At 37.1% G+C, this 72,089-nt stretch overlaps 1 protein-coding gene across 1 annotated transcript; it reads left to right on the top strand.

The window, feature by feature from the left end:
- Nucleotides 1–27,277: 27,277 nt before the first annotated feature.
- Nucleotides 27,278–62,994, top strand: LOC131041204 (uncharacterized). The gene is made up of 4 exons (XM_057974219.2): nt 27,278–27,328; nt 27,711–27,775; nt 52,874–53,296; nt 62,841–62,994. Exons 1-4 carry the CDS (start codon nt 27,278–27,280, stop codon nt 62,992–62,994), a joined length of 693 nt encoding a protein of 230 aa, XP_057830202.2.
- The last annotated feature ends 9,095 nt before the right edge of the window (nt 62,995–72,089 follow it).

The following is a 72,089-nucleotide window of genomic DNA, read 5'->3' as shown; positions in this document are numbered from 1 at the left end:
CATTTGTTTGACACTTCACCCAGGAACATCATTTGCCTCTTCTTACTGACCAGACGCACTGACTTGTCCATATCTCACCCTTTCTTTAGACTATCAGTAATTGGAAATAGTGACTCATGAGTAGCCAACAATAGAGATATATAGTATCTTGCAATTTATCTCTCAAAATTTTACACACTCTATTCTCAATATTTCATACAGAGACAATAAACAAACATGCATCTCGTAATTATTAATGATAAGTACACCACCCCTCAAGACTACACATTCATAATCAACGTTGTCCTCTTTAGGGGGGAGAGATCAGTAGTCGTGAGGGCTAACTTCTTCAACATGTAGCTGTCACATGGAATGTCATAAGACCTCTTATTTTTTTCAAAATATAAAATGGACACTTAACTATCTACAACCATGGTTTGAAGGGATGACTCATCATGAAACTCGTCGAAATAACACGTCTAGTGTGAAGTGTCCAAAAAATGACTTTTTAAAAATTTGATCAAAACTTAATCTAAAAATCCCTAGTATTTAAATAAAAAAATATCATTTGTAATTAATATAATATTGTATTTTTATGTAAAATATTACCTATATGCAACTTAAATGGACCAAATTCCTATTAGTAATCATAAATGTGTGTTATCTTTGTAACAGAGGAAATTTGCTACCTCAAGGATGGTGAATCCTTGAGAACAAACTATCCCTATGACACCTCCTCGAATTGGCGCTAAGATGAGTCAAGGGATAACAAAATCAAACTGAAGCATATGAAAGTCAAGATGATTCTTTGGACGGCTCTGCTAAGCCTCTATCCTCAGGGCAAGCTCATGGACCTAGGACTCCAGCGCGGCGTGTTGTCATCCTGTACGGACAGAGCGCAAAGTCCAAATAGAAAGCTCTGGGAGCACTAACAGAACTCACAAAATACTTAAATGATATTAAAATGAATTTTAAAAAGCACGGTTTACGAAAAAATAAGAAAATAAAAGGAAAGTAAGGAAATGTTACAAAGTGGCCACACTATGAAGCTTCCCACAAGATAATCTCTTCCTCATGATCATGTACCTACACACATGCAAGAGAGAAAATGTTGGGGCTTGTGTTTTGGAGCCTGCCTAAGTCAGACCCCCATTTTGGTGTTTCCACCTCCACAGACAACCCAAGAAGCCACGAGAATAATAAAGCGATAAAGATAATTGGAAAATGGAGTAAAATAATAAAAAACAATATGCAATATGAAAGATAAGGAGGATAAAAGAACTCCCTTTCACAACGCTTTGTGAAGATGATGGTGTGTTTCGTTTGAAGAGATGCAATAATGGTGCCTTGAGTTGTAGAAATTGTCCAAAAGATCACCGAGAGCTCCAACCTACCAACGATTATCAACTTGCCAAGAGAATCCCTCAAAATGCCTTTGAAAATGGAAGATAATGTTAGGACCTAGAGGCAACTAAGAGGGGGGGGGGGGGGGTGAATCAGTTGTCTATTAATTTCAACCCAAATATAGCTTAATCAAACTTGATACATAATATCGGTAAACCAAACTTGACATCGGTTAACAAATTAACAGTAAATATCAATACCAGTGAAACTTAATGCATGAAACAGAAAGAGAAACAACATCCACAACACATAACACAAATATTTGTGCGTGGAAACCCTATAAGGGTAAAAAACATGATGGGAAACCTTACCCACAATCAGATGATACTACTGCAGATAGTATGTGTGTAAAAATGGGGTCTGCCCATGCAGAAAGGCCAACCGCCTAGAGCTCACTGCTCAATCACAAAATAAGAGTCACACTGACTACAATTGGATGATTAAATCCAATGATAATGTACTGCTCAAAGTAGAATCTCCAATGTTGGATTCAATATTGGTTAAGCTCTCATAATCACCTTCTCTATGGTATGCTCAAAAGATCTTCTATATCATACCATGTTACAATACCATAACTTTACATACCACATCCTACATCTCACAATTGAGATCTTACATATATACCAAAACCTAAGACCAATGTGTAGGTTAGTTAATAAAGAATATTACAATAAAATCAATTACAAATAAGTCAAGATGCGATGCATCATGTCGACTCAATACAATTACAATAATATCCAATTGATATAACATGTCGTGTTGATCTGGAATAGATAATGCATGTCGGTCCATAACCTAGACCAATTTGTTGGTAACAACAAATATGTCTACCTGATTAGACCAATAACCAAAATACCAAAACCAAGTGTCCAAACCATGTCTTCAACATAACCAAGTGATCTCTAGGTGATAACAAGTCATCCTCAGTACCGGTGAACAATATAACCTGCTAGTGAACCAAATACTGGTGACTGTGCATAAGTCACTGAACTTGCCAGTGAACATAACCAAGGATCTCCAAAAGGATAAGTGTTGATAAGTGTTGACATCAATGACAAAACCAATGCAACACATCCATAATACCAACAATCTCCCCCTTTGGCATTGATGGCAACACAAAGATGGAAAAACATATGTGCCAAAACAAAATGCCAAAAACCAAAAACCAACAATCTCTAGAATAGATCAATACCAAAAATCAAAATACTAATGCAGAGAGTATATATCTCTCCCCCAATGAATAATCTCTCCCCAAAGGATAATGTTGTTTTTCCATAAATATCTCTCCCCCTTTGACATCAAATGCTAAAGCAATACAAATACCAGATAAAATCATTTCATAGAACCAATTACAAATACCAACTGCTATAACCAACTACTCCCCCTGCGAAGTAGCTCTCCTCCATCAAAGCTGGAAAAAGGTTTCTCTATAAATTATGTTGGTTTGATGTCAATCATCAACTATCTAGGTCTCTATCGGTGAGGGTATAACCCCAAGCTGCTCTCTAAGATATTCAAAAGTTTCCTTAGACAAAGGCTTAGTAAAGATATCTGCAATCTGTTCTTTAGTATTCACATAAACTAATCTCACTTCTTTTGCTTCAACATTCTCTTTTGGAAAATTATATTTGATAAAAACATGTTTAGTTTTAGAGTGAAATACCCAATTCTTAGATGTATCAATTGTTGTTGAATTATCACAGTAAATGATTATAGGTTCTTTGCATTTTACCTTTATGTCCTTCAACATTTTCTTAATCCATAATACCTGAGTACAATTAGTTGTTGCTGCAACATATTCTGATTCTGCTATTGATAATAATGTACAACTAGGTTTCTTGCTCAACCATGAAATCAATCTGCTACCAAGAAAGAATGCCCTGCCAGTGGTGCTCTTTCTGTCATCTACATCTCCTGCCCAATTAGCATCGATGTATGCACATAAATCAAAATTTTCATCTTTAGGATACCATAAACCAATATTTTTTGTGCCTTGTAGATACCAGAAAATCCTTTTCACTTCCGATTCATGATTTTCTCTAGGATTACTCTGAAATCTTGAAACAATACACATTGCATTCATTATATCAGGTCTTGTTTGTGTGAAATATAGTAAACCTCCAATCATAGATTTGTATCTTGTCGGATTGACAGGAGCTGAATCATCCTTCAATGATAGTTTATTAGTTGTAGTCATAGGAGTACTTACCGGTTTAGAGTTTTCCATACCAAATTTTTTCAACAGTTCCTTCAAGTACTTTGTTTGACATATGAATATACCTTTATCAGTCTATGAAATCTGCAATCCTAAAAAGAATTGTATCTCCCCAATCATAGACATTTCAAATTCTTCCTGCATCTTATTAGAAAAGTCTTTACACAATCCATCTTCTCATCCAAAAATGATGTCATCAACAAAAATTTGAATAACCAAGATTTCTTCATTAGTCACTTTGAAATACAAGTTGATGTCAACATTACTAATGCAGAGGTCTTGTGCCTAGCTCTCCAATTCAGCCTTACTCACCCCAACTCCTCAACTCACCCTTCTACTCAAGCTCCTCCAAGGTAACTTGTTAGGGTACACTCCTTAGACCTCCAAGGCATAAAATCTATTGGATTTACTCCTATGTATAGACTCTTTAGGTTTCTTGTTGGTTTTGACCCAAATCTCTGATTTTGAGATGGTCTCCTACTAGGTTCCCAAAGCTCCAACTAGGCTCCAAAGACCTCCACCAAGGATCTTCACTCTAATAGCGTGTTTAAAGGTTGCGGTTATGTTGTGTAGGTATTTTCAAGGTCATTTTATGCATTGAAAAATTATTCACCTTCCTCCCAAACCCTAGGCTTTCAACTTGCTTCTACCAGTTGCTATTAGGCCTAATTTACTAGCCCTTCTTGGATTGTTTTTGGTCTTTTCCCCCAAACTTTCCTAACAAACCCCAGATATTTTTACATATTCAGATACCCATTTGGAAGTTAAACAATATAAAAAAAATTTCCCATCTAGGTTTTTTGTACAACTAGGGTAACTGAAAAAGAGCTATTTTTAAGGGGTTTAGGGCTTCTAGGTAGTTTTGGAAGATGTGCTCCAAACTCTTCACTAGTCAAAATGAACAGACCAAAAAATCTTGGATTATTTTATTGCACCCATATAAATTTCCAAAAAACTATGGGTTGTTGGGTTATCACTTCTCCATGGCTCTGAAAATGAGCAATGTTTGTTGCCCTCACACACTAGCTACAAGCTTGTATGTTATTCATCTCACCCATTCTCCTCCTTGTGGCCTACAAAAACACAAAAATCCCACTCTAAAAATATTTAAAGAGCCTACCCAAGCCATACACTGGATTGCAACTTGTGTCATTTGTGGATGCTCAGATAAAATGCATTTTTATAACCAAAACCCCAAGTTTCAAGGGTTTGTGAGCAACTTTTACAAAAACAGTGATAACTTTTGATCCAAAGCACTTCAGACCTTCAAATTATACTTTTTGGAAAGATAAAACAAATTCCTAACTTCCTCTTCTATTATGAGCACCGTACCATACCGTACAGGTCGTACAAAAGCATAAATTCAAAGCAAAAACAATCCAAACATGAGGAAAAGCATAGGAAACCCTTGGCAAATGAATTGAATGCAAACCAAAAGTTGATTAACCTATTATTGGAGATTCTTAGAAGGTTTTATACACCATTTTAATTTTTTTCCAACCAACTTCCAATGCCATTTCCTTCATGGACAACTTTTGCCTAAAAATGCAAAAGTTGTCATGACCAATTTTTGACAACTTTTACCTATGAGTGCAAAAACACACTCCAAGGATCTTAAGGCCTAAAAAATCACTCAAATGGAATCCCAAAATGGATTTAAACCATTTCCAAACATTCTAGAAAGTTTCCAAGCATCCACCTAGTACAAACCAAAAATTGACATTTTGACAACTTTTTAGGATAATGACAATTTTGGATCCTGAGCACAACAAAAGTGTGGACAACCAAACTATGGCTTCAAAAAGAATCATAGTATTTATTCCACCTTATTACAATATAAAATAACTTTAAATCACACAAAAACTCTAAAATGCAAGAAAAGACAACTTTGAGCTAGGTGCTCTGCACCATACTCCCCTGGGGCAAGGAACTCAAGTCCCTGGAGTTATTAGGTCTGCTAGTTGCACTCCATGATGAATTATGTCAGCTTATGAGATCCACATAGCCTCTAAATCAGGTAGACCTTCCCATTTCACAAGATAATGTTTGTAGATGCCCTTTCTTATCTTCTTGATCACCTTGGTATCCAAGATGCTTTCCAACTAAACCGATTGACTAACTGGTAAATCCTTCACCCAATCCTCTTTAGATTGTAATGTGGTATCCATATGAGAGGTTTGAGATTCTCCTTTATAGGGATACAAGTCACAAATATTGAAAATAGGAGATATGGCCAAAGAAGGAGGTAGTTCAACCTCATAGGCATTTTGGCCAAACTTATGCACAATCTTGAGTGGCCCAATCTTATTCATCATCAAATTGGTTGGCTATCCTTTTGGAAGTCTTTCCTTTCTGAGATAATCCAAAACTAAGCCTCCAACCTTAAATTGCAAGTTCCTCCTTGATTGATCAGCTTGTTCCTTATATTTTTCTGATTTTTGTTGCAAGGACTGTCGTACTTTGTCATGAATTTCCTTAATACCTTCAGAAAAAATCTCTCCTTGAGCACTCTTGTGGGTCATTGTGCTAATATCACTAAGTTCTAAGACACCTTTAGGATGCATTCCATAAACAATTTCAAAAGGACTTTTGCCTATGCTCTGGTTGACTGAATCATTGTATGCATACTTTTCTTGGTTGATCACCAAGTCCCAAGTCTGACCATGTTGCTTAGTGAGACACCTTAGGAGATTACCCAAGGACCTATTGACCACCTCAGTTTGACCATCTGATTGTGGATGGTAGGCAGATGAAAATGAGAGTCTAGTACCCAACTTCCTCCATAAGGTTCTCCAGAAGTGACTCAAAAACTTAACATCCCTATCACTCACAATGCTAACTGGAAGTCCATGGATTCTTACTATTTATTTGAAGAAAAGACTTGCAATATAGGTGGCATCATTGGTACTCTTACAAGGGATGAAGTGAGCCATTTTGCTGAACATATCTACCACCACATAAACACTATCAAATCCTCTTGGTGTTCTTGGTAAACCCAACACAAATTCCATGCTCAAACATTCCCAAGGCCTTTGGGGTATGACTAAGGGCTGATATAAACCTGCATTACTTGTTGATCCTTTTGCTCTCTGACATATGGCACATTGTTCAACAAATATCCTTACTTCTGATTGCAACTTGGGCCAATAGTAGAACCAACTAACCTGCTCCATTGTTTTATCATTGCCAAAATGACCTCCTAGACCCCCTTGATGTTTCTCTTGAATGATGTTTTGTCTCATAGAGCATTGGGGTATACAAAGGAGATGTCCTTTAAACAACAAACCTTCATGTATCATATACTCTGAGTAGGAAACATGAGAAGTGTTAGAAAAATCAGAACATGTAGCATATATATTAACAAAGTCTTTGTCTTCTTTGTAGAGGTCTCTCAACTCCTCCAACCCCACACTGTGCAATTTAACCTCTTGTATGGTCATGATTTTCCTACTGAGTGAATTAGCAACTTTATTTGAGGTGCCCTTCTTATGTTTGATAGTGAAGGTATAAGATTGTAGGTATTCTACCCACTTGAGGTGTTTCTGATTCAACTTCTCTTGTCCATTGAGAAAACTAAGGGCATGGTTGTCAGTATAGACCACAAAATCTTTGGGCAGAAAGTAATGACACCACTTCTTCAAGGCTTGCACCATGGCATACAAATCCAATTCATACACAGAGTACTTTTGTTTTGCTTCATTCAACTTTTCAGAGAAAAAGGCTATGGGAAGACCCTCTTGACTCAAAACAACCCCTATTGCTCTTTGACTAGCATCACACTCAATTGTAAATAACTGATTGAAATCGGGTAACCTAAGGGTAGGTAACTTAGCTATCTTATTTTTCAACAACTCAAATCCCTTTTGGGCCTTCTCTATCCACCTAAACTAACACTTGACTCCCCCTTTGATAGTATTGAGCACAAGAGCACACACATGACTAAAGTTTCTTACAAACTTCCTATAAAAGAATGCTAACCCATGAAAGATCCTAACATCACTGACATTCTTAAGTGTAGGCCAACTAAGGATTTCCTCAATCTTATTAGGATCCATTTTTAGACAACCTTGTGAAATGACAAAACCAAGATATACAAGTTCAATCTTGAGAAACTCACACTTTTCAAGGTTGATTTTGAGTTGTGTCTTTTTCAGCTTCTCCAAGACCATCTCCACATCCTTGAGATGTTCTTCTTTGGACCTGCTAAATATTAGAATGTCATCAAGATATACAATCACAAATTTACCTATAAACTCAACCAAGACTTCATTCATGAGCCTTTGAAAGGTGTTAGGTGCATTGGTAAGGCCAAATGGCATGACCAACCACTCGTAGAGGCTAGCATTGGTCCTAAAGGTTGTCTTCCATTCATCCCCTGGTCTGATTCTTATCCGATTATAACTTGATTTTAAATCCACCATTGTGAAGTAGCTTGCACCCCCAAGATTGTCCAACAGGTCTTCTATCATTGGCATAGGGAACCGATACCTTATAGTGATCTTATTGATTGTTCTGGAATCTATACACATTCTCCATTTTCCCCCTTTCTTGGGTGCTAATACAGTAGGTACATCACACGGAATCAAACTCTTTTTGATGAATCCTTTGTCCAAGAGCTCCTGCACTTGTTTGGCAATTTCTCCATTTTGACTAGGTGTCATTTTGTAGGCAACCTTGTTAGGCAAACTTGCCCCTGGAATCAGGTCTATTTGGTGATTTACATCCCTCATTGGTGGAAAAGAATCAAGTAGATCTTCTCTTATTAATTATGCATATTGTTTGAGTAGACCCTTCACCTCTTGTGGCACTTCTTCCATTGGATTCGCCTCACCTTTTTCACTAGGTTTGAGCACAATAGCATACCCTTGATCTCCTTCTTGTTTCATCACCTTAAGAAAATCTTTCCCACTCATAATCATCACACTTGATCCCACTTTTTTTTTCCTCTTTTGGATTAGGTAATAGATCCATTTGATATCTCTTACCGTTCTTGATAATGACATAGCTATTCTTCTCTCCATCATGCTGAGCCTTTACATCAAGTTGCCATGGACGTCCCAACAACAAATGGAAAGTATCCATAGGCAATATATCACATAAAATATTGTCCTTATACTCACCAATCTCATACTCTACCCATGCTTGCTCATCAAGCTCATCAACTAAGACATGTTGGACCCGGTTGAGCCATGACACCTTGTAGGGAGTGAGATGTGGCAACCTCTTTAACTTGAGTTTATCCACCATTTCAGTTGAAACTATATTCTTAGTTGAACTTGAGTCTACAATCACTTTAAAAATCTTACCTTGAGACTTATAAGTTGTTATAAAAAAACTCTTCCTTTGTGGTGGCTCTTGAGCTTGAGGAATCTTCAACAAAGACCTTCTTAGCATTAGACTTTCACCATTTGCCTGCTAAGAGGGGAAGAAACACTTTGATTGTATTCTTCCTACACTAATTGTGTTCTTCTCTTACCCATATATGAGTGTGAAGATCTGGTTGCTTTCTCTGGACACCTTCCCATTGTGTGGCCAACTTGATTACAATTGTAACATCTACCAGTGAAAACTGAATTTCCTCTTCCTGAGCTTCCAAATCTACCCCTAGAATTGTTTCTTCCTCTGAAGGATCCTCTAAATGGCCCCCTTGAAGAGTCTCCACCACCTTCTTTCCTTGAGTTTTCTTCATTCCTTGATGTTTCTTGTCCTCTACTAGAAGTGCCCCTTCCTCTAAAGGGTCTTCCACCTCTAAACTTTTGATTTTGTTCACTCCTCCTTTTGATTTTGTCTTCTACCCTTAATGCTAACTGAAAACACTTATGAACAGTATCAAGAGTAAGGATACTAATTTCATCTTGTATATTTTGTCTCAATACATTCATGTATCTAGCCAATTTCTCCACCTCATTCTCATGATTCTTAGCTCCGAGGCTTAGTTTATGGAACTCCTCCATGTAAGCATTGACATATAGCTCCCTTTGTTTCAGATTTTTCAGTCTCTTATGAATTTGAACTTAATAATATCCTAGAAGGAATTGTGCGTTAAGTCTGATCTTCATATGCTCCCATGAAGTTATCTTCTTTTTTCTTTCTTGTATCCTTTCTTCTTGCATCATATTCCACCAAACCAATGCCGATCCTCTCATTCTTGATTTGGCCACATTAACTCTTTTCTCTTCTACTACCTCTTTGTAATTAAAATGATTATTGATATCTTCTATCCAATCTAGCAACTCTTCTCCATTGAGGTTTCCTCCATATGTGGGTAATCCATCCAGATTGTCCTTAGAAATAGATTTGACTGCATCTAGGAATAACTTTTGGTCTTGAGGCATAGCTACTATTGTTGGTTCCTCTCCATATTCCACTTCTTCATCACTCTAATCACCCCATTCTATCTTAACCTTTCCCTTCTCCTTCTTTGCCTCTCTGGTTCCTCTACTTCCTTCAGTATCCTTCAATCCTTCTATCATCTCTGCCACCATCTGTCGGATGGCTTCTGGATTCATTGCCTTTGGAGGCATTGAACTTGCTTCTAATTCTTCACAATATGACATACACCAAATCTTTCAAATAATGGCTCTGATACCACCCTGATGCAGAGGTCTTGTGCCTAGCTTTCGAATTCACCTTACTCACCCCAACTCCTCAACTCACCCTTCTACTCAAGATCCTCTAAGGTAACTTGTTAGGGTACACTCCTTAGACCTCCAAGGCCTAAAATCTATTGTCTTGACTCCTAGGTATATCCTCTTGAGGTTTCTTGATGGTTTTGACCCAAATCTCTGATTTTGAGATGGTCTCCTACTAGGTTCCCAAAGCTCCAACTAGGCTCCAAAGACCTCCACCAAGGATCTTCACTCTAATAGCATGTTTTAAGGTTGTGGTTATGTTGTGCAAGTATGTTAAATTTGATTTTATGCATTGACAAGGTTTGCAACTTCCTCCCAAACCATAGGCTTTCAACTTGCTTCTACCGACTGCTATTAGGCCTAATTGACTAGTCGTTCTTGGACTATTTTTTGGTCTTTTTCTCCAAAATTTCCTAACAACCCCTAGATATTTTTACATATTATAATACCCATTTGGAAGTTAAACAAGATCACAAATTTCCCATTTGGGTTATTCGTACAACTAGGGTAACTGAAAAAGAGCTATTTTTAAGGGGTTTAGGGCTTCCAAGCAGTTTTGGAAGATGTGCTCCAAACTCTTCACCACTGAAAATCACCAACCCAAAAATCTTGAATTATTTTATTAAACCCATATAAATTTCCAAAACACTATGGGTTTATGGGGTATCACTTCTCCATGTCTTTGAAAATGAGCAATCTTTGATGTCCTCACACACTAGCTACAAGCTTGTATGTTATTCATCTCACCCATTCTCCTCCTTGTGGCCTAAAAAAACACAAAACACCTACTCTAAAACTATTTATAGAGCCTACCTAAGCCATCCACTAGATTTGAACTTGTGCCATTCGTGGATGCTCAGGTAAAATGCATCTTTACAACCAAAAACCCAAGTTTCAAGGGTTTGTGAGTAACTTTTACGAAAATAGTGATAACTTTTGATCCAAAGCACTTCTGACCTTCATATTATACTTGCTGGAAAAGGTAAAACAAATTCCTAACTTCCTTTTCTATTTTGAGCACTGTACCAGACCGTACAAGTCATACAAAAGTAGAAATTCAAAGCAAAAATAGTCCAAATGTGAGGAAAAGCATAGGAAACCCTTGGCAAATGAATTGAATGCAAACCAAAAGTTGATTAACCTGTTATTGGAGATGCTTAGAAGGTTTTATACACAATTTTAATTTGGTTCCAACCAACTTCCAATGCCATTTCCTTCATGGACAACTTTTGCCTAAAAATGCAAAAGTTGTCATGACCAATTTTTGACAACTTTTACCTAAGAGTGCAAAAACACACTCCAAGGCTCTCAAGGCATGAAACATCACTCAAATGGAATCCCACAATTTATTTAAACCATTTCCAAACATTCTAGCAAGTTTCCAGGCATCCACCTGGTACAAACCAAAAATTGACATTTTGACAACTTTTTAGGATAATGACAATTTTGGATCCTGATCACAACAAAAGTGTGGACAACCAAACTATGGCTTCAAAAAGCATCATAGGATTTCTTCCAGATTATTACAAAATAAAATAACTTTAAATCACACAAAAAATCTAAAATGCAAGAAAAGACAACTTTGAGCTAGGTGTTCTGCACCAATTACCTTTAGTGTAACCAAGCTTCAAAAGATATTTGTCCAATCTAGCATACCAAGCTCTAGGAGCTTTCTTTAATCCATATAAAAATTTCCTTAATCTATAAACCATATCTTTATCATTTGTCAATGAAAATTGATCAGGTTGTGCAATGTAAACTTCCTCTTCAAGATCACCATTTGGAAATGCACATTTTACATCCATTTGATATACTTTATAGTTCTTGTGTGCTACAAATGCAAGAAATAATCTGACTGCCTCAATTTTGGCTACCGGTGCAAAGGTTTCATTGTAATCAATTCCTTCTTTTTGTGAATATCCTTTACATAATAATTCTACTTTGTTTCTGATTACCTTACCATCTTCAGTAAGTTTATTTCTGAATACCCATTTAGTTCCAATTACATTTTTTATCTTTAGGCCGGGGAACCAATGTCCATGTATTGTTCTTTTCTATTTGTTCTAATTCATCTTCCATAGCTTTAATCCAATGTTTATCTTCACATGCCTCAATAACAGATGCTGGTTCAATTTGAGAAATTAAACATACCTCTTCATTAGCCAGTCTTCCTCTTGTCATAACTCCTTGATACTTATTCCCAATTATCTGACTTTCAGAGTGATTCAGTCTTACATACCTGGGTGTGTTCACTTGTGTTGCTCTTCAGTCGCTGTGGAATTCTCTGATGATGTCGATGTGACTGGATCAACATTCTGTATGGGTGCACTCTGTATAGGTTCATTTGTGATCATCTCAACTACCGGTTTAGAATCCATAGACCTTGAATTTCCTCTAAAGTGTTCATCTATATTCATATTTGCACTCTCAATGATTTTCTACAATCTTTTATTAAAACATCTATATGCTTTGCTCTTAGATAAATAACCAAGAAATATACCTTCATCACTTCTAGGATCAAATTTACCAATATACTCATCTCTCCTAATGTAACATTTGCTTCCAAATATTCTGAAGTATTTAAGAGTAGGAATATTACCAAACAATAATTCATAAGGTGTCTTACCAGTTTCACCTTTGATGTGAACTTTGTTGAAAGTGTAAATCGTTGTATTCACTGCTTCTCTCCAATACACATGAGGTAGATTTGCTTCTGATATCATGCTTCTAGCTACATCCAGAATAGTTTTTTTCTTCCTTTTCACAACTGCATTTTGTTGAGGTGTCTGGGGTGCTGATAGTTGTCTTCTAATTCCATTCACTTCACAAAATGTATTGAACTCCTTCGATGTAAATTCACCTCCTTGATCTGATCTTAAACATTTGATTTTCTTACCGGTTTCATTCTCTACAAGTGCCTTGAATAATTTGAATTTCCCAAAAGCTTTTGATTTCTCCCTAAGAAAAGTAACCCAACACATTCTAGAATAATCATCAATGATTATCATAAAGTATCTATTTCCCTATAGACTTCTTGTTCTTGCCAGACCACACAAGTCAGTATGAATTAAATCAAGAACATTATTGGTTTTCTTAGAAATACTCTTAAACGTTGTTCTAACTTGCTTTTCAATTTGACATTCCTTACATATCGGATTAAGAGGTTTTACAATCTTAGGTAAATCCCTTACTTCCTTAGATGAACTAATCTTTACAATGCAATCAAAATTCACATGACAGAGTCTTTTATGCCATAACCAACTTTCATCAATATGTGCAATCAAGCATATATTTTCATTGTTATTCAAATGAAGGATATTACCTCTAGTCTGATTACCAGTTGTAATCTCCAAACAAGCTCTATTCATGATTTTGCATTTACCATTTTTGAATTGTAACTGAAATCCTTTTTCAACTAATTGACCAACACTCAAAAGATTATGCTTCAAACCTTCAACATAATAAACGTTGTCATTATTGTTCTTACCATCAAAAGATATAGTGCCTTTTCCTTTGATCAAACAAGCTTTGTCATCTCCAAATATTACTAGACCTACGTTGTATTCCTAAAAAGATAAGAATTTACTTTTATCACTAGTCATATGATACAAACATCCAGAATCTATAATCCATTCATCCTTTTCTTCAATTTTAGCTGCCAGGGTCTACTTTACCAGTGGAATAGTAGGTGTCGGTTGATCTTCTATTATTGCAACAAAAGCCCATCCATTGTCTGCCGATTCTTCATCAGAATCATCAATAACTCCTTCATCAACATAGTAACATGATTTGTCTCTATTCTTCTTAATTTTGTATCTCTGATATTCAGGGTTAGGCTTGTATGTTCTTTTAGCTTCTTCTCTCAATCTTGCATGTTTGTCAGGACATCTAGATACCATATGACCAACTTTATTGCAGTTACAACATTTAAATGATTCTTTACCTTCATACTTACTTCCAATAGGACCTTTAGGCATTTTCCTTGCAAATAGTGCTTCAACTTCTTCCAACTCTTCATTTTCCCTCCTGATATCTTCAAGTTCTCTTGCATTAAATGATTTCCAATCAGATTTATCAGATGATGATGATGATGATGATGATGTATATGATGATGCTTTGAAGGCTAAATTTGTTTTAATTGTAGCAACATGACCAAATTCCTCAAGCTCAAATGTTGAAAGTTTTCCAACCAAGGTATCTCTAGATACTGATGTATTAGGCATTGTTCTCAACTCATTAATAGCAGTTACTTTCATTTTGTATGCCGGTGGAAATGCTCTCAAAACTTTAGAAACAATTTCATCTTCACTTAAGGAACCTCCACAACATTGTATTCCCAAAACAATTTCATTAACACTTTCCATAAAAGCAAAAATTCTTTCATCTTCTTCCATTTTCAAATTTTCATACCTGACTTGGAAGCATTCCAATTTTGCAATTTTGACAATGGTATCTCCTTCATTCAATGTCTCCAATTTATCCCAAATAGATTTAGCAGTATATCGAACTGATATTCTCATGATTTGTTGATCTAACAAGGCGCTCAAGAGTGCTTCTCTTGCTTTACAATCATTCTCTTGATCCTTACCCAAAGTTGGTGGATTAGGTTGATTTGGTGTAGGACCAACATAGCCATTCTTTGTAACATCCCATATGTCTTTTCCAATGCAATTTAGATGTGTCTCCATTCTGATCTTCCATATACCATAGTTAGTTCCATCAAGTTTCATAGTGTCCTTCTTGAAAAAGTTAGTTGCCATAGAATCTCCTCAAGTTGTTAAACTTCTGCAAAAAGAGGACTAAGCTCTGATACCAATTGTTAGGACCTAGAGGCAACTGAGAGGGGGGAGGTGAATCAGTTGTCTATTAATTTCAACCCAAATATAACTTAATCAAACTTGATACATAATACCGGTAAACCAAACTTGATGCTAGTTAACAGATTAACAGTAAATATCAATACTGGTGAAACTTAATGCATGAAACAGAAAGAGAAACAACATCCACAACACATAACACAAATATTTGTGCGTGGAAACCCTGTAAGGGTAAAAACCATGATGGGAAACCTTACCCACAATTAGATGATACTAAAGCAGATAGTATGTGTGTAAAAATGGGGTCTGCCCATGCAGAAAGGCCAACCGCCTAGAGCTCACTGCTCAATCACAAAATAAGAGTCACACTGACTACAATTGGATGATTAAATCCAATGATAATGTACTGCTCAAAGTAGAATCTCCAATGTTGGATTCAATACTGGTTAAGCTCTCATAATCACCTTCTCTATGGTATGCTCAAAAGATCTTCTATATTCACACATACCATGTTACAATACCATAGCTTTACATATCACATCCTACATCTCACAATTGAGATCTTACATATATACCAAAACCTAAGACCAAATGTGTAGGTTAGTTAATAAAGAATATTACTGTGTGGGGGAAAAAGTGACACTAAGCAAACATGCCCTAATCTCACTTTCAATCACACATTTGTGGAATACGAAAGAGCCTAGAGGTATCACACAATTGGCTACTTCTTTTTGTGGAAGAGAGAGCCACGGGCTACCTATTAGGATTTCTATTCCTTTGTTGCAATTGAAAGATGAAATGATGCAAGTTCAATCCCTAACCCCAAAGTGCAAGTATGAACTAATAACAAGATTGCAGAATTGAACTTAAACAATGGAAAGCTGTAAACACAAGGACAAGACAAGAATGTAAATGCATACTCGGAGTTAAAATCTGAGTGAAAATGTTCGAGATGGGGGCACGGGCGCCACTGTCCTGATTCTGCCCCTGAAACTACTCCGGAAACTGCTGTTTTGCAACTTGGAAAGCTGTCAAAAATGCTGAAAACTGCTGTCTGTCAGGAGGACCAGGGCGCCCAGCGCCCCTATCCCAAGGACCAGGGCACCCAGCACCCCTGTCCTGGCAGGACCAGGGTGCCCCATGCCCCTGTCCTGGTCTTTTGCTCTGAGATTTGGTGTGAAGTTCGGTCTCCGTCTGCTTCTTTCGGATCTGCAACTTACGGCGTCGTCTGAATCCCGAAATCTACACTTATATCTGAAAAGGTGTTTTGGGTGGCTATATAGGGTTTTGCCTTAGTCAAACCCTCGCTTCGGTGATTTCCACCTCCACGAATAGCCAAGTTGTATTGTAAAATGTATTGTGTGTGCAGACCTAGTGTGTGTGCAAGGTCCTTAAATGCAAGAAAGCAAACTAGAGCAACCTAGAAAGTAAACCCTAATTGCTCATAAATGATAATGTAAATTCTCTAAATCAAGATGCAAAGTGATCTAAAGCATGAATAAAGGATATGTTGAAGCTTATGCAAAGACATGAAAACAACATGAAATCATACCCAACCCTCAAGGGAGGAGTACAAGCCGATCTTCAGTCGGTAATCTCCTATTATTCTTCAATGTCTTCCAAGCCCTAAATGGATGAATGAAATTGATAAATGCTTGATAGAAGGATGTTGAATGTTGTTGAAGTCTTCAAAGATCTACTCTTTCGCTGCATAGAAGGTCCCTCAAAGCCAAAAATCGGATCCTTTCAAATGAAGAAAGAGAGCTCTTATATATGAAACCCTAGGTCTTAATTTCAACTTTTGGCTGACCTAGAGATTAAATATCCCGCCAATTTCTTGGGGTTAAGCTTTATTTTATGATTGGGTCGTGCTCCTAAAATTTCGGGAAAAATGTCCAGGACCATGTGCACGTCGGGCGCCATGGTCCCGACAACTTTTCACCAAATTTTCAGGGCCGTCGGATATGATGATTTTAGAGAGAATCCTGAAGTTACAGGTGATTTCGAGATGTTTTGACCCCCGAAATCAAGCCCCCAAGTTCAAAATAGGACCTAATTAGGGTTTTTGATTAAATGATGTATTGGAAGAATAAAATGAAAGGGGCACACTTTAATGAAAGGGCCCAACTTTATGATGTGGGAGATGATGAAATAGAACCTTAGACCTAATTAATTTGACTAATTAAGTGCTAAAGGGGAAATGCAATGCAAAATGCAAAATGCGCCAAGGCGGGTGCTAAACTAGGTGTGAAATTGTACCACCCTAGCAAGTGCATACAATTTACGACGCTACATTTAGCCCCCACTTTAGCGGTCATATGAACACTACATGCATATGCAAGCTAAAGTACAGAAAAGTAAACATTATTTGAAAAAGGATATATCCATAAGTCTGTCGAACGAAGCCCCCAGCGGTATCTGCAGTACACAGTTAGGAACCGCACCCTACAAAACACACGTTAGATCACAAAATCACCTAATGCTTACTAAGGAAGGTGATGAAAATTCGAGGGTAGCTATATGCCCCCCCCTGTTTCGGCTTGCTAATTTTAGTGAGTTGAAACAGGGTATCATGTTTACCACTTCGAAGTGTTAAAGAAAATTGATGACAAATGCTCACAAGAAGATTTGATATGAGATCAAAAACTAATGGAGAATCATTTGGTAAGAAAGAGGACTAAATCTCAATTCCAACACAACAAAGAGTGTGAGGATTTGAGAGTTCTCTAACACAAGATGAAGGATGTAAATGGAAACAAAATGCAAAGAGAAGAAAAGAAAGGAAAAAAGCATGAATACACACATTGGTGATCCATGAGAAGAATAGTGAGAGAGAAAAACACGGACTTCTCGCCCCTAGATCTTGTCTAGGTGATCCGTGTGAAAAAGGACATGGAAAACTAGCCCCTAGAGTCTGTCTAGGTGATCCATGTAAGGGAGGAGAGTGAGAAAGTCTAGCCTTATGCCACTAGTTCCACTCAACCTCGTGCGTGTGTGTGTAAGGGAGGTTAGAAGCACCTCATAGGAGTCTATGCCCGAGTATGCTACAACCTGTATATGTATAGTACAAAAGCGTGACATCTCGCTCTAAGAGTCTGTGCTCTAGTTCCGAGAATGACCCATTGCTCAAAAAGTGTAAGTTTTATGTCATAAGAAAAGTAGAACAAGGATACCTACCTTCATCACACAAGAAGATACCCCAAAAATGCAACAATGTCATAGATCCAAGCAAGAGAGTTCTGCACTCCTTAAGCAAGGATAAGATAGTTGAAAAGGGATATCTTGTAGTATGTGTAAAGGAGATCCTTAGAGGAGAAGAGATATTTGTACAAAAGACACCTATCCCTGAGAGAAATTGTCTTAGACAAATATAACATCTTCCAGAATAAGACAAAGAAGAGAATAAGAATGCAATACTTCCTTCTTTTGCGAGGTGAAAGTGATTCTTAATGAAGGATGACGCTCTTTTTAACCCAATTAGGAGAGTGAATTTGCTATGGATGTATTTTACCAAGTGCAAAAGAGGTTGTAGTCAAGGACTTACACCTCTTGTAAGAGAGAACCCTTGAACAAACAACAACAAATGCGTTCAAGGCATAACATCAAGTAATAAAGTCCACACCATCCACAAAATAGGAAAAAGTGGATCCTTAGATAAAAATAAGGAAAGATCATTGCCTCCCAAGGATAAGGACAATGAGAAGGACTTACACAATCTTCTAGGGAGAGATTTGGACATAAGCAAAAGAAGAGATGTATGAAATCATTCTTGTCCCCGTAGGAACAAGAAAATTAGGCTATTATGTTGCTTCAAAAAATATGATTGCACTTGAAATTGTACCATCATGAATGACAATGAGCCCCCAGTAAATGAGCTACCAATGTCACATAATGATGAGCAACATAATAGCCATTAATGTTATTTAAAGACATGATAGATTGAATGAGGTATTTGAATATGACATGCTAAATGCTCAACTATAAGTGAGATCAAAAACATGTATAAAATGATAAAAATTGAAGAAGAAAAATCACAAGAAATCTTAGAAGAGGGATGAGTGTAATTTATTAGAGCCTTATCCCTGGAGGAAAGGACTTTATGATGAATAGGAGATAAAGATTCATAAGTGGATTTAGAAATTTGAGGGGATTCATAAAGAGATTTGTTCATCGCCAAGATTTCCTTATGAGGGGAATGAGAGTTGATAGAAGTAGAAGATGATTTAGTTGAAGTGAGATCATCATCACTATTAAATATAGCATTTACATTGAGAGATGGTCTTTTAGATGCTTTGGTACGTTTGTAGGGATTATAGCCGAGTCCAAAGGCATAATTGTGAAAATTAGTCTCTAGAGGAACTTTTATCCCTTGTTCATGAGCGCCACAACCATTTCCATGATACCCATGCTTAGCAAAAATGCAAAAACCACGACCATAACGATCAACCATTTCAGGAAGAGAAGGTGGTTTTTCATAAGACAAAGAATCAAACTCTTCATAATTAGAGGTGTGAGGAGAAGAAGTTTGAGAAGCGGCCACAAAATTATTGCTCATAGGTTCAGGTAAGATTGATTGATTTTTAGTTTCTTCCTTCTTTTTAACTTTAAACTCTCTAGGAGGAACCCTATACTCACCTACAAAGGTGGGATTAAAGTCAAGAGATCCCCAATCGTCATCTGCGAGAACCTTCTTAGGATCAAAAGCCTTTTTATGCGTATATTCAAGTCGAGAAGGATCTTCTTCAGGAGCTTCAGACTCATCCAAAGAATTTTGATTATCAGAGGGTAAGGATTCATCCATAGGTATCTTGTTCAAAGAGTCATTACTAGAAGAGGAAGGCTTAGATGTTTGCAAACAAGCTTGAAAATTAGTATCACCTATCAAGGTATATGTCTTATTGTTATAAATGAATTTAACTTGTCTATGCAATGTAGAGGGGACAGCTTGCATACCGTGAATCCAAGGTCTCCCTAATAACAAGTTGTATGTTAGATTTCCCGACATAACATGGATAGGAGTAGGCAAAGTAACAGGTCCCACTGTGATGGGTAAGGTGATAATACCTAATGAAGACTTAGCCACATTATCAAAGCCTCGAATGGGACGAGAGTCAGGCTCAATAAGGGATGTATCACATTCATCTTATGCAATAGATTAATGCTACACACATTAAGGCTAGAGCCATTATCTACCAGTGTTTGTCTTATAACAGTGTCATTTATGATAACCACAATCATCAAGGGATCATATTGATGTTGAATTTCACTAGTAGGCAACTCATCTTGAGTAAACACAATTTGAGTTTTAGGATTCATCACAGAGTTAACCAAAGACACTATATTACTAGATGTATTAGGTGGAGGAGCATTCAAATCTTTCAAGGCATCTTGTAACATTCCATGATGAGCGGAAGAAGTTTGGATCAAATCCCAAAGGGATATCTTAGCAAGGGTAGCTTTAAGTTGTTCTATGAGATCATATTCCTTACCAAGAACTTGTGAAATACGTGGAGCTTGGGGAAGAATAGGTTGGGAAGGAGGAAGTGAAGTTGGAATAACTAGAGGAGGATTAGGTTGCCTATTGTTTCTAGTATTATAAGTATGGGCAACCGCATGATAACTCTCTCTAGTCAATTGCTTAGCATACTCATAAGGGCTCTTAGAGGAATAACCTCCTTGTACAGTAATAACAGGTTTCTTAGGAGTGCAAAAAGAATCATTAGCATAACCACCTTGAACCACTAAGATAGGCTTATTTAAAGGTTGAGAATTTTGAGAAGGACAAGCACCTTGGACAGTGAAGAGAAGTTTGTTAGGTGTTTCATTCACATGTATCAAATTGATTGAGGATGGTCTAGAGGAATGAACAAAAGTGTTGGAAGAATTATTGATAGTCTTCTCTTGCACTAAAATCTTATCACAGATTAAATCAATTTTAGGAGAGAGACAAGGGGTAGGCATTGATGTTCTAGTAGGAAGGGTAATACTAGGAAAAGTCATATCATCCTCTATCAAAGGATCTACATGGGGAATAAACTCTCTAGGAGAAGGATCAACATTACTCTCTAAAGTCTCACTTTTGAGAGGGAGATCTTTGAAAGAGATGTTAACCATCTTGCTTTGAACTAGGGTATCCTTATGAGTAGAACCAAATTGAGGAGAGGGAGATGCTTTATTTTTAGAGGGAGAATAATTGAGATTCAAGGAAGGTGAGAAACTCTCAAGGGAGTTTTTAATCTTGACTTCATCCCCTTTGGCTAGGGTTCTCTCACAGGGTAGAGAATAATCAACACCTTCTTCTAATGGTTCATCCCAAATAGTGAAGTTGTTGAAAGGAATGTTTGAAGCATTGTCAATTTCGGGAGAGGAGATAACATTGTTTATTAATTCTGCATCCTTAGGAGGGAGAGCATCAATAGATGTGTTAAACTCATCCTCTTTCCTCAAAATATGTTCAATAGGGGAGAGAGAATTAAGGAAATTGCTTATTATTTCATCTTCTTTCTCTAAGGGATGCTTATGGGTAAGACCAACTTTAGGAGAAGGGTAAGAATTTACCATTAATTCATCATCTCTAGTGGGAATTTTGTTGGAAAAGGAAAGGCCATCACTAGGAAATGTAGGGATAATGTCATCTTCTTGCACAAAAGGATCCTCATGAAGGGAGTGTTTTTTAGGAGACACAAAGGCATCAAGGGCACCATTCAACAAAGCATGATCATATCTATTAAAAAGTTTATCTTTTGATTCAAAAGGAGATATCTCTTCATAGAGGGGATCATTGAACACAACCATGTTACTAGATTTAGTGGAAGAGCTGATAGGAATGCACCCTTGAGAGGAATCATTCGGCTTATCTTTCTCATCACAACGAAATGGCATAGTAACAATGTTTATGAGTTTTTGGTAAAATGAAAGTTTAGTATCTTTAGGGTTCAAAAACTCATCTAAAGCTTCATCTAATTCATCATCATCACAAATATGAACATCTTGCAAATAAAAATCTGACATTTTGAAATTGCATAAAATTTTAAACACACAATGCAAAGAAACACACTTTTTTTTTTCTTTTTAATGAAAATGAAATGAAAACACACTAAATCTAGATCTAGATCTAACAAATGCAATGCAAGAGGAAGCAATGATAGATTCACGTCGGGTTCACCAAAATGTGTGGGGGAAAAAGTGACACTAAGCAAACATACCCTAATCTCACTTTCAATCACACATTTGTGGAATACGAAAGAGCCTAGAGGTATCACACAATTGGCTACTTCTTTTTGTGGAAGAGAGAGCCACGGGCTACCTATTAGGATTTCTATTCCTTTGTTGCAATTGAAAGATGAAATGATGCAAGTTCAATCCCTAACCCCAAAGTGCAAGTATGAACTAATAACAAGATTGCAGAATTGAACTTAAACAATGGAAAGCTGTAAACACAAGGACAAGACAAGAATGTAAATGCATACCCAGAGTTAAAATCTGAGTGAAAATGTTCGAGACGGGGGTGCGGGCGCCACTGTCCTGATTCTGCCCCTGAAACTGCTCCGAAAACTGCTGTTTTGCAACCTGGAAAGCTGTCAAAAATGTTGAAAACTGCTGTCTGTCAGGAGGACCAGGGCGCCCAGCGCCCCTGTCCTGGCAGGACCAGGGCGCCCCACGCCCCTGTCCTGGTCTTTTGCTCTGAGATTTGGTGTGAAGTTCGGTCTCCGTCTACTTCTTTCGGATCTGCAACTTACGGCGTCGTCTGAATCCCGAAATCTGCACTTATATCTGAAAAATGATAATGTAAATGCTCTAAATCAAGATGCAAAGTGATCTAAAGCATGAATAAAGGATATGTTGAAGCTTATGCAAAGACATGAAAACAACATGAAATCATACCCAACCCTCAAGGGAGGAGTACAAGCCAATCTTCAGTCGGTAATCTCCTATTGTTCTTCAATGTCTTCCAAGCCCTAAATGGATGAATGAAATTGATAAATGCTTGATAGAAGGATGTTGAAAGTTGTTGAAGTCTTCAAAGATCTGCTCTTTCGCTCCATAGAAGGTCCCTCAAAGCCAAAAATCGGATCCTTTCAAATGAAGAAAGAGAGCTCTTATATATGAAACCCTAGGTCTTAATTTCAACTTTTGGCCGACCTAGAGATTGAATATCCCACCAATTTCTTGGGGTTAAGCTTTATTTTACGATTGGGTCGTGCTCCTAAAATTTCGGGAAAAATGTTCAGGACCATGTGCACGCCGGGCGCCATGGTCCCGACAACTTTTCACCAAATTTTCAGGGCCGTCGGATATGATGATTTTAGAGAGAATCCCGAAGTTACAAGTGATTTTGAGATGTTTTGACCCCCGAAATCAAGCCCCCAAGTTCAAAATAGGACCTAATTAGGGTTTTTGATTAAATGATGTATTGGAAGAATAAAATGAAAGGGGCACACTTTAATGAAAGGGCCCAACTTTATGATGTGGGAGATGATGAAATAGAACCTTAGACCTAATTAATTTGACTAATTAAGTGCTAAAGGGGAAATGCAATGCAAAATGCAAAATGCGCCAAGGCGGGTGCTAAACTAGGTGTGAAATTGTACCACCCTAGCAAGTGCGTACAATTTACGACGCTACAATTACAATAAAATCAATTACAAATAAGTCAAGATGCGATGCATCATGTCGACTCAATACAATTACAATAATATCCAATTGATATAACATGTCGTGCTAATCTGGAATAGATAATGCATGTCGGTCCATAACCTAGACCAATTTGTCGGTAACAACAAATATGTCAACCTGATTAGACCAATAACCAAAATACCCAAACCAAGTGTGAAAACCATATCTTCAACATAACCAAGTGAACTCGAGATGATAGCAAGTCATCCTCAGTGCCGGTGAACAATAAAACCTGTTGGTGAACCAAATACTGGTGACTGTGCATAAGTCACTGAACTTGCCGGTGAACATAACCAAGGATCTCCAAAAGGATAAGTATTGATAAGTATTGACATCAATGACAAAACCAATGCAACACATCCATAATACCAACAAATAAAGGCCTTAGAAGGAAACCAAATGTCGGTGGGCGCATGCAAAGGCGTTATGATTCCTTCCAGGTGCAAGCGTAGCACTCAAACGATCGCCTGCAGACTGTCATATTTGTGGGACGCTAGTGTGCCATGTGAATGTCTCTGCGCCGCACCTTAGTCCTCAAAGGTGACAGGTCGACAGAGTTGGTAATTATTTCACTTGAAGTTGACAAGGATAATCCAAATGGACAAAAGGATAAGGTGGCAAAACTCGACCTCTGATGACATAGAGGAAGGTTCCATTTGTCACATTAATCGCAAATCAAAATTAAATTTTGCCCCCACTTTATCAAAGAATACCTTTGCCAAGGGATGTGAAGATAAAGTAGAGGAAGATAAAGAAAAAGAAAGTTGTGATCTAGGGAGGCAGATTTTCATTGATCAGATGAGGTTGCCCCCAGTGAGATGATACTAAGATTTGGAATAGATATTGCTATTTGGTACATCACCAACACACTAGATATAGACTAGCATGATGGATGATAAGATAAAGAAGTGGATAAGATAACGTAACAAAAATGAACCTCGCTTTGGAGGAGATCCCCTGGTTACAAAAATATATGAGATAAGCGGTCATTGAGATATGAGATACATTGATATGGGTAGCAATATGTGTTATGCTAGATAGCCACACGATAGGGCGTGATATGCCGGTATGGATAACCATACGATACGATGAGATAATTGCTATCATGGGTAGCAATATGCTAGATAGCCATGTGAAAAGGCTGATAAGAGATAGAATTTCCAGCATGGTAAGCGACACACTAGATAGCCATGCGATAGGGCAGATAAATTTGGTAAGTAGTAGATTGGCCCTTACAAAGGCAAACAAGAGAGAGATCAAGAATGGTTTGGCCCCCATGTGTGTGATCTTGGGAAAGAAAAAGATCAAGTGGTTTGGCCCCCACTTAGGAAAACATGAAAAAGAAGCTGCTAAAGGATACTGATGCAAAAGCTAAAAAGATAAAATGCAGATATGATGGCCCTCCCTTAGAATGATATGCATGGAAGGTATGTCATTCTAAGGAGAAGAGAAGTTGTGGTATGCCAACATAGAAAGATGTTTCCATGGAATTCCACCATGAGAGGGTGACACATAAATGTCTACAACATCAACAATAAAATGCAAGAGGACAAGGGGATTCAATAATCTGGCATTGGAACCCATAGCAATAACAAAATATATGTAACACCACTGCAAGATGGGTATATTGTCATAGCACCAAAGTTCTTAGATCTGAAGAAGAGTACATGAAGAGAAAGATAAAATAAAAATTCGGGTCAACATGAAAGAAGGAAAAGGATGCCCTCAATTCTTTGCATCATTCTCCAATATCGAAAGCCAAGATACGACAAATAGAAGAAGTACATAAACAAATAGAGGAATGTGTACGATAGAAAATCCCCTCTCTAAGCACCTACGAGGTAACTCAAGTCTTGCAGGAGAGAACAATGAATAAAGATAGTCAACCTCCTGTATCCAAGTACCTACAAAGTAACCTGGGTCCTTCGGGAGGGAACAAACAAAGAAAACAAGCACAGGGGAACACAATCACACACACACACACATGCAAATAGATGTAGAGAAAAGATAAAAATCCTAAGGGTCTTCCCTTAAGAAGTCATCATCCCGTAGGAGATCATCGTCTTCCCAATCTAGATCATAGGGAGAAGGGGCATGAGCTCGGAGAGGGACAATCACAAGGGCTGAATCGAGTGCCTCACCAACAGCAAGAGAAAGAGACAACAGAAAAAATGTCTTTGTCTATAGGCTCGGAGCAGGTGAGGGTCAACGATCGCGTGAAGATCGTAGACAAGCTTGGGATGTCCTCCAAGGAGTCAAACATGCAGACCTTCATGGAGGAAGCAGGTGACTCACTTGGAGAAGGTGAAACAAGAATAGGATTACCAACCTCTGGAAGAGGGGTAGTGACAAACTCAAGAGAAGGTGGGGCCTTCTCGATCACACATACAGATACAAGCAAACCAATAGGCATGGAAACAGGCAGAGGAAGGGAGGAGGATCATACTTGTGAGGATTTGTGTCATCGAACCTTCGGGGTGGGGCCCTACTCAAACTTACATTTATACGAGACAAGAGTGTCAGGCCTCCTATTGATCATAGTAGGCTGAAGGATCCTAGGAAAGATTGAATGCTAAAGCAGTTGCAAAATAGGTGGGATAGAAAAAGTTGCACTAGGGACCACCTGCGTGTGTAGCATATCAAGGGGCTTGGACAAGGGAGGTATGTTCAGCAAAGAGGTGATAAGAGGTGGCTCCAAAGAAGAAGAAATGAATACCTACACTCGCTTAGGGGGAGGTTCATCGATAGGCCCTAAGGTGGCAGGAAGTAAAACCAAAGCAAGTGTAGAGACAGGAGCAACTAAGGAGACAAACTCTGAGACAACAACATTGGATGTTGAGGACACCCCAATAGATTGCAAAGAAGCATCACACTCTCGAGTTTTGACCCATCGAAAGTGTTTATGCTCACACGCACGCTAATTTGGACAAAGGTGAGGACCACCAACCAAATCTCGAGAGGATTTAAGGGCATCATGCTCCATAGGAGAGGTCTTCGGACCCATGTCAAGGATAGGAGAAGGCCCAATTGCTGAAATAGGGGGTGCATCCTGAAGAGGCACCACATCCACAACAACAGGCACCCTACTCTGCTTCGTTTGAGGAGCAATAGGGTGAACAGAGGGTGCCATCACAAGATATGAAATAAGAGCGAGTAGAGATGAAGGAATACGAGAAAAGTGCTTCCCTTTCCCATAACGAGATGGTTGAGGAATATTAGCCATGATTGGTAGCTCGAAGGGAGGGCAAGCCGCAGACTTCAACAACATGGGTGCCTTTCCCTTGGTTGTGCTAGACATAGTTGTAGGAATAACAGACACCATTGGAGGCTATGCGGTCCTAGGCAGATGTGGAGGTCTATTCAAAAGAGAAAGCTTAGCCTCAACCCCCAATGATGATGGGACATAAGGCACTACCCACTTCAAGACTGGAATTGATGGAGGAGGAGTCAATTCAGGAGGCCGCGACAAAATAGTAGGTTGCACAGATTTAGGGGTTGACTCCCCTGTCTTATACTGATAGTAAGCACAATACATCAAATCATCATGGGGAAGCATGGGCCCCACTGGAGTAGGCCAAAAGTGGTCCAACAAAAAATCCCTACAGGTAATTAGGGGTCGGTATCTAGTATCCTAGATGACATGCACCGTGCCCTCATGGAGAAACTTAAGACATTTGTGGACAACCAAAGAGACGGCCTCCATAGCAATCAACCAAGGAATGTCGAGCTTAACTCGAAAGAGATCCAATTCGGGAATGATTATAAACATGGAAGAGACCACCTTAGGCCCTATGAGGACCACTAAGGTGACACTATCCAAGGGGCAGATAGAGAACCCATCATGTGTCCTCAAGGTTGCACGACACTCATCATACGTCGATCGATGCCAACCGTTCATAAAGAGAGTCTCCTCTATGATAACACCAACTTTGCTCGATGGGTCAACCATCATACCTGTGACTGTAGTTTGACCATTCAACTTGGCAGGGACATAAAGAGGAGCAGGCTCTTCGTAATATGGGGCATCCAAAAGGGGTAAATGAGAAGGATAGGTCAGATACCTTCCCCTTCTAGGTCGAAGGTGAACTAACGGGGGTGATGGTGAACATGTTCACATATGGACCATCATCTAAGGAAGGATCCAATGCAGAGATAATGTTTGCCGAATGCAAAGGGAAAGGATCGGTATAAATCTGCAAGTCATTGTTGGTTTTATCAACAAACTTGTTTGATTTGTGCTTTCATGCATCCACCTTGATTGCACAACTATCGATGTGGTCTTGGACAACATGTCGAAGACAATAACACCGCTCAGTGTCATGACCAAGCACATGATGATAATGGCAGAACTTTGATCCATCATACCAATGGAGGTAGGGTCGACTATCAGATAATGGTTTAATCTTTGGAAGGGTGATAAGGCTGTCTTTCAACAACTGATACATTATGCTTAAGTAAGATTCATTCAGCTTAGTGAAGACTCTATTCCATTGTGGGACTTGTGTAGTTTCCATCAGAGGGATAGTTATAATATTAGCGATAAATTTATTCTTCCAGAACCCTTATGTTGTCATGCCTGCAAATGACCCACTAGGAGGGTTCAAAGTGGCATCTCTGAATTGTGACACAATGTGTTGGTAATCTATAAGGGAAGAGAACATGTTTGCAAATTTTTGATATCGGTTAAGGGACAGTTTCTCCCTCAATGCTGGCTACAAATTGTCGATGAACATTCTCTGCAGGTCGCTATCAAGTAAGGTAAAGGGGATCCAAGTAGAGATTGCCAGGTACCTTGAGATGAAATCTGTGATATTCTCATTAGGCTTCTATTTACAATGAACAAGGTCAAAAATAGTGACCCTGCTACCAATGTTCTCTTGAAACCGCTTGAGGAATAGATCCATAAGTTGATCGAAGGTATGAATGGAATGATCAGGTAGGGAGCAATACCATTCTAACACTATCCCCTTGAGGGAATGTGAAAATAGCTTGAGAAAAACAAAATCCAAACTATGGTAATCACTACACCTAGTCATGAAGGAATCTATATGCACATTTGGGTCCCCATCACCATTGAACCTATCAAACTTCAAAGACTCGGCATCAGTAGGATAGATAGTGTTTAGAATGGTGATATCTAGGGGGATTTTCCTGTAATATGTAGGCAAAGATGACTGACTTGAAGAAGACGCTAGGTTAGTGAGTTGCAACTGCAACTGACCCATGTTCTGCAAAATGGTGTTCAAGACTGGATTAGCGAGTGGAGGAGGTGGAGGTGGGCCAAATTTGACACCACCTCCACTAGAATCTCTAGAAGGACCAGTGCCACCAACAGATGTAGTGCCAATGCTAACCGTAGACACCTGAGCCAAAGGTTGAGCCACTAGACATACCTGTATAGCCCAAGGGGCTAGATGAAGCAGTGATACTAGGAATAGTAGGTCCAGGGTCAACCATGTGCATTGCTAAACCAGGCATATCGACACTAAGCTGGGGTCCATAAGCAATGGACTGGTCATCCTGAGGAGGAGAATCAACCAAAGGTACATGATTTTTGACAATCATAGATAAGGCTCTCAACATCTTCAGGCCTCTCATGTCTGAGATCAACATGTCTCTCAGAGTGTTGAAGATATTTCTAGCTTGGGGGAGACCATTCTCTTGATTTAGGAAACCCTCAAAGTATCTCATATTCTACTCAAGCATGTCAATTTGTTTAAAATAAATAATGAGAGAAGAGTCATGATCAACAGTGGGAGAGGAAGATGGAGTAAATTCGTTGGAGAATTGTTTTGGGAACTAGTAGGCGAAGAACCACCCATAAAAGGGATCCTAAGAGTATGGGAAGAGAGAAACGCGTTCAGGTCCAGAAGAGGATCTTTATTCATCATGTCAGGTAGAGGAGGACTATAATGATCAAGGGGGAACTCCTCCTAGAAGACCTCCTAACCACAACTCTTGTTGCAGTCTGAGTCGTAAAGCTCATAGACAAGCTACACGATGTTCAAGAACACACTACAAGGACACGAAAAAGTTTGGAATGATAGAGTTGGTTTAAATTAAATGCTAATGCTAAAAGAAAATGCAAAAATTAAACTAAATGCAGATGCTTGTTTTTTGTTTTTTTTTGTATTTTTAGATTTTTTAAAACTTAAAATATTATGCAATAGACGAATAAAAGGAAAGATGCAAGCAGAAAAAGTTTCACGTCAAGTTCACCAAAATGTAACAGAGGAAATTTTCTACCTCAAGAATGATGAATCCTTGAGAACAAACTATCCCTCTGACACCTCCTCAAACTAGCACTAGGATGAGGCAAGGGATAACAAAATCAGATTGAAGCATTAGAAAGTCAAGACGACTCTCTAGACGGCTCTGTCAAGCCTCTATCCTCGGGATGAGTGCACAAAGTTGGTAATCCAGCATGACGTGTTGTCATCATGTATGGATGGAGTGTAGAGTCTGAGCAGAAAGCTTTGGACGCACTAACAAAATTCACAAAACAGTTAAATGATATTGAATGAATAAAAAGAACGGATTACGAAACAAAATAAGAAAATAAAAGGAAAGTGAGGAAATGTTACAAAGTGGCCACACTATGAAGCTTCCCACAAGATAATCTCTTCCTCACAATGACATATCTACACACATGCAAGAGATAAAATGTTGGGGGTTGTGTTTTGGAGCCTGCCTAAGTCAGACCCCCATTTTGGTGTTTCCACCTCCACGAACAACCCAAGAAGCCACAGGAATAGTAAAGCGATAAAGATAATTGGAAAATGGAGTAAAATAATGGAAAATAATATGCAAAATGAAAGAGAATGAGGATAAGAGAACTCCCCTTTCACAACGTTTTGTGAAGATGATGGTGTATGTCATTTGAAGAGATGGTGCCTTGAGTTATAGAACTTGTCCAAAAGATCATCGAGAGCTCCAACCTGCCAGAGATTATCAACTTACCAAGAGAATCCCTCAAAATTCCTTTGAAAATGGAAGATAAAGGCCCTGGAAGGAAACTAGACGTCGATGGGTGCATGCAGAGGCATTACAATTCCTTCTAGGCACAAGCATAATGCTCAAACGACCACTTGTAGACTGTCAGATTTGCGGGATGCTAGCTCCCTGCGTAGACGTCTTCGCGTTGTGCCTTAGTCCTTGAAAGTGATAGGTCGACAAAGTTGGTAATGCTTTCTCGTGAAGCTGACAGGGATAATTTGAGTGGACAAAAGGACAAGGTGGTGAAACCTGACCTCTGATGACATAGAGGAAGGCATCATTTGTCACATTAGTCACAAAGGGGTGAGATTTTTGATATTAAAATATTTAATTTTTATATCCAACATCGAAGGACCAATAGATGAACACAAAAAAATATTTGTTGTTATAAAAACAACATATTATTATAAAAAATACAACTTATATTGAACACAATGGGACCAATTGTTGAACACTAAAACCTTTGGAAAATCCCTCACCTTTTATGGGAAAAAATGAGGTATTTATTGTGTTCACCTTTTATATTTGTGATAAGACAAATTATTAATATGAAATACTCTAATGCATATAAATTGCTACTCCAATAGTTGTACACATAAGAATTATATTTTTCCACTATGATAAGAGTACTTGTTTAAGTGAGCATTTTTTCATAATAAATGACACATTTATAATGGATAGATATGATATTTTGTTTGAAACAGAAAATTATTTATTTCACTTGTTAAAAATGTATTTATACCTTTTTATATAACATTTATAGGTTCTCTTGTGTTCAAGTATTGGTCCATTTTGACCAACATTTGGTAATTTTTTTATTTACAAGTGGATTATTTATTTACAATATATAGTATAAATATGTGGCAAGATTGGATATTATAAGATCAATTGCTATAACGACTATTGGACCATGTATAGCTACTAGCCTACTGGCCCCTCACCCCTATACTCTCACTCAACTTGTTACGACACCAAATATGTGAGGTGTGATCTCACACACTCAAATCCTTCAAAGAATCCATCATGGAGTATAATCCCAAGAAATCCTGCCATGTATCCATCTTCTTATGTGCAAAGTAAACATAATAGTACAAAATATCTCCACTTATCGTCCTCTCATGATCCATTGGACTATGTCATGATTAGAACCTTGCACATGCGTGCGCGCACACACAGAGATTATTTTGAAATTTTCAAACCTTTTGATCAAATCCCAAATAGGCTTAAGCCATTGCCAAGTATCTAGTTCAACATTTTTCCTATCGGATCACATTAAGCATAATGAGGTAGTCGCCTTCTAGATATAATCAAGCCACTTTCATTTTGACTCTCCATTGTAAGCCTAACAATTCTACATGATATTATTCTTTGCCTACTCATAGTGGGCCAAATATTTTGAATTTTTTTCAAAGAACCACCCCTTCATGATTTCTAACAACACAACCCACACTACTTAAACTAGGATTATCTCACGAAGCTCCATAAAAATTCACTTTCACCCATCCACAAGTTAGTTCTTTCCAAACTATATTTTCTTGCGGGTTAAAAGGGAGATTAGTCTTCCAACCTGATTAATGGGGGTTTAATGTATTATAATATTGTACTATAATATTCTAATCATTTTTTTTATAAATGATATTTCATAATAGTAATAATAATTATAGTATAGAAATAAATTTTTAGTAATTTATAATAATATTATGTAAAATTCATTAATAATAATATTAATAATATTTAATTTATATCTAGGTTTGTAGATATAGTTAGAGTTAAGACTAGGGTTATGAAGAAGATGAGAAAGATATGAAAATATGTAACATTGTCCTCTTAATGTCTACCCTATGAGAGGGGGTCAGGCACCAAGGGGATGGAGAATGAAAATGGGGAAGAGGTTCGAAAGGGATCGTTGAAGAGATGTAACCAATAGCAATAGTTATCATCTAACTACCATGGGGAAGAACAAAGGAGTAACATAATCCCAAACCAAAAATATCCATGGAAAAAAGAGATAAGAGAAACAAAATAGAGATTAAAGAACAAATTGAATTGGAAAGAAAAGTGATAATAGTTATCCCCAACAATGAGGAAATAGGATAGAAGAAAATAGAAGAAGATTAAAGCTCATCGATGTGGGTGTTGCTAATCAAATCAAGGCGGGTGTTGTTGGAAACAAAGGAAAAGAGAACCTATAATTTGAGTGGTACAAATTCATGTATGTAGAAAGTACAACAAATAACAACAAACATCAAGTAGGGTACTGATGACTATGAGAAATCAAGAAGATTGATGTTAGGAGAATGTAGTAGCAAGGAGGATCTAACCAATTTATGAAATTCTTAAAAACTTTGGAGAAGGTCTTACCTATAAATGAAGAATATTTAAAAGATTTGAAGTTAATAGAATTATAAGAAAATTAAAAAGAAAGGAAATAAAAAAGGAAGAAAAAAGATAAAATGATTTTGGGCATTGGATTAAGGTCATTAACTAATGAAATGTCACTTACAAAAAAAATATGAAAAGATGTTTCTAAGAGTCACAACCCCTTGACTAGGATTCATCTCCTTAGCCATATAAGAGAATAAGGCTTTTAGTTGAAATAATATTGCGAAATAAAGAAGAAGAAAATAAAGCTAAAAGAAAAGAGAAAGAGAAAAAAAAAAAAACAAATTGCTTGGGACTGAATACTTGGAAGTGAGTTCTTTGATATCAAATTGGAAAGAGATAAGGGTAGTGTTGATGGCCTAAAAGACACAAACAAACACATGTTAAGTGTTTCCACTCAACCTCTCCTAAAAGAGGTAATTGATAACAACACCTATCACCTCCCAAGGTCTTAGGAGTTGGGTCACAATGGTACTGCACACAACTAAGTAGTCTAATAAGTTCTATTAGTTCAAAGGGGTATTTTAGTTTGGATCTAATGAAATTGAAGTACTTCCTAAACTAATCTAATTCTAACCAGCTTATAAAGAAACAACAAAAGATAGCTCAAACTTGCAAGAAATTAAATGCTTGATATGAACTCATGCTAATAAATTTTAATAGATTCCAAAGAGAATTTAAATAATTAATCATTCACATGAAAATTAAAATTCAATTTAACACATTAAGAATGCTAAATTCATAAGATAATTCTTAGAATTAATGCATTCACTAACCACCATATACATTTGCAAGTTAAGCTGAGTAAATAGATCAATTGTTAACTTCTAGATTCTTTAGATTCTAGAAAATAATATTCACACATTCACTAGAATTAACCACTATTTACACTAGAGAAAAACAAGGAGTTGGTGTGTTGGAAATGGCAATATTCCTTTGCCTTTGTGTAGCAGAACTCACACATCTTGGGGATCTTTAGTTTTTTTTAAAAATAAAACTTGAACTTGCATTGGAGAAGGGAAACTCCAAATCATGTTGGAAAAGGAAGCTTGTGCCATAGAAGAATAGCCTAGAGGAAAGATACCATTTGTATTTTTGGAAGGAACTTGAATCTATGGTAAAAAGAACACCTTCAAGTTGTGCTAGAAAAGGAAACTTGCACATCAAGTGTTGGGAGAGAGAAGAAACCTGCCAAATAGAGAACTCTTGTTGAGAAAAAATAAATTTTCTAATTAAAGAGGAAGAACTAGGTAAAGTACACCACATTATTGGGAGTTGACTTAAAATGATTAACTTTAAAATACAAATTTACCAAACAATGAATAATTAAATAATATTATCCTAAAAGAATCAAAGAATATTTTAAAATTTGACTATTTGAATTTTATTAGGGCTTTTGCTTCTTGTTGCACTCCTAATAACTAACCAAATAATAAGTCAAAGATTTCTCTTCTAGACTATCCACCCATTCCACCTTAAATTTAGCCACCCTCAAAGTCTCCTTTAAATTACTAGTGGTTTTATTGAGGTCATTTATTACTTTGGTGACTTTTCCTTTGGCAATAATTAAATCAAGACATTCATCCAAAACTTGTTGATCAAATTTTTTGTTGGGATTATTTTTTCACTCACCATTTTATCACATTGGGATGGGACTATATCCTAGTTGTTCAACCCATGTCAATCTCCTACATAAAAATTGGCATGCATCCTCTTAGTTACAAAATCCTCAAAAAATGGTACACCCTTGGTGCACTAGAGCATGTTAATTCAAAACTCTAGTCTTGTATTGCTCCATAATATCTCTCTTGAAAGCCAGGATATCAGTAATTTTCCTTACGAAACTAAAATCCTCTTCTCCTAGAATACCCACATCTTTAATTTATTTCCTATCTATGTCCTAAATTTCACCTAATAATTTAATTTGTTTATCAAACTTGGGGATATGTTTCTCCCATTGGCTAGTTAAACTAGATATCTCTACCTCTACTTTATTCTCCTCATAAATATCATACTTGCACCCATAAAAAAAATGCTCTTACTTGGTTAAATTGTTGAGTGGCTCATGTGTCCATTATCACCACATTATCCTTAATAGAATAGAGGGAATCTATATCCTACTTATCTACTAGGGTGGGTGATCAAGAATTGCAACTTGAGACTAAATCTTTAATGAATTTCCTCATTTATAGTAGCTAATATTTTAGCTCTTCCTTGGTCTATTGGTCTTTTTGCATTCTAGACTTAATGGACTCAGTAGAAGCTTCAAATATGCAACCTATCTCCTCCCACTTGGTTTGTTTCCCTAGGTTTACTTATATTATTTGCTAATAAGAGGGAGTGAGTTTCTTGACATCTTTGTTCATCATGGGTGGATTTCTATTTTCTCCCTCTTTTAATTAATCCCAGTGAAATAGAGGGTCCTTTCTTTCTTCCTCTATGTGGCCTTATCTATCTCCACCACTGTATTTTACAACTTAACTTTCTTAACATGATTTACATCCTCTTTTCTAGGTTTAACTGCAACTACATAAGAGCATTAGATGAAGGGTTGTTATCCTTAGAAAGCTCTTGTTCTATATGTGGAACCATTTTCTCCTTATTGGATGCTTCTAGTTGTTGCTTGGGTCCATAGGTCATTGCCTAAGGCTATATTGGACATCTCTTGTAAGTTGCAAATGTGGAAGCATAGATTGAAATGTGTGGCTACTTGGTTCTAATTTTATTTTTTAAATTGTATTTTAATCTTGTTTCTTTAAATAATTAATTGAGTATGTGGGTGCCTTCAAAATTTCTTTCTTCTCTCAAGAGGGTTTTTCTATGCTACAAATAGTGTTATTTTCTAATATGTTTCTTATTCCTTTACATTGCAAGTTTTGAATACTTTGTATATTTTTCTTACGGAGATTATGTGGAATATTATATATTGTTACAAACTTCCTTTCAAAATATTTTCCCCAATTATAGAAACCTTTAATTTTTATAATCTACTATTCGGCCAAAAAGCAGACCCATTAACTTGCACTTACACATAGTACAGATAACGGAAAATAGGATATATTTCAATTGTGATAAAAATAGGGAAAATATCATAAATTTTGTGAGTAGTGCGTACATTTCATTGACTATAATTATGTCCATTGATTTAAAGGTATTTTCATATGTTAGAGATGAATTGGCTTCCCCTGAACAAAATTCTAGTCCTAATGCTCATCTTTTTCTTCATGCTCTAGTACCCAGCAAAAGCTTAAGGTCATTGGCTACATCTAAAGATAAAAAGATAATGACCTTAATAGATGGTGATAAAACTCAGATTTATTAGGAAAACTCTTGTTGATCAACTACTCTACTACATCCATGCCTATGATAATTTTTAAATTATGGTGGCTAATGTTAATTTATGTTTTGTGGGGGTGGCTGTCTTAACGTAAAACGTGCCCTAGAAGATTATCAATTCAATGTGAATATGTTTGATATTTCCTTCGATGAAGTAAATGTAGTGTTGAGTGTCTAGTGATCATAAATCTTAGGTTTGATCACTTGTTACTATTTCCATGTCTCAAATTCCATCATTATAGATAATAATATACATTACAAGAATTGAAATCTAGTGAGGTTCAATTGGTTAGTTTTCATTGAATAGGTTTTTTTAAAAATAGTATTTTATAATATTTGCCCAATTCCACTCTTTGGAGAAATAACATTTTTTCATCTGTTCTCCTTCAACAAATTTGCAAAGCTTCATTCATAAGTATCAACAAGAATTTGAGGTACCTAAGTGTATCCCCCTCCAAGGTCCCATGACCATGTTATTCCCCTCAGTCTTAATATTCATCCTTCAAATATTTGTCCATGTTTATACCCTTTCAAAAAAATGAAATTAAACATATGGTTAAATAACTAATAAAGTGGGGTTCATTTGGCCTAGTATCAATCATTATCCTTCTCTAGTAGTTATTTTCCTAAGAAAGACGGGGGATGGAAAATATGCCTTTATTTTTGTGAAGTCAATAAATTAAACGTCAAGAGAAATACATTGCATATAGATTCGAAAAAAATAAATTAACCATCAAAGAATTGCATCTCTCTATTATTGATGATTTTTTGGAAGAGCTTTCAAAGGCTTAATTTTTTTAACTAGATTAGATTTATATTCTAGCTATACACCAACCTTTGGTCAAAGAAACTAATATCCTTAAAACTAAGTCTAGGATCTATGAAGGCCATTATGAATAATTGCTAAAGCTCTTTGTTTTATCCATTGCTCCTACTATTTTGAGTCTCATGAATATAATCTTTTGTTCTTGCTTGCATAAATTCATATTATCCTTCTTTAATGATATTTCTATAAATATAGTTACACCTAGCCCAATCATCTTCACAATGTAGAAATCCTTCTCAAGATTTTCAATGGGAAATCCTCTTTTTGCCACTCATTCTAAGTGCGCCTTTGTAGTCCAATAAGTGAAATATTTAAAACATTCTTTTATCCTAGATAACGTTTAAATAGACCCCACAAAAATTATAGCAATAAAAATGTCCATGACCTAAGTCCTTAGATTTGACAAGATACCATTACAAAATTTGTATTTAATTATGAAAAATTACAAAGCCCCTAACATCATTGCTAAGAAGGAACTCCTCCTAGACCAAAACAATTGAACCAACCTTTATTGTTGTCAAAGCTATTATATTCCACTCTTATTAGTTCCTCCAAGGCAAGATACTTATGCATTCATTGAATTCTATATTTCTATTAGTTTAACCAATCATTACATGGTATTAAACATTTTCAACAAAATTTCTATAGTCCATGTTTAATTTTTATTTTAAACGATTGTAAAAATGTTTTTTTTTCTTCCTATTGATTTATATTGAAAATAGTAAGTGTACAATTTAATTTTTCCAAAAAAAATATTTTGATGTATTTAATTCAATGAATAAATGAAATGTTAGCAACATTATATTCTTGACTACATAACCATTGTTGTATATAGCTAACACATAAATAATAATGTCATGGCAAAACAAAAGCATTATCCTCTGCACGACTAGACTTCATTTCCGAGCCCACCTTACAAGTTTTCCTATGGATTGAAATGGGATAGAGTAAATACTAAAATGATCAACCTCACCTCTACGAGGAATGCGTGCAAAATAATAACTCATTATAACTATGTTTTAACTCGACATGGAGAATAGTCAATTTGGATTCAATGGTATGAAAAATCTTGTGCTTCCATATTCAAATTTGATTTTAGGAGAGAAAAAGCAATAGGGGGAATCCACATAACAATGTTCTAGGCAAGTAAAAATTACTAGGTAATTACTAGGTAGGTACTAGGTACTGAAAAATTCAATTTTCTATTGTAAGATTATATGAAAGGGAAGAAACAATATTTTCAAATATTAATATTTGTAGGTAGTCTTATTTAAGTAAATAAATAATTATTATAAAAAAAATTTAGATGAAGTTTGATAACATTTATTTTAAAAGATTAATATTATCTATAGGATTCATTTTACAAAATTACTATTGTTGGTAACATTCATTTTAGCAACAATCACTTTGGAAAATAAATAAATAATTAGCAATAAGTTAAGAACCTAGGTAAGTTATTAATATTGTTGGTAGAATTCATTTTCAAACTTTCTAAAATGTAAAAAAATAATTATCAATATTGTTTTGAACAAAAACACTTTAATTGAAAGTTGGTAACATTCATTTTTAAAAGTTAATTTTTTTTTGTAACATTCATTTTGGAACACATCCTCATTCATGTGTGTGTGTTTTACCATTTTGAGTTTTTATAAAAAGTGAGCCAATGATATTTATACATATATTTCATAAACATATGTATTAATGAAGCTCAAAATATTACAATCATAAACATAAGTATTAGTTTGTTTACTATGTTTTATCTAATCATTTGTATTTATTTACTTATGTTTATGATTATTATGTATTTTGTTGGTAACTTTTGTTTTCAAAAATCAATATCGTTCCATTAAGTCCAGGTTCAAATATTAATAAGTTGGATTAAATAATTATTATTTTGTGTTTTATATATTATTGAATTTATTTTTTAAACCATTTAAAATTGAAAATAAATGGTTCATATTTTTTATTTTTTATTTTGAAGAAAATTAATTCATCTTGCGTGCAAACTAAATTGAATTTTTTTATATTTTTTTTTGTAACATTCATTTTCAAAAATCAATATTGTTGGTAACATTAGTTTTATTTAATTATTTAGTTTTTGAAGTTTCACCAATAAAATTTAATAGCATTCACTTTCCATAATAAATAAATATTTATCAATATTGATAATTATTTATTTATTATTAAAAAATGAATAATGCTAAACTTCATTAATAACACTTACCTTTTATACATTTAAAAAAATATTTATTTATTTATAATCTAAAAAATTATCCATCCACCTAAATAAAATATTAAAAACCAATTAGTTTAACCACTCCACCAAACTGACTAACGTAATATTTTAATCTACTTAGCTTCCATTATCTTTTCGAATAATACAAACTCATTGTGTAGGCGCCTTATGTTAGGGGGCCCCTTTGGTGAGGCTCAATAATTATCCTCTCTTAGTAGGTAACAAATATTATAATGTGCAATTAATTAATTAGTACTTGATATTGACATTACAATATTTTGGAATAGGTGTAATAAAATAACTTTATTCCCACATTAGTGATGGGTCACATGGGAGAATTAAAGTCACTGAAGGGCAATAAATATACTTCTCCTTGCTACTTGTGGCGTGCCTTATGTTATAAACTAGCAATTGCACTTGTGGTGTGCAATGGGTACGCCGAAAAGGTTTGGAAGGTTAATTAGGAAAAAAATGAATTTATGGTTTGTATACATGTGTGTAGTACATGAGGTCAATTAGTGGGCCCTTTAGCAAATGATGGTGTGTGTGCAAGAAAGGTTTCAATGGAGAAATGATTGCTTCAAATAAACTAAGGATCCACTTACAGGGATCCAAAGATGATTGAAATGATAATCAAGCTCATGTTTTGTTTGCAATAGAGATAGAGAGGGAGAAATAGAGTTGAGAAAAGTAATAGAGAGATGGGCTAAGAAGATAAATATGGAGATGGAGGGGAGAGGAGTAGATAGAAATGGAAGAGATAAATGTATAGAGATAGAGAGCGGGAGAGATAAAAATAGATGGAGATGTAGGGAGAGGTATTTGGGGAGATAAAGATAGAGAGAGATAGGGAGATAGAGAGATATAGAGGAAGCATGAGATATAAAAGAAGTAGGAGAGGGAGAGAGAGAGAATAGATCGTGAGATAGAGGGAGTGAGATAGATAGAGGAGGGGGACAAAATGAGAGATAGATCAATAGATAGAGAGGGAGAGGGTAGGGAGAGAGGGAGATATATAGATAGAGAGTGATATAGAGAGATAGTAAGAGATATAGAGATAGAGATATAGATATGGATATAATCTATGCAACAATTCATCTAATCAACTAACTTCTGGAATTCAGTCCTTTTTTATACAAGATAATGATAAGCAATCGTAAATTAAGAAAAAAATTGCTTCAAGATGTAATCAAGACTTCAAATTTTAAATTATTTAAATTATTTATTACTCTTTTGTGAAGGTACATTATATGCAAGTTAATATATTAAGAGGCATATTCTTTAGTGTCTATATAGATGATTATATACAAGCAGAAAATGGAACTTAATTATCTAACAACTATATAATTTGTTTGTCATTTTTGTCATACATCTAAATCAAGAAAGATCAATTCTACCATTCAAATTTTGTCAAATATTGATATCATTGTTTCACGATTCTCCAAGTCTTGCTTGATAGAGTTTTTGTTTGGAACCAAAGAAATTATGTGTCATTAAAATGAGGAGGTTTCCCTTCAAATATCAACTACTCAATCAAATAAATATCAAGGCTTAGATTAAACTTTTAATTTAACTATTAAAGGCTTTGTCTTGCAAAGTTGATTTGCAAAGTCTCAGTTTAGAAAGGTGGAGAATTTTTAAGGGAAGGATTCACATTAAAAGAAAATTGTTCTAAACTCAACTAAGATGGACACAACACAATTATGAGGCAATTATAAAACACTAAATTTAAAGATTGATTTTTCAAATGATACAATGTCTAAAATTCAATATTAGTCTATGAGACTCAAGTCTATGATACAAGATAAGAAGTATCAAGAGTACCCAGGAAAGGGAAATTATTGCCTTGACAAAAGAAAGGAATTGAAAAATATTAGTACAACCATATATGACTGGTTCATTCACTAAATTGCAATAAATTATATCACCATAAATATATGTGTCAAAGAATTTGTCAACTTGGGGAAAAGAGAGAATACATCTCGACTCTCAACTATTAGCAAATATCTTGTTCCTAAATGATTATCAAAGATGCAATTTTAGAGAATGATTTCACTAGTAGAGACACTTGGGGAATAGAGAGAATACATCTCCAACTTGACTCTCAACTATTAGTAAATCTTTTGTTCCTAAATGATTATCAAATATGCAATTTTAGGGAATGATTTCATTAGTAGTGACTATACAATGACTATCAATACCATTAATTTTTTATTTCATTCTAAAATAATTATATTTTTATTTGTTAAATGAAGGCATTGATTTTGTGGATTTACCTATAGGCATTTTCAGTTGGGGTTGTAAAAAGTCATGGAGATGTAAACTAACTCAACATAGCATCATTTTGATATCTCTCAAAAGTTCAAGTCCTCTAGAGCAATAGAAGAAGTGGTAGCTTTGAAGTGTTTGTCTTTCCATCTTTAATGTATCTGGATTACTTAGTTAAAAATTTATAAAGTTGAAAGTGTGGATTCTATATGGATGCTTTTCTTACTTTTTGAATTTTTTTCCTTTTCTTATTTTTTAAAAATTTTAATAGGAAATATGAAATTTGAAAGAAAACACAAAGGATATTTGTTAGGTTCTTTCAAATGATCTTATCTTCTCTTAGTTATTATCTCTTCACTAATTTTTTAATCATATTTTTATATACTATAGGTATCGTAAATTTCTAAGTAATCTTCAATAGAAAGTAAAAATTTGGAGTGAAAATAAAATCACCACTTTAATTATATAGGAGATATTAAAAAACAATATTAGCATAAAAAAATTATCTTCTTTTTTAAGAAATTAATTATTAAATTTCAAAGATAATAAATTTAAAAATAAGAAATAATAAAAAAAAATGTAGGAGTTCAACTTTCAAATCTTAAATTATAACTACTACTACTTTAAAAGAAGATTCATAATTTGAAAGTTTGTAACAAATTTGTATTTAATTTTATAAATTATTTTGATTAGAATTGAATTATTGATTGAGATAAACGATTCTTATAATAAAAAATTTTATAAATAGAAATTTGACCAAAAATATATTATCTAAAACACCTATATAAAAACTTAAATTCCTTGTAAATAATGAATTAATTTATACATAATATTTTAAATTATGATTATATATAATTTTATACTAGAAAAGAGTGATTGCAATATTTTGTTATATGATAAAGTAGGATTGCCATATAATGGAAGTTAAAAGCTTTTGAAGACAGTATTTGTTACCTGGCGTGGAGGCACTAAAAAGGAGTTAAGTCCAAAGCATGCAGTGGAGAGACTGGAGTAACATGACATTTTGAATAAAGTGAAAAAAAAGAAATTTTAATAAAGTCAAATTATATAATAACTTTAAGTATGAGATCACATATTTTGTTGCCACATCTTATATACATTGCATGCCTTCCAAGTATCATCTGCATGTATTCCAGGTATCATTGTTGCCTTAGCATTTGATAGCCTTTGTTTGATGGAAAGAAAGACAGAAGAAAAAAGGTCATGTTTAGAGAGTAATTTAGTTTGCAAAAGAAAGACAATCAAGTCTTCTTGTTTTATTTTGCAGAGATAATTTCCATACTATGCATTATCATCTAGTGAATTTTAGAACATAACAGACCTTCGGATACTCTTCTTTACTTATTCATTTAGTCCTTCATCAAAATGTTGCATTCTCTGTAAATTTGATGCATTTGACCACATATAAGGATCCAAAATCTTCTCCAAAGAATCATTCCTATCTCTTCTTACACCCTTAGCTCTTTTAAGCAAATGCAATTGTCCTGAGCAATGCTATATTTAATAACCTGTGCTAAAACAGAGGCTTTGGAAGAGGTTATCGATATACATCAAAGTGTAGTTGAAAATGGATTTTTTATCAGATGTAGTAGTTGCAAGTTCTCTGGTATACATGTATGCAATATGTAGAAGTATTAATAAAGTCCACAAAAATTCCATAAACTTTCCTAGCATTCTCCTTGCCTAAGATTTTTCCAAGAGGACTTCTATCAAAGGATAATAGTAGAGTATTGTTATAGTTGCAACCTCACCGGTAGACACATACAAATGTGGAACCTTACTCAGGCACATGAACTGTTTGGTAGAATGCCTCTGAAGATTGCAATGATTGCAAGAGTCGCACAAAATGGAATTAAGAAACTTCCAAGCAAATGAATTGATGGGTGTAAGCCAAATTCCGCATACTCTACCAGCAAATTCTCACGATCTTAGAGCAGGGTACAAGGTTAGCGTGTGTGGCTCCCAAGAGCGGAGGGTATCGGCCCAAGATAGTGAGTGAATTGGGAGATCACTGTCTAAGAGAAAGAAAGGCGTTTGTGGTTAGAAGCAGACCAATAAGGGGAGAAGGGGAGGTGAATCAACCCATTAAGCACAAACAATTGGGTTTAACCAGAGACAGGGGACAAAGAATTAAAGAGAAAGAGCTTTGTATATTGAAAGGGGCCAAATGAAAGGTCGTGCATGTAAGTTTTGTTTTGTAGGTTTGATGTGAAGAAAGTTAAAGTTCTTGTTGCAATCTAGTATTAAATTGTAGCGCTTGTTGGTGTCTTGAGTTTTGAAATTGTAAGGCAAGAAGTTTGTCACAACTCCACATAAACTGTTACTTCAGAATTTTTATTTATATGTTCAAAGGCTTATTTAAAGTTCAGATCATAGCACCCTCTTTTTCTGGTATCTAAAAGTTTATACTAGGGATTCTAAAACTTGTATTCATCTCCTTTATATTTGTAATCATTCTTAAACCTGTATTTATAAGGAACTTTGGTCGTGAGTTCAACAATTTTGTTGCATGCATTTTTTTGCAACCGTACATACAATCACCAGCAATGCACAAATTGGAATGGAGACGACTGCAAATTCTTTGTTTGAAGATGGAAACAATAAATGAGAAAAGGAAATATCAACTTGTTTGCAGAGCAAGTCAGGTACTGGTTTTATATTGCCATAGCTTTTCAGTAACAATACCATTAAAACTATAACTATTGCTATTTATGATTTGTCCTTTTTTGGCTGACCGATACACAGATGAGTAGATACAACCCACGTGAAGATCAAAAGCCCATGCAACTTTAAATGCATCCACCAATGTTTTTGGGAAATGCATTCATACTCAGAAAAAATCAATGCTCAGGATGCATGTGATCATCTTGCATCCTCTTTCTCATGATCTGCACCATCGATGTTCAAAGTCATTCGGTTCATCTCAGATAAGGCGGAAGTATCATAACTTCCGATGTGACCATTACTTGTCTCAACCCGTACCGTTTGATTTTTCAATAGTGATTTGAGCTCACAATTATGACGAATTCATGTCTGCTTCAATAAAAACAGGCAGCGCTTCACACAGTCAAACTTCTTTGTAATCCACATTAAACCAACGTATCACGCAAGAAGCATTCAGAGTTTTACCCCTTTTAAATGATGAAATAGGGAAACAAACAATCAACAGTAGAAACCTTTCCAATGGTCTTGCATTCGTTTTGGCTAACTTTCAACCATAGATTTTAAAGATTGTGTGGTTCATCTCATATAGGGAACGCCTTTGGTGTAATTATTGTGTTTTCACCAAATCATTGAATTTAATATATTTAATATTGCTTGGTTTTTATCTATTTTCAACTTCTTAAAATTTAATATGAGCCAATATTGTTGAAGGGGAATAAAAATGGTGTCATTTCTATAAAAATATAAATGGGTGACCAAAATGTAATGATAAAGAAAATATGGAAGTAGATGTCAATGTATATTAGTACGAAGGGGTTCAATATTTTCTATGTTAATATTGGTATTCAATTGGATGGATGAGAGTAAGATTGAATGGAATACTAACCTTTATTTTAAGGTACCATATGCAATTGAGTTCAAATCTGAGACTCGAATTGAAGTTTTATTTAAGGGTCCAAATCTTCATCTATTTAGATCAATTTATTTACTTCTCAACTCTTTTCTTAAGTCTCAATTACTAATGAAATTTCACTCTTCTCTTATTGTAGGGCACCTTATTTTTCTGAAAACTTACAAGCAATCGAAGCGAAATTTCTGTTGAGATGGCCTTGCGCATAATAAAGTATGTATAGCTAACTATAATGTGTGCCAAAGAAATAAAGGGGGAACTCTCAAAGTCCAAGGATTTTTGTAGCAACTTCCTATTCAAGATATGGCTTACACTAATATTTATACAAATTTCTATATGTGGCTTCCACTATCAAGAGATAAATGTCATCTTGGTGGTGGTTGACTACTTAACCAAAATATACCAATTTTTGTACATTACATCACCCTTACACCACAATTATGGTTTCTCAACACTTTGTGGATTCCATTTGTGTTCTAGGAAGAGGTGTCTCAACTTAGCATTCATAATATTCATTTTAATATGTTTTCTATGCACTTGCTATTTCATCTTCTAGTGATTTTGTCTTCTTGTGAAGAGTTGGTGTCCCACTTGGAGGATTAGTATACTTCATTTTTTAGTGAGTTTTGTCCTCACTAGAGGAGGTAGGTGTCCCAATTTGAACCATATGTCAAAATCTTGTAGTGTGTATAAGGTCATCATGAAGGGAGAACTACATATGACATACTCTATGATGTGTAAGAGCATGTAAGAGATATGTTATGTATTGGGAATTGATCATTGTTGAATGTTAGAATGAAGGCAAATTGGGAAGCTATAATTTGGGTGGCTAGGTGACATTGTATGGCATGCCATGCATATAATGAAAATAGCAAGGAATATTTTCTATCAAGGAGAGCGTTGCAATTTGGTGCTTGGTTTTGGTGCCATACATCTTATTGTATTGTTAATGGTTTTCTAAACCATTTATGGCCTCTAGTTTGTACTTCATATATTTATCAGTAATTGAAGTTGTAGTTTATATGACTCATTTGTAGGCATTATTATGCTATTTTATTTACTCCATATTTATATATTGGTGATACATCATGTGAAGGATTTCTTTGCAACTACATTGTAAACCATTTGATTTATTAAATAATACATTGGGCTACTTTGGAGTCTGAGGTTTTTACCTTTAAAAGGGTTTTTTGATGATGTACACATATGTTATGATATATTGATTATTTTATGTGGACCTGAAACCCAAATCCAACAAAAAGAAAGCCAGTAGCAAACCAGAGTCTAAACATCTACCAAATGGCTAGAGAAATAGGGGATACACCCCGCAACACCTAACAAAAAGAAATGAAACCACAACAAAAAAACATGGTCCAGAAATCAAAAAAACTAACTAAGAGTTTTCATGAGCTCTGTATTCTTCTAAATCATTTTGTTGTTAATATCTCCAAGCTCCTCCATAATGAATCTCGAGCTACCTCTTTCCTGTTTTTTGCTTCTAGTCCTGGTAGAGGGACTTGTATAGGTTTGCATTTCCTGTGTATAAATCTCCAGGCTCTTCTTGTTCAATTTAACAGTTGAAGTTAGATCATAATTGATAGGTTGGCCTTTCTATATGATGATTTTTTCATTAACCCTTTTAAGGCCTTCCATACTATTATACATTGCCTCTTTTCTAATCTCCACCAATCCCCTGAGGTTGCCCTTTAATTCCTCTATATTTTTTCCAGATGGGCAATCCTTGAGTCGTGCTCGATTTTCATAACCCTGATATCTTTTGTTATTTTCTGAGTCATCTTCGGGAGCTTGTCAATGTTGCCTAGCACCAGATTCTTAGTAAAAGTGTCAATGATATCCTTGATACCTTGTTTAAGAAGGTCAATTTCACTAATCACCCAACAAAAACATTTCTCTTGGTTGGAGGTTGAATTCACCAGGAGAATGTCAATATCCACCTCGTCCTTTTTAAACTCATTTGGGTCCACATTAAGGGGAATATCCAATTTGATTTTGTCATCCCCTTTACTTTGTGTCTCCACCCTTTTCCTAGTTTTGTGCTTGTTAAAACTTTGACGACCCAAGTTTTGGGGTTGAGGAATGGGGGTTTGTTAGAAGCAATCAAGAAGGAAGACTAAGAGGGGGGGTGAATTAGTCTTCCCCAGATACATCAAATTAAACTCCAAAACATAAACTGATAAACCACAACAATAAACAGATAAGAAAATTAACAACACAACACACAACACCAAGATTTTTTATGTGGAAAACCCGGTTAAGGAAAAAACCACAGTGGGAACCTACCCACAATAAGATGATACTATGTAGTAGTATGTGAAAATATTATAATGGGGAATGCACATGCATTCAAGCACATTTCCTAGAGCTCATTGCTCAAAAGATATTTGCTCGGAAGGATACAACCCTCAAGGAAGTCTCACTGACTTACAATATGATTTAGATTACAATCCGAAAGAAATGAACTGTAATGATAGCATCTTGTGTGAGGGAAAAAAAGCGAGACTAGGCTAACATGTCCTAATCCTACCTTCTATCACACATTACGGAATACGAAAGAGCCTAGAGGTATCGCACAATTGGCTACTTATTTTTGTTGAAAGAGAGAGCCACGGGCTACCTATTAGGGTTTCTATTCCTTTGTTGTAATTGAAAGGTAAGATTATGCAAGTTCAATTCCTAACCCCAAAATGCAAGTATGAACTAATAACAAGATTGCATAATTGAACTTAAACAATGGAAAGCTGCAAACACAAGGACAAGACAAGAATGCAGATGCGTACCTGGAGCCAAAATCTGAGTGAAACTGTTCGGGACGGGGGCGCGGGTGCCACTGTCCTGATTCTGCACTTGAAACTGCACCTGAAACTGCCACTTTGCAACCTGGAAAACTGTCCGAACTGCTAAAAATTGTTGTCTGTCAGGAGGACCAGGGCGCCCAGCGCCCTTGTCCCAGGGACCAGGGTGCCTAGCGCCCCTGTCCTGGCAGGACCAGGGCACCCCACGCCCCTATCCTAGTCTTGTGCTCTGAAACTTGGTGTGTGGTTCCGTCTCCGTCTGCTTCTTTCGGATTTGCAACTTGCAGCGTCGTCTGAATCCTGAAATCTGCACTTATATCTGAAAAAGGTGTTTGGGCGGCTATATAGGGTTTTGCCTTAGTCAAACCCCTGCTTCAGTGATTTCCACCTCCATGAATAGCCAAGTTGTATTGTAAAAGTAATGTGTGTGCAGACCTTGTGTGTGTGCAAGACCTAAAATGCAAGTAAGCAAACTAGAGCAACCTAGGAAGTAAACCCTAATTGCTTGTGAATGATAATGTAAATGCTCCAAATCAAGATGCCAAGTGATCTAAAGCATGAATGTAAGTGACATAATGAGGCTTATGCAAAGACATGAAAACAACATGAAATCATACCCAACCCCAAGGGAGGGGTACAAGCCAATCTTCAGTCGGTGATCCCTTATTGCTCTTCAATGCCTTCAAAGCCCTAAGTGAATGAATGGATTTGATGAATGCTTGGAGGATGAATGTTGAGAGTGGTTGAAGTCTTCAAAGATCTGCTCATTCACTGCATATGAGGTTCCTGAAAACAAAATTCGGATCCTTTCTAATGAAGAAAGAGAGCTCTTATGTATGAAACCCTAGGTCTTAATTCCAACATTTGGCCGACCTAGAGATTGAATATCCTGCCAATTTCTTGGGGTTAAGCTTTATTTTATGATTGGATCGTGCTCCTAAAATTTTGGGAAAAATGTCCGGGACCGTGTGCACTCCGGGTGCCATGGTCTCGGCAACTTTTCACCAAATTTTCAGGGCCGTCAGATATGATGATTTTAGAGAGAATCCTGAAGTTACAGGTGATTTCGAGATGTTTTGACCCCCGAAATCAAGCCCCCAAGCTTAGAATAGGGCCTAATTAGGGTTTTTGATTAGATGATGCATTGGAGGAATAAAATGAAAGGGGCACACTTTAATGAAAGGGCTCGACTTTATGATGTGGAAGATGATGGAATAGAACCTTTAGACCTAATTAATTTGATTAATTAAGTGCTAAAGGGGAAATGCAATGCAAAATGCAACTGCGCCAAGGCGGGTGCTAAACTAGGTGTGAAATTGTACTGCTTTAGCAAGTGCGTACAATTTATGACGTTACACATGTACAAATGCCTAATGACAGTTATAGTTAAGCATAATTGTCTGCTCTGCAACACCAATCTCACCTAACACTTTGTTGAATGATAAATTTCTTGTTCGCACATTCACCTCTCTCTGATAATGTAGACACAATACCAATGCTCAAACTACATTAATATCTCACCTATATATACAAATCAGCAACCTTGATAACAAGGTCGTCTAAACCCTCAACTCACAATTACAAAAATTAAATTACACAATACAAAGATTGATCAATGGACCAATATAATGATTTAAATTGCATAGCATGGACCTAATTCAAATTCCCAAATGATCACATCCACCGAAAATCACACCAAGATCAACCACAACATGCTACACCACCTGAAATACTGCATAACACGAAAATCATCACTAGTTCATAGAAATCACCAAAAAATAGCACAACGATCAAAGAAGATCACCAAAAAAATAGGACATGACTAGGAAACACCAGAAAGAATGTTAGAATCATCTGGAACAATTGCACCAATGCCACTTATCAAATCTTCATTCAACATCTAGAAGCTCAAAAACACAACCAATCAGCAACTGTCATGAAGAAAGATAACTTGTGGAGCACCAAATCACAATCCATCTGAAATAAAGATAAAAAAGATCATCCCAAACAATATCCCATGGTATCAACACAAGATCTGATCACACCGGAATATACCAGAGGAAATACCAGATTCTACAAAACAGTGATCAACAAAACTAAACTACAAAACTGGATCAGAAAATCTTCCCAATCTCATTGGGATAAATCACAGGAATATGTTAACATCAATGACAACAACATATCCTAGCAGCAACAATGATCAATCACATCCAACAATCTGCCCAACAATCCAACAATCTCCCCCTTTGGCATTGATGGAAACATATGAAATGTGAAAAACAATAAATGCAAAGAAAGAAGATATCGCCAACAAACTCCCCCTAAGATCAAGATAGATAATGCATTTTTTTACATGATCTCTCTCCCCCTTTGACAACAATTCCAAAGACCTTGAAAAAAAAACCAAAATCTCTCCCCCTAAAACACATAACCATAAATTAACAGACTACTCTAGCAGAGGAGAAACACCAACTCATTAATCCATATAAAAGAATAAAGGCTCTGAAATCCACCAGATCGATGCAACTCAATGCATCTAGTTCTCATCAGGAGGGGTGGATACCCCTAAATTATCTCTCAAATAGACAAATGTATATGCTGGCAAAGGCTTAGTGAAAATATCAGCAATTTGTTCCTTTGTAGATACATACTCCAACTCCACCTTCCCTTCACTGACTTTCTCTCTCAAGTAATTATATTTGATTGATATATGCTTACTCTTTGAATGTTGCACCAGATTCTTGGACATGTTTATAGAACTGGAATTATCTGAGTAAATGACAGTAGGATCATCACGAATAACTTTGATATCTTTCAACATTTGCTTCATCCAAACTATCTGAGTGCAATTACTAGCATCAATAATGTACTCAGCTTCAACAGTAGATAAATATACTGAATCTTGTTTCTTACTTACCCATGAAACTAACTTCCTTCCCAAAAAGAATGCTCCACCAATAGTACTCTTTTGGTCATCAACATCACCAACCCAATTTGCATCAGTGTAGGCACACAACATGAAAATATCATTCTTTGGATACCATAAACCCTAATATGCAATTCCCTTTAAATATATGAATATCCTCTTAACAACAGTGACATGACTCTCCTTCATATCAAATTGATATCTAGCAGCCATACACATAACATGCATGATGTCAGGCCTAGTTTGAGTTATAGGAGTTGAGAAAATACAACATCATAGGAGCCCAAATAATCTCTGCAAGCTGAAAAACTTGTTACAAGGAGAAGCAATGAAGCAAATCACAGAAGGAAAGAATACACAAGAAAAATATGCTCCAAAAGATGAGAGCTCAATAATCTCCAAAATGTATTGTCAATAATAATCCTTCTTCATATAATGAAAAGAAAGAACTCAACCTTTAATAGGTCAAGAAACCCTAAAAGGGAAAACCTAGGTTTGCACATAATAATTAATTAAAATAATTAATTATATGCACCTAAAGTTAGCTTAAGTGTAAAAGAGATAAAGGGAACTTAAATAATTAAACAAATAATGTTTAATTAATCAAGTAAATACCCGAATACTCTAACACCTCCCCTTAAGCTAGACTTAGGGAGAAGCTAAAACCTAGAACAGCTACTGAAAGCAATAAAGATGGGTCCCGGCAACAAGGCCTGATCAGGTACCCAAATACAATGAAATCTCTATGAAGTGGAGAAATAGAGAAAACCACACGAGAACAAAAATCTACTCCAAAAAGAGATGGAAAAGAATACCACTGAAGCATGAAGAACCTGCAAACTCTGTCGAAAAATAACTGTTGATCTGGAGAACCTCCACTGAAATAGAACATGACCAGGTAGAGAAGACTGTAATTTGCATGAGTGCCCTCAAATGACACTACTTGAATCAGGAGGCAAACAAGGCAAAAACAACTGAAATCGAAGATACAGATGACATGAGAAACAAAAGCCTGAAGAGATGATTAATTGAACCACGGAAGTAGTAGAACCAATAGGATAAACCTCCCCATAATGTGGAAGTGGGAGAGGGGTAGGAACACTAAAAAGGACAGCCAAAAACAACCGCATGACGAAGAACCAAGAACATCAAAGGTGTTGAGACACATCATCATGAGGCGAATGTCATGGAAGGAACACTCATTGGACAAAGGAAGATGGCAAACAACAGGCAAACATCAACCCCCTCATGGAACTTGATCAATAGTGAATGTACAACAAGACACAAGATATGCAAGATTCCAAGTAAACAATGCATGATGACACTTTATCTCAGTGCGTTTGCATAAATACAAGCTACAATGATAAGAAGACTGGAAAAAAGAAACGTGAACCAAAATAGAGACACCCTACTCAGACAAAATATCCTAGGACCTAAAACAACCACTATATCCACTAGAGTGCTAAAAAGCAAAAAATTGAATAAAATATGCATGGAGCAGAATCTGGAAATAAAACAGAGGTCGGATGCTCATTCTAGGGCTCCCGGAGTGCAAAAACTAGACCTCACTTTGACTAGAAAAAAACATAGTCAAACAACAAAATTGAAAAAAAATACCAACACCATGAGGTCAGCCTCAGAACCAGCTTTCCGATGCCTATTCATTTTCAAAAAAATGACTTCGTATGCCCAAGATAGGGCCAAAAAACCAAACCCCCCCTGAAAAAGCCAAAAAAGGGAGTCTGGGGGCTTGTTTGGGCGGAGGTGGCCAGGGAGCGGCACTCCAGTGGTGGCTTAGTGGTGGCCCGGTGGCAGGGTGGAGCCTCCCTGGGGGCTGGGCGGAGCGGAGCCAGGTGGCCAAGCAGCGAAGTGGGCCGGGTGGCGGAGGAGGTCGGGTCGGGTGGCGGAAGCCGGCAGCAGGGAGGCCGGGCCGGGTGGTGGCCGGGGAGCTGGGGTCCACAGGGAACAGAGGCTGGGGGCTGCAGACAACGACGGGCCAGTCGGGCGGTGGCCGGGGAGCTGGGGGCCACAGGCAGTGAGGGCCGGAGGGTCAGCGGTCGGCGAGAGCGGAAGCCGGGGCTAGAAGAACAGTTGCGGGCGCCGGGGAAAAACTGCTGGCGGGGGCCAGGGGAGGTGCAGGGCCCGAGCTTGCAGGGTGAGTCCGTACTGACAGCGATAGGGGCAGGGGCCCCATGGTACCCTGCGTACCATGGGAACCCCTCCCGAAATTTTTTGCAAAAACAAACTTTTTTTTTTTTTTAAACCTTTCTCGCCTTTAGTTTTTGATGATTTTTTTATATATTTGATTTTCAAAAAATCAACAAATCGGCCTACATGCTGTAAAAAGGCAAAAAAAAATTTGATTTTTTTTCTCGAATTGCATGCCAAGGTCATACGACCTGGATCTGGAGAAAAAATACTCCCAGAGGCTCAGGAACCAAAATAGGTTGAATTTTATATGACCATAGGGGTTTTTGGGCCTTCTAAGCATGATGGTCAGGTCTGTTTAGGCCCAAAGTGCTCAGAAAAAAGGTCAAACCATAGATACATAAAAAATTCTTGAAACCCCAAATCTGCTTCCAAAGCAAAAATTCTCAAAACAAGAATAGGCAATTGCAGATCTGAAGCTCTGATACCATATAGGAGTTGAGAAAATACAACACCACGAGAGCCCAAATAATCTTTGCAAGCTAAAAAACCTATTACAAGGAGAAGCAATGAAACAAATCACAGAAGGAAAGAATACACAGGAAAAATATGCTCCAAAAGATGAGAGCTCAATAATCTCCAAAATGTATTGTCAATAATAATCCTTCTTCATACAATGAAAAGAAAGAACTCAACCTTTAATAGGTCAAGAAACCCTAAAAGGGAAAACCTAGGTTTGCACTTAATAATTAATTATATGCACCTAAAGTTAGCTTAAGTGTAAAAGAGATAAAGGGAACTTAAATAATTAAACAAATAATGTTTAATTAATCAAGTAAATACCCAAATACTCTAACATGAGTAAGATATAATAGTCCACTAACCACAGATCTGTATAAACTCTAATTAGCTTTAGGAGACCCATCATTTTTAGACAATTTGCAACCAGTCATCATAGGAGTTCAAACTAGTTTGGAATCATCTAATCCAAACTACTTCAATAGTTCCTTCACATACTTAGTTTGAGAAATAAAGATACCTTTCCCTGTCTGTGCAATCTACAAACCTAAGAAAAACTTTATCTCACCAATCATAGACATCTCAAATTCTTTCTGCATATCACCGACAAACTTCATACTAATATCATCATCACCACAAACAATGATGTCATCAACAATGACTTCATCAATTAGAATGTTATCATTTTCAATCTTAAAGTACATATTACTATCGTAGCACCTTTAGAAAATCCCAATTTCAACAAGTAATTATCAAGTCTAGCATACCAGGCTCCAGGAGCTTGTTTCAATCCATAAAGAGCTTTCTTTAACTTGCATACCATGTCTCCATCATCTGACAGTGCAAATCCATTAGGTTGCTCAATGTAAACTTCTTCCTCTAGATCACCATTCAAAAATGTAGATTTGACATCCATCTGATATACCTTGAAATCTTTATAAGCATCATAAGCAAGCAACAGTCTAACAACTTCAATTCTGTTAACCGGAGAAAACTTTTCTTCATAATCAATTCCATCTTGCTGTGAATATCCTTTACCAACCAGTCTAGCTTTATTTCTGACTACTTCACCGACTTCATTCAATTTGTTTCTAAAAACCCATTTAGTACCAATTACATATTTATCCTTAGCTCTAGGCAGAAGTTCCCAAGTGTTATTCTTTTCAATCTGATCTAACTCTTCTTCCATGGTTCTTATCCAGTTTTCATTTTTATAGGCTTCTGCAACATGGGTAAGTGCACCAGATGGTGAACAAAAAGGGGGGTATAAGTGGCCACATTTTTTTTTAAAATAGCTAAACTTGAACTTCAAAGAGATATTTGAAGGTCATGCACTCAAAACTAGGAGTTGAGAAAAGAATAAGAATTGTAGTACTCTAAATCTAGTTTCTAAACTAATACAATTTTTTAAAATTGGATAAGATTAAGAGGGTCAAACCTCTCATGCACGAAAAATTATTCCTGATTTTTTCTGAAAAACATAACATAGTTGTTTTCGTGCGCTGCAAAAAATATAGTTAGATTTAGTATTTTGCAAAACCCTTTGGTAGGATGATAGGTAAGAGTGAGATCTAGAAGTTGTGTATCTTTTTGTAATTTTCCATTGAGTATTTTTTTTTTTATGTTTTTTTGAAGTGACCGCATCCTGAAAATTTGGTTCCTATTCGTGCACTGGGCATAACTTGCATCAAAATAATCGAAAATGCAATTTTTTTTTTAAAGTGTATAGAATCTAGTGTAGAACAATAATATGTAATTTATTTTGAATTTGGTCAAGTACATTAAAAGTTATTAAAAAATGGTAGACATATATGTCTGTGAGGACTGTCAAGGCACTGGTAAAGAAAATTAAAGTTTACTATGCTAATGTTGTCCAAAAATAGAAAACTTTATATGGTCATAAAACTAAGAAGATGTGTGAGATTATGGTGGTAATTTTAGAGATACCCACTTGATCATTTGTAAACCTGATGATGATGAAGTTGAGAAATCATATTGGAAGATGAAAAAACGTGTAAAGGGACAAAAATGGGCTTGCAAGTCTTAGGGTCATTTTCCAACCCTCTTACCAAGCCAAAACCCGCATGGGTTTTGAAATTTTTTTTTCTATTCACAGTTCTACATAACCCGTATGGGTTATGTAGAACTAAAACCATTATTCATAGTTCTACATAACCCGTATGGGTTATGTAGAACTAAAATCATTATTCATAGTTCTACATAACTCGTACGGGTTATGTAGAACTAAAACCATTATTTTGTGTTTCACAAAACTCGTATGGGTTATGAAGATATAATAATGTATGCTTGTAAACTTAGGATTTACTACATATATGTATAGACATACATATATAATATGTGTTTATGTATGTATATATGCATATCTATAATTATATATACATATATTTATATAGATATATGTATATATGTTTGTATACATGCATGTCTCTCTTCTTTTCCTCTCTCTCTCATCTTCCTTCCTCCATCACCATCTCTATCTATTCTGAGCCCTAATTATCCTCCTTGAGTTCTATCTCATCTCTTTTCACCTCACACTTCTCTCTTTTCTGAGTCTCTAACCCTTTTCTCCTTCTCGTTCTCTCTCTACCTCTCCTCCTCCTACTCTCTCTCTCTCTCTCTCTCTCTCTCTCTCTCTCTCTCTCTCTCGTGTTATCCTATCCTATTCTCACCCTCTTCCCCTTCTTGCTCTTTCTCTTCCCCTCCCTCTCCCTCTCCCCCTCTCCCTCCCCCTCTCGTTATCTTATCCTATTCTCTCTCCCCCTCCCCCTCTCTTGACCCTATTCTCTCTCTCTCTCTCTCTCTCTCTCTCTCTCTCTCTCTCTCTCTCTCTCTCTCCTTATCCTATTCTCTCCCTCTCTTAATATCTCCTATTCTCTCCCTCTCTTCATATCTCCTATTCTCTCTCTCTCTCTCTCTCTCTCTCTCTCTCTCTCTCTCCTTTTTCCAATCTGGACCCTCTCCCCCTCTCCTTTTCCCAATCTCCCTTCCTCCCCCTCTCCTTATCCTATTCTCTCTCTCTCTCTCTCTCTCTCTCTCTCTCTCCCTCTCTCCCCCTCTCCTTTTCCCAATCTCCTTCTCTCTCCCTCTCCCTCTCCCCCTCTCATTTTCCCAATCTCCCTCCCTCTCCCTCTCCCTCTCCCCCTCTCTTTTTCCTAATCTCCCTCTCCCTCCATCCCCCTCTCCTTTTCCTATTCTCTCTCTCTCTCTCTCTCTCTCTCTCTCTCCTATTCTCCCCATCTCCGCCGTCCCTCTCCCTCTCCCCCAAGCTCCTCTGTCCCTCCCCCTCTCCGTCCCTCCCCCTCTCCTTATCCCATTCTCCCCATCTCTACCCTCCCTCTCCCTCTCTCCCAATCTCCTCTCTCTCCCCTCTCTCTCCCTCCCCCTCTCCTTATCCCATTCTCCCTATCTCTACCCTCCATCTCCCTCTCTCCCAATCTCCTCTCTCTCTCTCTCTCCCCCTCTCTCCCTTCCCCTCTCCTTAATATATTCTCTCCCTCTCTTCCTATCTCCTATTCTCTCTCTTACCCCCTATCCCCCCTACTCTCTCTCTCTCTCTATTCCTATCCCCTTCTCTCTTTGTCTCTAACTCTCTCTCCCTCCCTCTATTCCTATCCCCTTCTCTCTTTGTCTCTAACTCTCTCTCCCTCCCCCTCTTTTTATCTTATTCTATCCCTCTTCCTACCACCTACTCTCTCTCTCTCTTCCTCTCCCTCTCTTAATCCTATTCTCTCTCTCTCTCTCTCTCTCTCTCTCTCCACTTCCTATTTGGTTCCTAGTTCTACATAACCTGTACCGGTTATGCAGAAATAAGGCCAAAACTTCCTCAAAACCCGCACGGGTTTCTAAAAAATATAATGTTCCTCAAAAACCATACGGGTTTTGAGGAACTTTTTATTTTTTTAATTGTTTTTGGCTAGGCTTGGTGTTACCAAGCCTAGCACATTTTTGAATTTCCAGAACATGCACGGTTTATGAAAAATTTAATATTTTTTTTTGCATGTGGCCACTTTTCTGTCCACCATCTTGGTGCACTTACCCACGTCTTTAGGTTCAACTTTAGAAATCAAACATACTTCTTCTGCAACTAACCTTCTAGTGATCACACCTTTATTCTTATCACCAATAATCTGATTCTCATAATTATTCAATTTAACATACCTCAAAGTCTTCTGTTTGTTCTGATCCTTAGGTTCCTGCTCATCATTACCACTAGCAACAACATCCGGATTAACAGTCTTTACTGGATCCTTCTGCTTAGGCTCTTCAGGTTGAATAGGAGCTAAAACAACACGTTGACCATCATCATAAGCTTTGATTTCCTTCCCAAGGTTCTCATCCACCTTTACATTTGTACTCTCAACTATCTTTCACAATCTCTAATTATAGCACCGATAGGCTTTGCTCTTTGTAGAATATCCCAAAAAGATACCTTCATCACTTCTAGCATCAAACTTTCCAATGTTCTCATCTCTCTTGATATAGCATTTGCTACCAAAAACTTTGAAATATTTCATAGTAGGAACATGACCAAACAAAATCTCATACGGGGTCTTATTGGTATCACCTTTGATATGAACTATGTTAGATGTATAAACAACAATGCTAATAGCTTCTCTCTAGTAGACCTTTGAAATATTTTCTTCAATCAACATGGTTCTAAAAACATCCAAAATAATACGATTCTTCCTCTCAACAACTCCATTCTGTTGTGGGGTTCTAGGAGTAGATAGCTGTCTTCTGATTTAATGCATCTCATAGAATGAATTGAACTCACCGGAACATAATTCTCCACCTCTATCAGATCTAAGACACTTCAGCTTCAATCCGGACTTATTTTCAACTTTAGCTTTGAATATCTTAAATTTGTCAAATGCTTCTAATTTTTCCTTCAAAAAGACAATCCACATCATCCTGAAATAATCATCAATTAGCAATATAAAGTATCTATCACCCTGCACACACCTAATATTTGTAGGTCCACAAAGGTTAGTATGCACAAGATCTAGCAATCCATCAAATGTATACTATTTATTCTTGAAATAAATCCTTGTTTGCTTACCCAACTGACATTCCTTACATACCAGATTAATAGGTTTAACAATCTTAGGCAGAGCTCTAATAGCTTGTGTAGAACTGATCTTGATTAATGAATCATGGTTTACATGACACATTCTCAACAACCAACTCTCATCTATTTTACCAATCAAACAACTTTTCTCACAAGAATTCAAATGAAAAATGTTACCTTCAGTCTTAGTCCCAGATGCAATCTCTATACCAGAGGCATTTAAGATCTTGCATTTACCATCCTTGAATTGTACATCATAACCCTTATCAACCATCTATCCAACACTTAGAAGATATGATGCAAACCTTCAACATACAAGACTTCACCAGTGTTATGTGAAGACGTGCAAATGTGAGAAGGGATGGAATGGTTAGATAAAAAAAGAAACAAGAATAAGCACATAAATTACTAAAACCAAGTATACCTTCCCAAGCTTGACTCCTTCCTCGGATCGAGCCTTGGATGAAGTGGAGGCACCCTTTTGCTCCACTTGATTGGATTGACTCCTTTGATGTGAATGTGGATTTCTTTCCTTTGCTCAACAAGATTGGGTTATTGATTGGATATGGATTTGAGTTTGATATTATGATGGATTTGGATAGATTTAGATTTGAAAATTGAAGGATTATGAGGGCATTATGATGGTATGATAGGAAGAAGATAGAAGAGAAATGGGTAGCATAAGATTAGAATAATGATGTTGTTGTTTGGTGAGGAAATGATCCTCCAATTTATAGATTGGAGGAGGCCAATGGAGGGCCAAGATTGATTTGATCATGAAGGGATAGGATTGGTTTGAGGTAGTGGGCATGGATCAAGGATACCTTGAAGGAATAAAAAGGAATATAAAATTCCTTGGAGAAAGTGGGGAAAGGAAATTTGAATTTCAAAATGAGGATGCATAGGGGGATTCAAAGATTTTTGAATTTCTTTGAGAGGTTCAAGATTGATGTGACATGAGTGGGAATTTAAAATTGGAGAATAATGATAGTGAGATTATGAGAGATTCTAGAAGAATTAATCAGGTTGAGTGGGGATTAGGAAAAGTGATTTGTAGGAATCACATGACTAGTTAATTAATTAAAATTAATTAATTGAGTGGGTTTAGAGGAAATAATTATTGGAGGGACTTTAGAAGAATAGGGGAATAATTTATTTATTTGATAAAATAATTATTGGACAATAGTGATAGGATTAATTACATTAGATCTAGTTAACATTGAGAAGAAGAAGGATAACACAATTAAATCTATTAATTATGTTGACTAGCTTAAATTGATTAAATATTGATTTAATTAATTTTAGGTGTCTACATTTTGCCCCTCTTTGATATAGCATCATGAAGTGATGTTATATCAAAGAAGAATAAAACATAGTGGAAGAAAAGGATAAAGACTAGTAGCATGATGCCCCGATCATAAGATGAGGAAGAATGATGAGGAGGAAGGATGACGAGGAAGTAGTTGTATGCCCCCTCAAGAGGATAGGTGGGTTCAAAGAACATGGGTGTGCCCTCGAAATGGATGAAAAGATGAGGTGATAAAATAATGAGAGTGATGAAGAGGGAAAGAGGATGGATTGGAGTCTTGTGAATGAAATGATATAAAGGAATGATAAATGGATGGGATTTCTTGTTGAGCAAATATAGAGAGAAAACCTAGGTTTGATATTGCCATGGATAGTCTACACCACTGATTATAAGAACCAGGATGATATGAAGATTTGAGGCATGGACTGATGCTCAGACAAAAAGGTACGCCTTGCACACAATAATGCAAGTGTTGATGAACACTAGTGTAGGGTTGCCAATTCATATAAGGAAAACCCTCAAGCACGCCATGCCATGAAAACTATGCCCCATTATACACCAGCCAAGACATACCAGGATATATGATGATCAAGGCAGCCATGAGAAAGTATAGTCATAGGACAAAAGATGAAAATCAAAGAAGAAAGCTCAACCATGCAAACAACATGCACATGACCAATTGACATCTCTTGCCAACAGTAGAACATGGATTTGGATAAACTGTCAGACTAGGGAAGGGTGCATCCCGATGGGCAGGTGATGGATTTGGATACAGGTTGATGATTGACAAAAGGCAAGTTGGATGTGCAAGGTGTGCAGATGAGAGGATTGTTGCTTGAATTTGATTAGCATAGTATGGATGGGTGTCTGGATTAGGCACAAGTCAAATAGATGGGAAAAGCTCAGCTTGATGGATTGGATAGGATGGAAGAAGGATAAATGATTAGATAGGATGAAAAGAGAAATCAATGATTGAGTAGGATTGGATTGGGGATGGGTTAATGATTGAATTGGAAGAGATGGAGAATATGATTGGATGAGATAGGATTGGATTAGAAATATAAGTGGATATGATGGGATAGATATAGGAGTTGAGAAAATACAATACCACAGGAGCCCAAATAATCTCTGCAAGCTGAAAAACCTGTTACAAGGAGAAGCAATGAAGCAAATCATAGAAGGAAAGAATACACAGGAAAAATATGCTCCAAAATGTATTGTCAATAATAATCCTTCTTCATACAATGAAAAGAAAGAACTCAACCTTTAATAGGTCGAGAAACCCTAAAAGGGAAAAACCTAGGTTTGCACATAATAATTAATTTAAATAATTAATTATATGCACCTAAAGTTAGCTTAAGTGTAAAAGAGATAAAGGGAACTTAAATAATTAAACAAATGTTGTTTAATTAATCAAGTAAATACCCGAATACTCTAACACCCCCCCTTAAGCTAGACTTAGGGAGAAGCTAAAACCTAGAACTGCTAATGAAAGCAATAAAGATGGGTCCCGACAACAAGGCCTGATCAGGTACCCAAATACAATGAAATCTCTACGAACTGGAGAAATAAAGAAAACCACGTGGGAACAAAACTCTACTCCAAATAGAGATAGAAAAGAATACCACTGAAGCATGAATAACCTACAAACTCTGTCGAAGAATAACTACTGATCTGAAGAACCTCCACTGAAATAGAACATGACTAGGTAGAGAAGACTGTAATCTGCATGAGTGCCCTCAAATGACACTACTCGAATCAGAAGGCAAACAAGGCAAACAACTGAAATAAAAAATACAGATGGTATGAGAAACCAAAGCCTGAAGAGATGATCAATTGAACCATGGAAGCATTAGAACCAATAGGACAAACCTCCCCATAATGCTGGCAAGGGAGAAGGACAGGAACACTGAAAAGAACAGCCAAGAAAAACTGCATGACGAAGAACCAGGAACATCAAAGGTGCTGAGAAAAGTTCATGGTGTCATGGAAGGAACACTCACTTGACACACATCATAAGGAAAATGTCATGGAAGAAACACTCACTGGACAAAGGAAGATGGCAAACAACAAGCAAACATCAACCCCCTCATGGCACTTGATCAATAGTGCATGTACAACAAGACACATGGTATGCAAGATTCCAAGTAAACAATGCATGATGGCACTTTATCTCAGTGTGTTTGCATAAATACAAGCTACAATGATAAGAAGACTGGAAATAGAAACGTGAACCAAAATAGAGACATCCTACTCAGAGAAGAGATCCCAGGACCTGAAACAACCATGATATTCACTAGAGTGCTGAAAAACAAAAAACTGAATAAAATATGTATGGAGTAGAATCTAGAAATAAAACTTAGATGGTTGGAAAGTACGTAGCACATGCTTTCCAAAAATATAATTTTTTTGAGAAACGAAGTCTGGATGCTCATTCTATGGCTCTCGGAGTGCAAAAACTAGACCTCACTTTGACTGGCAAAAAACATAGTAAAATAGAAAAATTGGAAAAAATTACCAATATGATGAGGTCCGGCTTGGAACTAGCTTTCTGACACCTATTCATTTTTGAAAAAATGACTCTATATGCCCAAGATAGAGCCAAAAAATAAAACCCCCCCTAAAAAAGGCCAAAAAAGGAGGTCTGGTGGCTCTTTGGTGGTCCGGTGGCCAGTGGGTGGCGGCTGGGTGGCGCCCCGATGGTTGGGCAGAGCGGGCCTAGTGGCTGGATGGAGTGGGCCGGTGGTGGAGCCAAGTGGCTAGGAGGCGAAGTGGGCCGGGCGGCGGAGGAGGCCGAGTCGGGAGCTGCAGGCGGCGGCCAGGGCTGAGCGTTGCCGGGGAGCTGAGCGGCGTGGGGAACGGAGGGCGCTATAGTGGTGGCGGGCTCGAGTTCCAGCAGTGGCTAGAGCTAGGGAAGCGGGGTGTAGATGGAGGCTGGGAGTAGAGCGGGGGCGGTTGCAGAGGGTTCCGGTGGGCGGAGCCACTGGGCTGCCGACAGTCACAGGGAGGCTGGCAGTGGGCCAGGCTGGGAGACGGCAGGGGGCCGGAGACCAGGCTACCGGAGAAAGCTGCTGGGGGCCGGAGGAGGTGTGGGGCCCAAGGTCCGGATGTGCAGCAGTGACCTGTAGGGCCTGCGTGAAGGCAGGGGGCCCCACGGTACATTGCGTACCGTGGGGATCCCCCCCCCCAAAAATTTTGCGAAAACAATTTTTTTTTTTTTTTTTAAAACCCTTTTTTTTCTTTGCTTTTTTTGAAAGAATTTTTGTGATCAAAATTCAAAATCTGGCCTGCATGCCATAAAAAGGCAAAAAAAATAAATTTTGAATGTTTTTCTTGATTTGCGTGCCAGGGCCGTACGGCCTAGATCTGAGAAAAATACTCCTAGAGGCTCAGGAACCAAAATAGGTCAAATTTTAAATGACCATAGGGGTTATTGGGCCTTCTGAGCACGATGGTGAGGTCCGTTTAGGACCAAAGTGCTCAGAAAAAAGGTCAAACCCAAGGTACATAAAAAAAATTCCTGAAACCCCAGATCTGCTTCCAAAGCAAAAATTCTCAAAACAAGAACATGTAGCTACAGATCTGAAGCTCTGATACCATATAGGAGTTGAGAAAATACAATAGCACAGGAGCCCAAATAATCTCTGCAAGCTGAAAAACCTGTTACAAGGAGAAGCAATGAAACAAATCACAGAAGGAAAGAATACACAGGAAAAATATGCTCCAAAATGTATTGTCAATAATAATCCTTCTTCATATAATGAAAAGAAAGAACTCAACCTTTAATAGGTCAAGAAAAAAAAGGGAAAAACCTAGGTTTGCACATAATAATTAATTAAAATAATTAATTATATGCACCTAAAGTTAGCTTAAGTGTAAAAGAGATAAAGGGAACTTAAATAATTAAACAAATGTTGTTTAATTAATCAAGTAAATACCCGGATACTCTAACAATGGATTGGTGGATATGATTTAATTGTGGATGATAGGATAAATGGATTGGAACCAATGAAAAGGGAGATCCAAGGATTGGTAAAAGTATGGATGAATGGATGGAGGGAGATATTGTTTGGATAAGAGACAGATGGATTGAGTGGATGGATATGGATAGGATATGGAGGAATAAAGGATGGAGGGTAGGATGATGGAGATCCAAGGACTATGTTGCAAAGGAGTGCAATGCCCCACACTAGAGGTAGTGGAATTAGGGATGGAAGGATGGTGGATAAAGATGTATAAGATGGAAGGATAATGTGTAATGGATATAGATGGTAGAGGAATTAAGGCTTGTGTGTTCCAAATCATGCATGAATATTACTTTGCCTCTATCTTGATCAAGATCAAGGGTATGACTGGAGAGTGGATTTGGATAGGATAAGGATATGAGATGGAGGATATGGATATCATAGTCAAGATCAAAGATAGGAAAGGAGGATGGACTTAGATAGGATGCAGATGGAAGATAAGGAATATGGATGAAGCTTGCCCCCAAGTGTAGAGTGCAAGAGAATGAGGGGATTACACATGACATGTGTTTGCCAAGTTTTCATCATGGTACTTACCCAAGGTGCCACAAGAAGTGGTTTTCACCATTGGATGAAATGATTTTTTTTTACTTTTTCTTATTTTGATTTTTTTGCCTTTTTTGTATATATATATATATTTGGAATAGTTTGGATGGGTAAGGATGAGGATGAGTGGATGTGGAAGATAGTGGATGCGTGAAGGAGGAAGGGAGGACTCAAGAATATAGTTCCATGGATGGTATCTCTTAGTATCTCTTTGAACTAGAGGTATGCTCATAGATGTTGGTAACCATAATTGAGGAGATGAAATGGATAGGGGATGGAAGATAAGGATTTGCAAAGGATTGGACTAACGGAATGGGATTGTGAGAAATGGATGGTGGATAATGGATGGGGTTTTGAAAAATTTGTAGAAGATCACTATTGGCACACACCTTGAAGGGTGGTGGAGTAGTGGAGGAGAGAGTTTTGAATTGGATGGAGGATAGAGTGTGGATTTTGGGACATGAAGACCCAAAATAGAAGAAGGGGATGATGGAGTTGGGATGTTGGATTTTGGGACATAAGGACCCAAAATAGATTTTGAAGATGGAGGAGTGTTAGATGGATTGGAGGATTTATGAATGGATGGAGCTTTTGGATTAGCAAGTTTGGATGTCAATTTTAATTTTACTTTGAGATTCATTGTTTCTTTGAGTAGTTTGGGAATCCACATAGTTTTTGAGTTTTTCTTGTGGGGCCTTTGCGGCCTTTTGGATTGTCATTTCTTTCGGATCATATTTTTCTTTTGAGCTTGTTGTTTTGAGGGGACATATTGATCCTTTGTTTTTTGTGGATTTTGAGCTTTATACTTTTTAGATTGGGCATCCAAATTGCTTCCAATAGCAATGACATGGGTACATAAGAATGAAGGGTTGATGGAGGGAAAATGTTGGGAGGGATTCAATGATGTGTTCCTTTGTTGATCTTGATTAGGGATTATTTGAGGCGATGGAGTGGTGGATGGAGGGATGTAAGGACCCAAAATGGATGGAAGGAATGGAGGATTTAGCTTTGGAACATAGGGTCCTAAGATGGATGTGGATGACGGGGGATGGGGGGATTTTAATTTATATGAAGGGCTTTTGGATTTTAGGAGGAATAGGATCTATGTACCAACATCTTGAGCGTTAGCTTGAGGACTCTTATTATTTCAGAAACAAGATGAAAGTTCATTTTGAGGGGGATGGGGGGTGGAAGGAGGATTAGGATCTTTAGATGGATTGGGATCATGAGATGGAGATGAAGGGATACTTTGATCTTGACTAGGGAGGGTATCATGAGATGGAATAGGATTATATGATGGAGGGAGAGGGTTGGATAGAGGAATCATATGATCATGAGAGGAAGTGGAGGGGATGGGACCATTAGATGGAGTGGAGGGTGATTAATCATGAGATGGAGAGGATTATATGCTACCATGCTTTAGAACAAGCTTTTGGCATGTATGGAGTTGTGGGGTTTGTGTGATGGAGGAGGATACAGAAGCTTCGATGTGAGTAGATGGCGGAATGGGAGTATCATGAAGCGAGGAGGATTGGGATTTGTTTTGAGGTAGAGGTGATAGAGGTGGATGGAGGACTTGAGGAGATTTGGCAACTTTATTTTGAGGTGGGGATTTTGTCTCCTTTGCTAGCATGTATTGGATAACTAGATTATGGATGATGGACTTGGAGGATGTGGATAATACAGATTTTGGAGGATTAGGATTAGATGGAGGATTATGATTAGATGGAGGATAATGATTCGATGGAGGATTGGGATAATGGATTGGGGAATTAGGATTAATGCTTGGAGGATTATGGAGTAAAGGATTTGGATGGGGAGTAGAGGTAATGAATGTGTTGTAAAAGGATGGGGCTTGGGATGTGGGTGGGAGGGGAGATGAAGGTAAATTTGTGCATGAGGCATGATATGGAGGTACGAATGGGGAATAGGATGGATTTCCCTTGTCAAAGGTAGAGGAAGGATAAGAGATATGATATAGATTGAGATTGGATATAGTGTGTTGGGATGAAATGGATGGGGATATGATAGATGGATGGGAGGTTATGGGATTGACTTGGTAGGAAGGTTGAGGTGGTTCATGAACTTCCATGAGAATCTGCTCATACCAAGCTTTGAAATTCTGGGTAGCCATGTTGAGAATGAGGGACTATATTAGAAAGATGATGAATATGAGGATTAGGACCTGGCTTTGAATGATGATGGATTGGATTGAGGATTGATTGGATTTGATTTGGTTTGATTGGATTGGATTGGATTGGATTTGATTTGATTGGATTGGTCCTTGGATTATGACTTGATTGGATTAAATTATCGGATTAGAAAGATGGATTGATTGATTGATTGGGATTTTGGAATTTTGATTGCATTAGAAGGAGAATGATTATGGAAGAATGGATAGATAATAGGAAGAAGAAAGGGGAAGGATACCTAAAGTCAAATGAATGATTTTGACAAAAATGTTGGTTAAGGAAGGATGATTGTTTTGGATGGATGAAAGTGGATTGGGTATTGGAGAACTTCTTGGATAGATAGAAATGGATTAGGGATTTGATGATGATGAGATGGAATTTGGAAAGAGGGAGGATTGATTGGTTGGAGGAAGGAGGACTTGGAAAGAGATATCAAGCAATGAATACACATTGGCCACACATCGTGCTATCCTAGGAAGTTGGATGAGGAGGAAAACCTTTGCTTGCTGACTCAGGTACACATCCAATAGCTAATCAAAATACGACTGCTGAGTCTCATGCAATGGATTCTCAACACCGTATTAGCCGAATCCAAATGCTAATGTGGGAGCGATATGGAAAGTCTCTTGGGGGAGTTACTATCTCCCTTGCACAAATATTATCCACCTTTCAGAGGTGAACCGGGTGGTTTCTATTCCTAGGGTTCTTAGTAAGGATTTTCGTTCGAAGACTACCCCTTATAGTCGCGCAAGTGCAATTGAGGCCTATAGCCCTACAAATTACCAAGCACAATGGTATTCACACAAGCATGATTTAGACCTCAAGGGGTCCTATAAAGTGCTCGATATGAGTATAAACTCACATAGCTCTGTCCTTTGAGATTTTCATCTCAAAAGGCCTATTTATTAAAGTGAGTTGGAATGCTTGGGTTTTAGCTGTACTCACTTGGGTCATTGCCCTCTCACCTAATTGGAAGGGCATGCCCGCTAAGGGTAAAGAGCGTGCAAGCAAATCTGGATTTCTGATTGTCTATATAGACAAGAGCATACTCTCCTACCTCTACACTTTCCTCAAACACATCAAGCAAGTTGTTCTTTTACCCCTAATTAGATCTAAGTGCCTAAGAAAATGATTAAAAAGACACAATGTTTGCTTGTGTCTCCTTAGGAAACTTGCAAGAATGATGGATCAATAGTCCTATGATTTGAGCAATGATCTTGGACTAACGTTCTGCAAAAAGACAAGTTAGGTTGTCAAAAATGTCAGAAGAATAGAGAACAAAGAGGGGTCAGGATTAACATTAGCAAATTTATATCAGAAAACTGCTAAAAAACCTATGTTTTTCATACGACAAAACAAAGAGCAGAAACTAGTATGAGTTGTGTCACCTACCCATACGACAACTCTCTGCATACCATATGACAAAATACATTAACTCCTACTAAAGCATACAGAAACTCGTGCGAGGTTTTGTAGAAAGAAGAGAAAAATAGATAGAAAGAAGGAAGAATGGGGTCAAAATAGAAGGTTAGGCAGGAACAAAAACTTGTAAGAGTATGACCACCTACTCGTACGACAATTCCTAGTATTCCATACAAGATGAGAAACATAATCGTTCTATAGGTAGCAGAGATTCGTATGAGCTTTCATGGTAGAGACATAACTTGCAACTTTTTAAAACACAAAAACTTGCAAAAACATCAAATTAGGGACGTGGGTCCCACCGGGCGTGCCAGAATGAAGACGTGCAAATGTGAGAAGGGATGGAATGGTTAGATGAAAGATCCCTGATGTATCTCTTTTGCTGATCTGCTGTAATTTTTATTATTTTAAATTGATTTTTCCATTTATTAATATTTTCTTTCAGAAATAGACAGAAGTTGCAGAAGGGGTGGATTCTTTTTTGTGTTTTGATGATTTTTCAACAAGTAATAAATGAAGTACAAGTACATGAACAGAGTAATGAAAATGAAGTTCATATATATCCAAAACAAATTTGATTCAAGGTAGATTTCTGAATATAAAATCAAATATTTGACCAGATGAAGATTTCCAATAATTTTAGGAAGATTACAATCAGGAATGAACCCAACCTGGATGCTGAAAGAGTAATATAACCAGAAATGAAGCTGCAGCAAGATTCCAGCCCTCCAAGTGCTACACGTGGGAAGGGAAGTGGCTACCAGGTATAACCGTACGGCTGCTAAGTACACCCAACTGGATAGAAACCCCCAAACCCCACGCTGAACTTTGTCAGAATCACTAAAACCTCCAGAAAGTGTGTCGTACAATCTCCAAGATGCTAATAACTGCAAGCAAATACAAACCAGTGTATTGGGGGCTACGTCCCAAATAGGCAAGGCATTGGGGTTGGCGTCCCAGATGTTGAAAAGCTCTTCCAGAGCCAAAATCTCAAATCCAAGATGTAAAATGTGTAGAAGATACCCAAGAATTAGGTCTCAACTTCCTTATAACACCTTCCCACTTAGCTCAAACCCTAAAAGTGACTCAATGTGGCGTTTAGGGTTAAAATGTTATATTTCTCATTTTAAGTTGCCAAGTGCATAGAAAACAACCTTGTTTCAAATATAAAGAAATCCGTTCACCGAAAGGATCCGAGTCAAGAGAGAAATATTTAGAAAAGTCCAAGACCTTTCCAACAAGCTATTACACCAAGGGATACGCATCCAGATGAGGCCAAAAACCCCTTCTTACTCCAAAATGGCTATAAACATAGCCTTATTTAAATAATAAATGCTAACTTAGGAAATATTAAAAATATAACCCAAATAGCTGCAAAATGCTCAAATGACACCACAAACCAAAAAGTCAACCTACCACCTATCTGTGACTGAAGTTGGAAATCAAGGATCCACTGGCAATCTCATCCCTAAAATCTAGGGATGCTCCTAGAAACTAGGAAACAAACCCAAATCCTCTGAAACTGAACCCAAGGAATAATCTCAAGGAGACCCAACCCTAGGTATGGTCATAACCTCCTAAATAGTAGGGATATCCTCCATAAACATAGGAACTGCCTCCTAAAAATAAGGAACTACTCCAAACTGATCAACTATTGCCAGAACACCAAGTCCCAAACACTGTATAACCACACTGAGTCTCTATCCATCATTGTCAGCCTACAAGACCCCATAATAAGCTGACTCACATGTCTCTGCTAGACAGAGCTAAAGAGGGGACATGACAGTCCTCCCCTCTCGGAGATGCTTGCCCACAAGAAACTATAATGCTAGATGTTGTAAAATGGCTTCAGCCTCCCAAGTGGCATCCTCTATGGGAAGATCTCTCCAACGTACCAAATACTCATGAATCACCCTGCTTCTCAACCGCTGTTCCCTCACCTCAAGAATCTCCTCAGGAACCAAAGTCAATTTACCTTCCTCATCCATGGGAGGCAAATCGGGTGAAACTGTAATATGCTATCCAAGGGCCTTTTTCAGGCAAGATACATGAAACACATTATGAATTTTACTGCCTGGTGGTAACTCAACCTCATAAGAAACATCTCCAACTTTCCTGAGTACCCTGTATGGTCCATAAAAATGTGGTTTGAGCTTCTCAGCTCCCCCCCTTTAAGGGTGCTTTGCCGGTATGGCTGTAAGTGCAAGAAAACCATGTCATCCACCTCAAATGCTCTCTCAATCCTATGCCGATCAATGTATATCTTTTGCTAATTCTGTGCATGCTGTAAATTCTTCCTGAGAGATCTCATGATATCTTGGTTCTCCTGTAACCAATCCCGAGCCAAAGGAACTCTAGTGTCACTCAGAGCTAAATCAATAAAGGATAATGCCTCATAGCCGTAGAGAGCTCTGAAAGGTGTCATACCAATGGACATACAATGCATAGTATTATAACAATACTTGCCCAAATACAACCAACGTACCCATGCCTTCTGCTGCCTTGACACATAGTTACGCAAATATCCCTCAACCCACTTATTGACTATTTCGGTTTGTCCATCTGTTTGAGGGTGGTAACTAGTACTAGGTGTCAACTTAGTGCCTGCTAGCCTGAAAAGTTCCCGCCAAAAGGAACTCATGAATCTGTTGTCCCTGTCACTCACTATGGTCTTGAGAAGACTATGGAGTCTAAACACCTCTCTGAAAAATAGCTCAGCCACTTGAGATGCTGTAAAATCAACTGCAATGGGAAAGAAGTGGGCATATTTTGTTAGCCTATCTAGGACCACATAGATACAATCCTTCCCTTGCACCCAAGGAAGACCTGTAATGAAGTCCATAGAAATCCCAGTCCACTTCTGTTCTGGTATAGGCAAGGGCTATAACAACCCAGCAGGATAAGTATGCTCTGACTTGTTCTGCTGACAAGTCATACACTCACGGACATGCCGCAAAACATCATCTTTGAGACCCTTCCAAGAGAATCTCTCTCTAACTTCTCTGTAAGTCTTAACATACCCTGGATGTCCTGCCGTAGGAGTATCATGGAAAGCATGCAAAATTTGTTCCTTTAACTGTGAACCCGAAACAAGATAAACACTGCCCTTGTAATAGATAATATCATCTACCACACTGTATCTGTCATCCACTATCAAACCATCCATGACCTCACAAGCATGCTGATTTTTGGAATACTCAACCAAAAGTTGAGCCTTCTAATCTGCTGAAATCTCGCTCAATGAACATAGGGCAGCAAGTGAGGGTTTCCTAGAGAGTGCATCAGCCACAGTATTATTCTTCCCCTTTATGAATTTGATATCAAAATCATAAGCCTGAATCTTGCTCACCCATTTTTGCTGTCGATCATTGAGCTCTGTCTGATCTAGGAAATATTTCAAACTGTTGTGGTTGGTTTTTACCACAAATTTGCTGCCAACAAGATACTGTCTGAATTTGGCTAAAACATGCATAATAGCCAACATTTCCTTATCATAGGTAGAGTACAACCTCTCATTATCTCACAGCTTCTGGCTCTCATAGGAAATGGGATGTTTGTTCTGCATCAACACAGCTCCTATGCCTAGACCTGAAGCATCACACTCTAGGACAAATGGCTGCAAGAAATCAGGTAATGCCAAAACTGGACAAGTGCTCATAACCTCCTTGAGTCTATCAAAAACTCCCTGTGCCTGTTTTGTCCATCTGAATGCCCCTTTCTTTGTGAGGTCTATCAAAG

The sequence above is a fragment of the Cryptomeria japonica genome, chromosome 2 (genome assembly GCF_030272615.1).
Source record: "Cryptomeria japonica chromosome 2, Sugi_1.0, whole genome shotgun sequence".
Taxonomy (NCBI): Eukaryota; Viridiplantae; Streptophyta; class Pinopsida; order Cupressales; family Cupressaceae; genus Cryptomeria; species Cryptomeria japonica.
This window is presented reverse-complemented; position numbering and strand designations above follow the sequence as displayed.

What these genes read in the sequence shown, in the direction of transcription:
- LOC131041204 (XM_057974219.2), top strand. Translation starts at nt 27,278, where the DNA reads ATGGGCCCCACTGGAGTAGGCCAAAAGTGGTCCAACAAAAAATCCCTA. An exon ending in CCAACAAAAAATCCCTACAG is followed by an intron (nt 27,329 to 27,710) that starts GTAATTAGGGGT and finishes TCAACTTGGCAG; the next exon opens with GGACATAAAGAGGAGCAGGC. An exon ending in ATAGGGGCAGGGGCCCCATG is followed by an intron (nt 53,297 to 62,840) that starts GTACCCTGCGTA and finishes TCCGGTGGCCAG; the next exon opens with TGGGTGGCGGCTGGGTGGCG.